The sequence below is a fragment of the Carcharodon carcharias genome, chromosome 4 (genome assembly GCF_017639515.1).
Source record: "Carcharodon carcharias isolate sCarCar2 chromosome 4, sCarCar2.pri, whole genome shotgun sequence".
Classification (NCBI taxonomy): Eukaryota; Metazoa; Chordata; class Chondrichthyes; order Lamniformes; family Lamnidae; genus Carcharodon; species Carcharodon carcharias.
This window is the reverse complement of record NC_054470.1, coordinates 154,211,843-154,283,931: the sequence shown is the minus strand read 5'-3', so window position 1 is coordinate 154,283,931 and position 72,089 is coordinate 154,211,843. Positions and strand designations below refer to the sequence as shown.

At 44.3% G+C, this 72,089-nt stretch overlaps 1 long non-coding RNA gene across 1 annotated transcript; it reads left to right on the top strand.

Moving 5' to 3' along the window:
• Positions 1 to 15,222: 15,222 nt before the first annotated feature.
• LOC121276710 lies at positions 15,223 to 70,524 on the top strand. Its single transcript, XR_005942739.1, has 3 exons — positions 15,223 to 15,263; positions 17,863 to 17,926; positions 69,802 to 70,524. It is a non-coding gene; the product is annotated as an uncharacterized LOC121276710 (long non-coding RNA).
• Positions 70,525 to 72,089: the final 1,565 nt, after the last annotated feature.

The window sequence follows — 72,089 nt, the reverse complement described above, 5'->3', positions numbered from 1 at the left end:
TGAACCTGCTCCTGGGCCTGGCCAAGTTGGCTATTAACAGGTCCAGGCAGCGGGTGATCGACGGGGGAGTCCCACCCGATTGTTTATCCCTCTTCCGCGGCTACGTTTGCGGCCAGATTTCCCTGGAGAGGGAGCACGTGGTGTCTGCTGGCACTCTCGAGGCCTTCCATGCCTGGTGGGCACCGCGGGGACTGGGGTATTTTGTTGACCCCTTTAATCACATTCTGATTTAAAGTTTGTAAGTTTCCTTTAAACTTTGTTCTTGGTTTTACAGCTGACCTGAATTAGGGGCTGTGCCTGATTTATCCCAATTTTGTTAATTTGGTTTTATTGGTTTTAACTCAAAAGAGTTACATCTTCTTAACAAGCTTGGCCTAAGTAGCCAAGTGGTTATGGTACTGGGTTTGTAACCCCGAGTTCAAGTCTCACAATGACAAACTATGAAACAATGTAACTTCATCTGAAAAACAGATGGAAATGTGTTTGTACTCGAACAAGTTACAACTGAATGGAGCTTTAAGCTTGGCCTAAATAGCCAAGTGGTTATGGTACTGGGTTTGTAACCCCAAGATCAAGAGTTCAAATCTCACAATGGCACTTGGCCTAAATAGCCAAGTGGTTATGGTACTGGGTTTGTAAGATCAAGAGTTCAAATCTCATAATGGCACCTATGAAACAATGTAACTTCATCTGAAATGGGTTTGTACTCAAAAGAGTTACAACTTCTTCATTCCCCAATGGGAGGCCCTGTACGGAAGTGTCCTTCCCCTTTCTATTGGGGACCTGGGTTGCATGGTGTTGCATGCAGCAGTCCCCTATAACCGTAGGATGCATAGGTTCACGGACTCCCAAGACACCTGCCCTTTTTGCGGTCTTGTGGAGTCCGTGGACCATGCTTATATAGGGTGTGGTAGGCTGCACTCCCTTTTTAGTTATTTGAAAAACCTTTTATTGATGTTTTGTTTGCACTTCAGCCCCACGCTCCTGATCTATGGACACCCGGTGCGGAAGGGGGTCGGGAAGGAGGAGGACCTCCTTGTGAACCTGCTCCTGGGCCTGGCCAAGTTGGCTATTAACAGGTCCAGGCAGCGGGCGATCGATGGGGGAGTCCTGCCCAATTGTTTGTCCCTCTTCTGCGGCTACATTTGCGGCCAGATGTCTTTAGAAAGGGAGCACGTGGTGTCTGCCGGCACACTCGAGGCCTTCCGTGCTCGGTGGGCACTGCGGGGACTGGGGTGCTTTATTGACCCCTTTTATCACATTTTGGTTTAAAATTTGTAAGGTTCCTTTAAACTTTGTTCTTGGTTTTACAGATGACCTGAATTAGGGGCTGTGCCTGATTTATCCCAATTTTGTTAATTTGGTTTGATTGGTTTAACTCATAAGAGTTACAACTTCTTCATTTTCCTATTCCTTGGTGCTCCGCGGCCATCCACAGCAGAAGTAACCTGCTGACTGCTACACCATCCTTGTGATGTCCTTGGTGGGTGTTGAGAGGGCCAAGACCTGGAGGGCCCCGGCCTGCTTTTGGGGTCCTGCCATATGGCAGTGGCACCCTTCCTGGCCTGTGGAGCTGGAGCTGCTGAGGTCACAGGAAGAGATGATTCGGATGGGCCAGACACTCCTGGAGTCACATGCTGATCCTGCTCCCTATGGGTGCCCAAGGGCCCCTGGCTGACTGCTTGAGGAAAAGGGTAGCTGGAGTGAGAACGAGCTGCCCTGCACCCCTCTTGCGTATACACTATTGAGGCCAACTATAGCATCAGAGATGGAGTTGAGCCCGCGCTGCAGTGCAGAAGTGATGTCTTGGACCAAGGTCTCCATGGCAGCCGCCATCCTACCAGTTTTGACCTTGGTGTGTTGGCAGTGCTATTGCCTCAGCCTGAAGATGGATAGACTTCTCCATTGTGCCTTTCAATCTGAGGAGCACAGTGGACATCCCTTCCTGATGTTCCCCAGATTGCCTTTGCAGTTCCAGCAACTGTGACATGACCGAGTCCAGAGGCTCATCATCTGCCTCGGACTCAGCAAATTTCTGGCCTTCAGCAGTCCTCTGAGTGCCGGGCACCAGGGAAGTCCCTGCCACCACCAGCTGTGGATCAGACCGTGTGATGTGCTCACCAGATTGTGATCCTGAGGCTACTCTAAAGCCAGGTCCCACTGAGGTGTGAGTCTCAGCGCTGGTGGAGGGTGTGGGTGAGTGCTGTGACAGGAAAGTAGGGTGCCTCCAGGTTCCTCTTCAGGGATTTCTTTGGGGGTCGACTGGAGGCCCTAGGTCATGGACTCTGTTGGCTGTTTCCCAGATGTGCCTGCGGAAGCAACGGGAGATAATCAGTGCATGGTAGTGGCCTGTGAAACAGGACACATCACTCACAATATGGTTGTCTGAAGGATGCTGCACTGCTGGATCCTCACTTGGTAGAGCACTGTGACCTCATCGTTAGCACAGGAACTGTCCAGTGCATCACCAGCCAGCTGGATGGCTCTGTTTTCAAAGTCCATGAGGACCTTGATTTCAGGCATTCCTCCACTGGTCTGCGACCTCTCCTTCCTGTTATTTGCTAGCTTGTCCTGCATGGATAGAGATGGGGAGAGCGTATCAGGATGCTTGCCAGGCCTAATGATAAGTATGCCTGGCCTGTATGGGTGGTGGGTGATCCCATGAATGGGATGAGGACAATGAGGGTGTGTGTGAGAGTGAATGGTGATGTCACTTGAACCGGCAGTGAGTAAGGGCCCTGTGGATATGTGATGGGTTTGTGAGAGTGTGAGTTAAGAGTGATGAGAAGAGTGGCTTACCCTGGTGGGACGGAGGAGATCATTCATCCTCTTGTGGCATTGGGTGTCTGTCTTCTTTTGATGAGCGTTGATGCTGACCACCACTCCCACCACCTCCCAAGCCCGGTTGGCCATGCTGCTGCCCATCCTGCAGCCAGAGTGGGGGTATAGGACATCGTGGCGGGTCTCCACTGTGTTCAAAAAGTGCTCCAGTGATGTGTCATTAAACCTGGGGGCTGTAGCTTTTACGCCTTTTGTATTATGCCTCTGCAGAGGTCCTGGGTTGGAAGCACTGAGGTGTGTGCACACGGCTGGACTTTAAATATAGTGCTTGGCATGATGAAATGGCGAGGTAATGGTGCAGTGGGCGAATGAGAGCCCACCCGCCATGGAAACGGCATGGTTTTTGGGAATACATAATTAATACAGTGGGATTGGGACGGTACGGTGTGAAAAGCTATGGGTAAAATGTCATTTTACCCGTTCGCTACCGCAGTTCCTGCAAATCTGGGGCGATTCTGCATGGTGTTTCTGTTTTTTGAATGTAAGGAAAACTCACTTTTTGAGATTTTTGATCGTTTCTTTGTCATTAAAAGGATTTTGGGGATAAACTTACACAGAAGTGAATTCGCACAGGTTTTAAAAACCCACAGGCTGCATGCATTGAAATGTGTATTAGAGTCAAATGGGACAGTTTGTGAAAAATCAGTCTATTTCAAATGGATACAATGAGGATCTTTTGTCTCTTCCAAGATACATTATCCAGGAGGAGCAGGGACATTATGCAATTCGTTCTCACAATTCAGATGAGTAATAGATATTCAGGCCTATTGGAGTGAAAACAATTTTATTCAGGTAACACTATCCCTGTTTTTTGGGGTCAGAAATAACAAAATAAAGGAAAATAAAAAATGTTTTGGGGCAGTAAGGTTTCAACTAAGATACTGCAAGGTGTAAGATTAGGGCCCAGAACTAGAAGCTAAAATGTGCGTCTGCCCATTTCTCCAGTCTACGTCTTACTGAAGTCTATTGCTGTCCTCCTCTTTGATTTACTGCATCTCTAAATTTTCTGTCATCTGCAAGCTTACATACAGATTACATAACCCCAGGTCATTAATATATAATCAAAAAGTTCAGTGTCCTAATATTGACCCCTGGGGAACTCCCACCAGAGACTTCTCTCCAGTCTGAAAAACCACTGTTCACTCTATCTGCACCCTGTCCCTTAGCAGCTTTTGTATTTATGCTGTCCCTTTAACCTCATGGGTATCAGTTTTGCTAGCATTTCTATTATGTGGTATTTTATCAAACACCTTTTGAAGGTCCATATATGTAGAGTCAACTGGACTAGCCTCATCTACCCTCTTTATTACTTCATCAAGGAACTCAATCCATGAATGAAGAGTGCAGGAGGGCAAGCCAGGAGCAGCACCAGGCATACCTAAAAATGAGGTATCCAGCTGGTGAAGCTATAACACCGGACTACTTGTGTGCCAAACAGCATAAGCAGTGATGGATAGACAGGGCTAAGCCATCCCACATCTAACGGATCTGATCTAAGCTCTGCAGCCCTGCCACATCCAGTCATGAATGGTGGTGGACAATTAAACAACTCACTGGAGGAGGAGGCTCCACAAATATTCCCATTCTCAATGATGGAGGAGCCCAGCACAGCAGTGCAAAAGATAAGGCTGAAGCATTTGCTACAACCTTCAGCCAGAAGTGCCAAGTGGATGATCCATCTTGGCCGCTTCCGGAGATCCCCAGCATTACAGATGCCGGTCTTCAGCCAATTCGATTCACTCCACGTGATGTCAAAAAATGGCTGAAGGCACTGGATATTCCAAAGGCTATAGGCCCTGACAATATTCTGGCAATAGTACTGAAGGCTCGTGCTCCAGAACTTGCTTTTCCTCCAGCCATGCTGTTCCAGTACAGCTACAATGCTGGCATCTACCAGGTAATATGGAAAATTGCCTGGATATGTCCTTTACACAAAAAGCAGGACAAATCTATCCCAGCCAATTACTGCCCCTTCAGTCTACTGTTCATCATCAATAAAGTAATGGAAGGGGTCATCAACATTGCTGTCAAGTGGCACTTGCTTAGCAATAACCTGCTCACTGACACACAGTTTCGGTTCTGCCAGAGCCACTCAGTTCCTGACCTCATTACAGCCTTGGTTCAAACATGGACAAAAGAGCTGAACTCCTGAGGTGAGGTGAGAGTGACTGCCCTTGACAGCAAGGCAGTATTTAACGGAGTGTGGCATCAAGGAGTCCTAGCAAAACTGGAGTCATTGGGAATCGGGGGAAAACTCTCCGCTGGTTGGAGTCATACCTAGCACAAAGGAAAATGGTTGTGGTTGTTGGAGGTCAGTCACCCCAGCTCCCATCACTGCAGGATTTCCTGAGGGTAGCATTCTAGGCCCAACCATCTTCAGCTGCTTCATCAATGACCTTCCTTCCATCATAAGGTCAGAAGTGGGGACGTTCACTGATGATTGCACAATGTGCAGCACCATTCGCGATTGCTCAGATACTGAAGCAGTCCATGTCCAAATGCAGCAAGACCTAGACAATATCCAGGCTTGGGCTGACAAGTAGCAAGTATAATTCATGCCACACAAGTGCCGGGCAATGACCATCTCCAACAAGAGAGAATCTAACCATCACCCCTTGACATTCAATGGCATTACCATTGCTGAATCCCCCACTATTAACATCCTGGGAGTCACCATTGACCAGAAACTGAACTGGACTAGCCATATAAATACTGTGGCTACAAGAACAAGTCAGAGGCTAGGAATCCTGCGACAAGTAACTCACCCCCTGACTTCCCAAAGCCTGTCCACCATCTACAAGGCATAAGTCAGGAGTGTGATGGAATACTCTCCACTTGCCTGGATGAGTGCAGCTCCAACAACACTCAAGAAGCTTGACACCATACAGGATAAAGCAGCCTGCTTGATTGGCACCACATCCACAAATATTCACCCCCTCCACCACCGATGCACAGTGGCAGCAGTGTGTGTACCATCTACAAGATGCACTGCAGAAGCTCACCAAGGCTCCTGAGGCAGCACCTTCCAAACCCACAACCACTACCATCTAGAAGGACAAGGGTAGCAGATATATAGGAACACCACCAGCTTCAATTTCCCCTCTAAGCCACTTACCATCCTGGCTTGGAAACATATCGCAGTTCCTTCACTGTCACAGGGTTAAATCCTGGAACTCCCTCCCTAACAGCACTGTGAATGTATCAACACCAGATGGACTGCAGCGGTTCAAAACATCAGGTCACCACCACTTCCTCAAGGGCAGTTAGGAATGGGCAATAACTGTTGGCCTAACCAGCGAAGCCCACATCTTGTAAATGAATAAATAAAATGAGGGCACTGGTTTAGAGGAGAGATTGAGTAGACTAGGCCTATATTCCCTGAGGTTTAGAAGAATGACAGATGATCTAATTGAAACATATTAAATCCTTCAGCGGCTTGACAGGATATATGCTGAGAAAATGTTTCTCCTGGCTACGGAGTCTAGAACATGAGGCCACAGCCTCAGAATAAGGGGCCAGCTATTTATCACTAAGATGGTGATTGTCAGTTATTGAGTCAACTCAGAGGTCGCTAGATGTTTGGATATTAAGGGAATTAAGGGATATGGGTTAATGCTGAAAGGTGGAGTTGAGGTAGAAGATCAGCCATGGTATTATTGAATGGCCAAGCAGACTCAACAGGCCAAATGGCCTACTCCAGCTCCTATTGCTTGTGTTCACATTTTTCAAAGTGTCAGTTGACTTTGTCCAGGGTTATTGGGCAGAGTTTTCTAGAGCCCCCTGCAGTGGATTTAAAGAAAGGCTGGCGTAGGTCAATGCGGCGGGAGTTGTAAAGTCAGTTTCCCACTGGCGTAAAATGACAGTGGGAACATGTGCTCCCACCCGTCATGGCAGGTCGCCATTCCCACCTGCGGCTGGCATGAAACCATTTTGCATCCCATTAATGAGATGCGGATGAAGGCCCAAATGGAACCTTCCCTTCTCCCGTGCCCGATCATCCACACCACCAGCGGGATTTCATGCCAGTCCAGGATATGGTTGGGCCAAATGCTGGACTTATCTGCAAGAAGGCCTGGGGCAGCTCACAGAGATTGCGATGATGGGGGAGGGTTGAAGGGAATGTTAAATGTTGCATCTTTGGGGTTCGGTCAATGTTTATGGGAGAGAGGGTCTGGGTGATGGGGAGAGGAGTAAAGGTATTGGACCTGTCTTCGAAAGTTACTCACACAATGGCTGCTCACAGCTATGCAGAGACTCATGGTGGAGATCTCGAGATGCTGCATAGGAGTGGGTCATTGGGGGTAGGTAGAGATGCAGCTCAGCTCAACTGGACAACTGAACGAGAACCCCAGCATGTAGTACTTACAAGGGCATTGGGACAGATGAGCGTGTGAAGGGCAAAAGGTCAGTGTGCACAGGCCTAATGGCAGGATGTCTCATGAGGAAAGGTTGGACAGGCTAGGCTTGTATCCACTGGACTTTAGAAGAGTAAGAAGTGACTTTATTGAAACATATAAGATCCTGAGAGGTCTTGACAGGGTAGATGTGGAGACGATGTTTTCTCTTGTGGGAGAATCTAGAACTAGGGGTCACTGTTTCAAAATTAGGGATCACCCATTTAAAACAGAGATGAGGTGAAATTTTTCTCTCGGAGAGTCATGAGCATTGTGATAATCGTTGATTGTAATCGTGGACTCCAGTATTAGATACCATACGGTACTCTGTACTAGATAGGGGGTCATCGGACCTGGGAGTTGAAGGTCAGATAGCACATGTTGGAGCCTGTCTTGATAGAATTCAGTTACTGCAGATATGTGATTATGTTAGGAAAATGTGTTATCAATAAAGTTAGCTCAGCCTGTGTGCATCATTGAAACAAAAAGCAAGAGAAGGTGTCAGAAGTAAACTAAACACAACAATGGAGGTTCTGAAACCACTGACAAAGCTCAATTTGGAGGGAAATCTCACCAAAAACTGGAGGAGGTTCCGGCAGCAACTCGAACTGTACCTCACTGCGACGGCAGTGATAAAAAAGACCTGAGGTACAACCTTCCATCTTCTTCATGTAGTCAGGGAAACAGACCTAGAAGTCTATAATACGTTCATGTTTGAAAGTGATGAGGAACAAAATAACTTGAAAGAAATAATAGAAAAATTCAAAGCCTACTCCAGCCCTATGAAAAACATCACGTATAAGAGATATCGATTGTTCACATGCACTCATGGCAGTGACAACATTAGTCAGTACGTAACTGAGCTGAGGAAATGAGCTAAATTGTGTGAATTGGGAGAGTTTGAACAATCACTCATCCAAGATATCATAATTTGCGAAATCACAAATGACTCTCTGGGAGAATGGCTTTTGAGAGAAGTTGATCTCACACTGGAGAAAGCAATAAACATCTGCAGAGCGGCAGAGACAACAAAATGCTTGATTAAACAGATGACAGAAGATGATAAGCTTCACACGGTCAAGCAGTTAGATGCAGTTAAGCAGAAACAGCCCCAGGAAAGAACAAATGGACAGTCTGAACGTAAAAAGGAACAAAACTGCTATTAAAACATTTAAATGCAGCTGATACAGAACAGAGCATCTACCATGTAGTTGTCCAGCTTATGGAACGCAGTGTAAGAACTGTGATAAACCAAAGTACTTTGCTAAGGTGTGTAAATTGAAGAAAGTGCACACGATTGACACAGGCACTGAAACTGAACTTTTCATTGGTGCAGTAACAGCAAATTCCAAAGAAGATGAATGGAAGGTTGATTTAAAAATTGCCAACATGATGGTGAATTTCAAGCTTGACACAGCTGCACAACAAAAACAGAATTACCTGGAAAAACTCAGCAGGTCTGGCAGCATCAGCGGAGAAGAAAAGAGTTGACGTTTCGAGTCCTCATGACCCTTCGACAGAACTTGAGGGATTGATTGCCTAAAAGGAGAACACACCATCAAAACTGACGAAACTATGGCAACCAAAATACACCCGCCCAGGAAAATACCAGTAATGCTGAGAGACTGACTGAAAGCAGAGTTGGACAGAGTGAAGAAACTTCACATCATCAAGAAAATTGATGAACCAATAAAGTGGGTTAATCGAATTGTAATCGTAGAAAAATCAGATGGGAATCTGCGAGTCTGTCTGGATCCCAGAGACCTAAGTCAGGCAGTACAAAGAGAACATTACCAGCTGCCCACTGTAGAAGAGACCATGTGTAAACCAGCTGATGCTAAATACTATTCAGTCTTGGATGGGAGTTCAGTCTTCTGGCAGGTCAAGCTGGATGAACGCAGCTCCTATCTCTGTACCTTCAACACATCATACGGGTAATACAGGTTTTTGTGTTTACCTTTTGGTATTAATTCCACTCCAGAGGTGTTCCATAGAACAGTGAAGCAGCTGTTTGAAAGGTTAGAGGGGGTGGAAACCTCTATTGATGATGTGCTGGACTGGGGAGCCTCATGAGAAGAATACAACCACAGACTGAGACAGCTGCTGGCCAGAGCTGGAGAAAGGAACCTCAAGTTGAAGAAGGAATAGTGCAAAACAGGTCCTCATGAAACCAAATACTTGCGTCATGTGCTAACAAGCGAGGGACTGAAGCCGGCTCCGAGTAAAATCAAAGCAGTCCCACCCCCAGGCCACCCCCCAGAATGTAAGAAAGACCTGGAGAGGTTTTTTGAAATGGTGACCTACCTTGGGAAATTCATTCTGAACATGTCAGACTTGAAAACAGCAGAAGCCCTCGAGGACTATAGAAAGTGTAGGGGGGTACTTAACAAAATAATTAGGAGTGCGAAGAAGGGGCATGACAAAACACTGGCGGGCAAGATAAAGGAAAACCCCAAGGCATTTTATAAATATATTAAGGACAAGAGGATAACCAGGGAAAGGATACAGCCCATTAGGGACCCAAAGTGGCAATCTGTGCATGGAGCCTGAGTGGAGCCTGAGGATATAGGTGAGGTTTGGAATGATTACTTTTCATCTATGTTCACTATGGAGAAGGGCGATGTAGGTGTAGAACTCAGGGAGGGGGACTGTGATATACTTCAACAAATTAGCATTGAAAGGGAGGAGGTATTAACAGTTTTAGCAGGCTTAAAAGTGGATAAATCCCCAGGCCCAGATGAGATGTATCCCAGGCTACAATGTGAGGCAAAGGAGGAGATTGCAGGGGCCATGACACTAATTTGCAAATCCCATCTGGCCCCAGGAGAGGTGCCAGAGGACTGGAGGACAGCGAGTGTGGTACCATTATTCAAGAAGGGTAGGTAACTACAGGCCAGTGAGTCTAACATCAGTGGTAGGGAAACTATTGGAAAAAGTTCTGAGGGACAGGATTAGTTTCCATTTTGAGAGGCAGGGATTAATTAAGGATAATCAGCATGGCTTTGTCAGGGGGAGATCATATCTAACAAATTTGATTTAATTTTTCGAGGAGGTGAATAGTTGTGTGGATGAGGGTAGTGCGGTTGATGTAGTCTACGTGGACTTCAGTAAGGCTTTTGACAAGGTCCCACATGGGAGAATGGTCAAGAAGGTAAGAGCCTATGGGATCCAGGGCAATTTGGCAAATTGGATCCAAAATTGGCTTAGTGGCAGGAGGCAGAGGGTGATGGTTGAAGGTTGTTTTTGCGATTGGAAGCCTGTGACGAGTGGTATACAGCAGGGATCGGCACTGGGACCGTTGCTGTTTGTTGTGTACATTAATGATTTAGGTGTGAATACAGGAGGTATGATCAGTAAGTTCTCAGATGACACAAAAATTGGTGGTGTCGTAAATAGTGAGGAGGAAAGCCTTAGATTACAGGACAATATAGATGGGCTGGTAAAATGGGCAGAGCAAATGGAATTTAATCCTGAAAAGTGTGAGGTGTTGCATTTTGGGAGGACTAACATGGCAAGGGAATACACAATGAATAGTAGGACCCTAGGAAGTACAGAGGATCAGAGGGGCCTTGTGTACATGTCCATAAATCCCTGAAGGCAGCAACACAGGTAGATAAGGTGGTTAAGAAGGCATATGGGATACTTGTCTTTATTAGCCAAGGCATAGAATATTAGAGCAGGGAGGTTATGTTGGAGCTGTATAAAATGCTAGTTAGGCCCCAGCTGGAGTACTGTGTGCAGTTCTGGTTGCCATACTATAGGAAGGATGTGAATGCACTGGAGAGGGTGCAGAGGAGATTCACCAGGATGTTGCCTGGGCTGGAGTGTTTCAGCCAAGAAGAGAGTACTGGAACTTTCATGAGGGACTTCATGTAGCAAAAGGAATACTTTTCAAGGGAGAAAATATAATAATTCCTGCAATACTGAGGAAAGGAACATACATGAAATTCAGCTTGGCATAGAAAACTGCTGGAGAAGAGCTTCAAGATGTAATGTATTGGCCTGGAATGGGAGCACAATCGGGGAAATGGTGAACACGTGTGCAGTGTGCCAAAAGTACAGTAAATCCCTACAGAAAGAACCACTCCAACCACACAGTGCTCCAGAGAGGCCCTGGCAGAAAATTGGATTGGACTTGTTCACATTGGACAACAGTTGAGTACCTACTAGCAGTAGATTATTACTCAAAGTTTTTTGAGTCTGTGCTGCTGAGAAATAATAGTAAGAGCATCACTGTAATAAATCATTTAAAATCAATTTTTGCTCGCCTTGTGCACATCTCAGATAACGGCCCACAATTCTCAGGCACTGAGTTTTGCAAATTTGCACAGGACTGGGAGTTTTGCCTCACTACGTCAAGTCCCAATATCCACATTCCAACAGAATGGTGGAAATTGCTGTGCAATCATCCGCACCACCAGCAGCTTTTCATGCCAGTCCAGAACATGTCTGGACAATGTGGTATACAAATGTTGGACCTACCTGCAAGAAGGCCTGGGGCAGCTCGCAGGGATTACGGTGACTGGGGAGGGTTAAAGGGTGACATAGGGAGGTTAAATGTTGCATCTGGGGGGGTGTGTGGGAGGGTTCAATGTTTATGGGAGAGGGGGTGTGGGTGACAGGGGTAGGAGTAAAGATATTGGACTCGACTTCAAATGTTATTTGTACCATGGCTGCCCACAACTCTCGAGATGCTGCATGGGAGTGGGTCTTCGGGGGCGGGGGGAGATGGAGACTGCAAGCCCATCTCTCGTTCTCCACAGGCTCAGTCAGGTTCCTCCCCTGCTGGCTGGGCTCCCCGCACCTCAAAGTCCAGTGAGGTTCTTCAGGCCGGCCCTCTCCCGTCTTCTCCTTCTCTCTCCTCTTGTGCCTTAGCCTTTCCTGCACAAAAAGAGAAGGGAGCTGAGGGTTATTGGGTTTCATGTATCTTCCTCATGCTTCCAGTCTTACAGATGATCCATTGGATTGTGTGCCATCTGATTGCTGCACTGTGAGTTGTCCACAAGGTTTCTGGTGCAGCACCCTCCACCAAGGTGAAAACATGCAGATATAAGGATAAGGCTTACAGAGCCATGTTATTAGCAGTGCTTCCTAGTGCCCTCAATGTCTGAGTGCTTTCCCTGTCACCCCACCTCCCTCCCAGACAACATGCGAGCTCTCTGTGTTGAAGGGTCAGGGACCCACAGTGGCCTCTCCACCTGCAGAGTTGATGAATTGCAGTCATTGAATGGCAGAGCAGACCTGATGGGCCAAATGGCCTACTTCTGCTCCTACGTCTTATGTTCTTATGGCTATGGGCCTCAGTGGAGTGTGATAAGGTGATGGTGCAATTCTGTGAGTGGAATAATTATATTATATGAAGAGTAAAAACTTGTGGTCATTAAAAATAAATTCTGGGAAAGATAATTGTAACCAGATCATGGCTGATCTGCTAATCCTCAACTTCACTTTCCTCCCTTTTCCCCATAACCCTTGATTCCTTTACTGATTAAAAATCTGCCTATCTCAGCCTTGAATATACTTGACGACCCAGCCTCTACAGCTCTCTGCGGTAAAAAATTCCACAGATTGACTACCACCTGAGAGAAGAAATTCGTCCTCATCTCTATTTTAAATTGGCGCCCCCCCTTACTCTTAGATTATGCCCTTTAGTCCTAGACTCTCCCACAAGGGGAAACAGCCTCTCAGGATCTGCCCTGTCAACCCCCCGAAGAATCTTGTATATTTCCATAAGGCCACCTCTCGTTCTTCTGAACTCCAATGAGTACAGGCCCAACCTACTCAGCCTCCCCTCATAATAAAATCCCTCCATATCCAGAATCAACCTAGTGAACCTTCTTCTGGCTTCCTCCAATGCCAGTATATCTTTCCTTAGATAACGAGACCAAAATTGTTCACAGTATTCTAGGTGTGGTCTAACTAGTGCCTTGTATAGTTTTAGCAAGACTTCCCTATTTTTATACTCCATTCCCTTTGAAATAAAGGCTACATTCCATTTGCCTTCCCTATTACCTGCTGAACTTGTATGTTAGCTTTTTGGGATTCATGCACAAGGACTCCCAAATCCTTCTGTGCTGCAGCTTTTTGCAGTCTCTTTCTCCATTTAAATAATATTCAGCTCCTCTATTCTTCCTGCCAAAGTGCATAACCTCACATTTTCCCATATTATATTCCATCTGCCAAATTTTTGCCCAGTCACTTAACCTGTCTATATCTCTCTGTAGACTCCTTGTGTCATCCTCACCACTTGCCTTCCCACTTATTTTTGTATCATCCGCAAACTTGGCGATAGTACATTCACTTCCCTCAGCCAAGTCATTAATATATATTGTAAGTGATTGAGGCCCCAGCGCTGAACCCTGTGGCACTCCACTAGTTACAGGTTGCCATCCTGAAAATGCCCCCTTATCCCACCCAACCCTCTGTCTTCTATTAGTTAGCCAATCCTTTATCCATGCTAATATATTTCACCCAACACCATAGGCTCTTATTAAATAGCCTTAGGTGTGGTACGTTATCGAACACCTTTTGGAAATGCAAGTTTATTACATCTACTGGTTCCCCTTTATCTATCCTGCTTGTTACTTCCTCAAAGAATTCTAATAAATTTGTTAGGCATGATTTCCCCTTCATGAAGCCATGCTGACTCTGCTTGATTATATTATGTATTTCCAAATGCTCTGCTATTACATCCTTTATAATAGACTCCAACATTTTCCCAATGACAGATGTTAAGCTAACTGGCCTATAGTTACCTGTTTTTTGCCTCCCTACCTTTTTGAATAACGGGGTTACATTGGCCGTTCTCCAATCCTCTGGGACTTTTCTAAAATTCTTGGAAGATTACTAGTGCATCCACTACCTCTGTAGATACTCACGTCCCCTCCACCATTCAGTGAGGTGAGTGTGAGAAATTGAGGTTTCCCTTACCCTGGTGGAGTGGATGAGGTTATTCATGTGTTTCCTGCATTGCAGGGCAGTCCTCTGGTGGAGGTTGTGGGCACCAACTACCCTTGAGACTTTCTCCCATGCTAGGCTCATCTGCCAGCTTGGCCTCCTCCTCCCATTCTCTGGGTAGAGGATGCCTCCCCTGACCTCCACTTCATTCAGCAGGACTTTCGCGGATGTGTCACTGAATCTGGGCGCTGCATCAACTTGTGATCTTTGGGCTACCTCCTCCTTGAGCAGTGGATAGCTTGTCGTCTAGGCACCTTTTGAACATGGTACCTGGATATGATGTTGGGGCGCATGCCATCCAGCCCACTCTACTGCGCGAAACCTTGAGAAACCCCCAACTGTATAATTAATGACGCTGACATCACGCGATTCGGCGTGAATTCCTACCAGCCTCTGTGGAGGAAAGACTCCCCATTCCCAACCCCACCAAGGGACTTAGTCCAGGAAGGGAAAATTCCGCCCATTGTCTCTAAAAGTTTCTCCACCACCGATGTTAGGCTGACTATCCTGTAGTAGCTAGGCTTATCCCTCTCCCCTTTTTTGGAACAGGGTTGTAACATTGACATGACATGAATTAAAATATTAAAATTATGTCTGCTTCACGGATTTGTCAAGTTTCCGGTGGTTCCTGTGTTGATAATGTTCCCCACACGCTGAGATACTGAATGGGGCAGGGTGGCATTTTAGTCACAGGAAATCTGTATTTTAGCCCCAAAAGGACCTTCAGAAGACTTATGGAATTAGGAATTGCAACATTCCAAAGCAGAGAAGAGAATTCCTGCTTGTGCCATGAAAGGTGGGCCTCATGGTAAGACAATTTGTTTAGAGAACTGTTGTCAGTAAGTTCCAGAATATTATGCAAAATGCCACATCAGCATGAAGCTACCAGGTTGCCCAACAGTCATGTGAGGTAGAATGCACATACCAACTTTCAGTCGACTGTGGGACAATTGTGGTGGTGTGAGATATTACAAGACAACAGGAAGTAAAATCAAAGAAAAGATGTTTCGTAAATATGTAAAGAGGAAGAGGATAACTAAGGAAAGAGTAGGACCGATGGAGACCAAGAAGGTAACTTGTGTATGGAGGTGGAACACATGAGTATAGTTCCTAATGAAAATACTTTGCACCTGTTTTCACAGAGGAGGGGAATGAAGAAGACACTGTAGTTAAGGAACAGGTGTGTGAAATATTACATGGAATAAACAAAGTGAGGGAGGAAGTATTAAGATGTCCAGCGTCTTTGAAAGTGAATAACTCACCAGGCCCGGATGAAATGAATCCCAAGCTGCTAAGAGAAACAAGGGAAGCAACAACAGCGACTCTGGCCATCAATTTTCAATCTTATCTGGCTACAGGCATGGTGCCAAGAACAGGAGGACTGTTAATATGCTACTGTTGTTTAAAAACAGAAGAAGGGTGAGCCAATTAGTGGAAAAAATACTGGGAGATAGTATGAATCATCATTTATAGAGGTATAGAAATTATCAAGGACAGTCAGCATGGACTTGCTAAGGGAAGGTAATGTCTGACTAACTTGATTGAATTTTTTGAGGATGTGACAAGGAAGATCAATGAGGGTCACACTTTTGATGTAGCCTGCATGAATTTTAACAAGGTTTTTGGCAAGATCCAACATGACAGGTTGATCAGTAAATTAAAAACTCATGTGATTAAAGGGAAAGTGGCAAGTTGGATCCAAAATTGGCTCAGTGGCAGGGAGAAAAGTGTTACAGTCAGCGAGTGCTTTTGTGACTGAAAGGCTGTTCCAAGGGGTTCTTCAGGAATCAGTATGAGGTCCCTCTCTGACTTTTCATGGTATATATCAATGAATTAGATTTAAATGGAGAGGGTATGATAAAGAATTTTGCAGATGACACAAAAATTGGTCATGTGATTGATAGTGAAGAAAGCTATAGACTGCAGGAAGATGTCAATGACTGGTCAAGTGGGCAGAAAAGTGGTAAATGGAATTCGACCCAGAAAAGTGTGAGATAATGTATTTGGGAGGTCAAACAAAGCAAAGCAAACAAATGGTAGTATTCTGCGAATTGTAGAGGAACCAAGGGATTAAGTCTACAGATCCCTGAAGGTAGCAGGACAGATAGATAAGGTGGTTATGAAGGCATACAGGATTACTTCATTAGCTGAAGCACAGGACATAAGAGCAGGGAGGTTATACTAGAACAGTTTAAAACACTAGTTAGACCACAGCTAAAGTATCACCTACAGTTCTGGTCACTGCAGTACAGGAAGGATGTGATCATACTAGAGATGGTACACAGGAGATTTATGAGGGTGTCATCAGAAATGGAGAATATTAGTTATGAGGAAAGTTTGGAAAAGCTAGCATTGTTTCCTTTGTAACAGAGGAGGCTGAGAAGAGATTTAATTAGAATTAATTAATGAAGGGCCCAGATAAAGTGGATCAGAAGAGCCTATTTCCATTAACAGAGAGGTCAATAACAATGGAACATAGACTTCAAGTGTTTGGTAAAAGGACTAGAGTGGAGTTGAAGAGTAACATTTTCACTCAGAGGTGAGTGTCTGGAACCCATACCTAAAAGCATGGGCAGCAGTTCTCATTGCAATTTTTAAAATGTTTCTTAAAAAAACATTTGGATATTGGAGGTGCTGTAAGCTTCAGGCCTACAGAGCAAAAGTGTTAGATGGGATTAGGCTGGACAGCTCTTTCTTGGCCAGCATGAACACCAAAGGGCAGATGGCCTCATTTTCTGTGCTGTAAATTCCTTTATCTTTCTAGGTAACATTCATTTTGATGAAAAAGGTCTTTTGAACCATTTCATCTCATCCTTGCAGAATGCTAACTTTTCTGCCTTCCCATTATAGTCTTTTCATATTACCACTTTCTTCATTCAGGTATCAGTCCACCCACCACTCTCTCTATTATGCTGCTATTGTATTCCAATAGTCTCTGTAGACCCATTAGAACTGGTTTGCAATGTGCCTGGGAACATTGTATTGTATTACATTTGTGCACCTTTGCCATGGGACAGTTTTGAAAAGATTTTAAAAATGGTAAAATGTCTATTTGGAATATCTGCCATACAGGATGTCCTTGTAGCATTTTTTTTAAAAATTGCAATAGTAACCCTCTGGTACTTTCAGGAAGATTTTTATTTGTGCCCAATATAATATCACAGAAACTGCACCTAGCACATTGAAGGTTCTTTCTCCTTCGCAGCGGAGTTTTACTAAACTCCAGCAGAAAGTATAACGGGGAGCAATGGGAGAACTATTCTTCACAAAGGTGGGAGTAAATGTTGGTATTTTGAGGGATTTTGGGTCCTTGTACATGTGAAAGCAGAAGAATGGAACTAGGTGAGTTGCTCATTCAGAAAGCCAGTGCTCATATGATGGGCCAGATGGTCTGTTTCTGTGCTGTACAAATTCTGTGATTAAATTTAGCATGTATGTACAGCAAGCAATTAGGAAGGCAAATGTTATATTAACCTTTATTGCTAGGAGGTTGGAGTCATAAGGAAGCCTTATCTACAATCACATAAGGTCAGGGTTAGGGTTAACCTATGAGAAAAGATTGAGTAGAATTTTCCCATATTTTCTAGACTTTAGAAGCATGAGAGGGATCTCACTGAAGCATATCTGACATCATCACCAAATTCATGGAGTTCACTTTATTTCCTACCAGCATGATCAGTAAGAGGCGCACGATCAGTGAGGGGAGACTTTGGCCTGAGTGAAACAGAGACTGAGTGAGTATATTTGGGAAACAAAAACAGAATTACCTGGAAAAACTCAGAAGGTCTGGCAGCATCGGCGGAGAAGAAAAGAGTTGACGTTTCGAGTCCTCATGACCCTTCGACAGAACTAGGCGAATCCCAGGAAGGGGTGAAATATAAGCTGGTTTAAGGTGGTGGGGTTGGGTGGGGGGAGAGAAGTGGAGGGGGGTGGTGTGGTTGTAGGCAAAAGCAGTGATAGAAGCAGATCATCAAAAGATGTCACAGACAGCAGAACAAAAGAACACATAGGTGTCGAAGTTGGTGATATTATCTAAACGAATGTGCTAATTAAGAATGGATGGTAGGGCACTCAAGGTATAGCTCTAGTGGGGGTGGGGAGAGCATAAAAGATTTAAAAATATTTTAAAATAATGGAAATAGGTGGGAAAAAGAAAAATCCATATAATTTTTTGGAAAAAAACAAAAGGAAGGGGGAAGAAACAGAAAGGGGGTGGGGATGGAGGGGGGAGGTCAAGACCTAAAGTTGTTGAATTCAATATTCAGTCCGGAAGGCTGTAAAGTGCCTAGTCGGAAGATGAGGTGTTGTTCCTCCAGTTTGCGTTGGGCTTCACTGGAACAATGCAGCAAGCCAAGGACAGACATGTGGGCAAGAGAGCAGGGTAGAGTGTTGAAATGGCAAGCGACAGGGAGGTTTGGGTCTTTCTTGGGGACAGACCACAGGTGTTCTGCAAAGCGGTCGCCCAGTTTACGTTTGGTCTCTCCAATGTAGAGGAGACCGCATTGGGAGCAACGAATACAGTAGACTAAGTTGGGGGAAATGCAAGTGAAATGTTGCTTCACTTGAAAGGAGTGTTTGGGCCCTTGGACGGGGTGAGGAGAGTGGAAGTGAAGGGGCAGGTGTTACATCTTTTGCGTGGGCATGGGGTGGTGCCATAGGTGGGGGTTGGGGTGTAGGGGGTGATGGAGGAGTGGACCAGGGTGTCCCGGAGAGAACGATCCCTATGGAATGCCGACAGTGGGGGTGAAGGGAAGATGTGTTTGGTAGTGGCATCATGCTGGAGTTGGCGGAAATGGCGGAGAATGATCCTTTGAATGCAGAGGCTGGTGGGGTGATAAGTGAGGACAAGGGGAATTTGGTTGAAAGTGGGAATTCAGTGCACGGGGGAAAGATGAGCTTGAGGTAAAGTTTACTGCAACAAGTGCGACTTAGAATAGAGTGCTGTGAGATGGGTAATTAAGGGAATAAGGGAAGGAAGGGAAAGAAGTTCTCTTTTGCTTTCTGCTTTCTAATTTTCTCAGCCTTCAGGAAGTGGTCATACTCTGCTACAGAAGAAGAAGCTAGTTATTTGGTGAGCATCTGGTAAGTGACTAAGGTGATGTGTCACAGCTGCAGCATGTGGGAGCTCTTGGATATTGTGATCCAGGGTAAACATGTCTGAAGTTTGAGCAGTTTCAATTCAGAATCAAATTTGGGGAGATGTGGAAATCAAAAAGCAGAGACAAGGCAAAAGAAAAATGTATTATTATAGGAAATGAAAAACAGACCATGACAGGAAGGGATAGAGTACAAATCTAAATTTGTTGATGACACAAAGGTAGGTAGGAAAGTAAGTTGTGAAGAGGACATAAAGAGGCTACAAAAAGATATAGATAGGTTAAGTGAGTGGGCACAGATCTGGCAAATGGAGTGTAGTGTGGGAGAATGTGAAATTGTCCATTTTGGCAGGAAGAATAAAAGAAGCATATTATCTAAATGGTGAGATATTGCAGAGCTCTGAGGTGCAGAGGGACCTGGGAGTCCTAGTACATGAATCACAAACGGCTAGTATGCAAGTACAGCAAGTAATAAGGAAAGCTAATAGAATGTTATCATTTACTGTGAGGGAAATTGAACACAGAAGTAGGGAGGGTATGCTTCAGTTATACAGAGTATTAGTGAGACCACACTTAGAGTACAGTGTACAGTATTGGTAACCTTACTTTTTTTTATTCATTCACGGGATGTGGGCTTCGCTGGCTGGGCCAGCATTATTGCCCATCCCTAGTTGCCCTTCAGAAGGTGGTGGTGAGCTGCCTTCTTGAACTGCTGCAGTCCATGTGGTGTAGGTACACCCACAGTGCTGTTAGGAAGGCAGTTCCAGGATTTTGACCCAGCGACAGTGATATATTTCCAAGTCAGGATGATGAGTGACTTGGAGGGGAACTTCCAGATGGTGGTGTTCCCATCTATTTGCTGCCCTTGTCCTTCTAGATGGTAGCGGTTCTGGGTTTGGAAGGTGCTGTCTAAGAAGCCTTGGTGAATTTCTGAAGTGCATCTTGTAGATGGTACACACCATGATAGCCACAGTAGATAGTAGCCACAGTATTTATCTGGCTAGTTCAGTTCAGTTTCTGGTCAATGGTAACACCCAGGATGTTCATAGGAGAAGGATTCAATGATGATAATGCCATTGAACATCAAGGGGTGATGGCTAGATTCTGGAGCTGGAGCTGAGGTGACTGACCTCCAAAAACCACAATCATCTTCCTTTGTGCTAGGTATGACTCCAAATAGTGTAGAGTTTTCCCCTTGATTCCTATTGACTCCAGTTTTGCTAGGGCTCCTTGATGCCACAAACAGTCAAATGCTGCTTTGATGTCAACGCCGTCACTCTCACCTCACCTTGAGAGTACAGCTCTTTTGTCCATGTTTGAACCAAGGTTGTAATGAGGTCAGGAGCTGAGTGGCCCTGGCAGAACCCAAACTGGGCGTCAGTGAGCAGGTTATTGCTGAGCAAGCGCCGCTTGATAGCACTGTTGATGATCCCTTCCATTACTTTACTGACGATCGAGAGTAGACTGATGGGACGGTAATTGGCCCAGTTAGATTTGTCCTGCTTTTTGTGTACAGGGCATACCCAGGCAATTTTCCATATGGCTGTGTAGATGCCAGTGTTGTAGCTGTAATGGAACAACTTGGCTAGGGGCACGACAAGTTCTGGAGCACAAGTCTTCAGTACTAATATTGGAATATTGTCAGGGCCCGTAGCCTTTGCAGTACCCAGGGCCTTCAGCCCTTTCTTGATATCACGTGAAGTGAATTGAATTGGCTAAAGGCTGGCATCTGTGATGTTGGGGACCTGCGGAGGAGGCTGAGATGGATCATCCACTTGGCACTTCTGGCTGAAGATTGTAGCAAATGCTTCAGCCTTATCTTTTGCATTGATATGCTGGGGTCCTCCATCATTGAGGATGGGGATTTTTGTGGAGCTTCCTCCTCCAGTGAGTTGTTTAATTGTCCACTACCATTCATGACTGGATGTGGCAGGACTGCAGAGCTTAGGTCTGATCTGATAAATGTGGGATTGCTTAGCCCTGTCTATCACTTGCTTCCTATGCTGTATGGAATGCAAATAGTCCTGTGTTATAGCTTCACCAGGTTGACACGTCATTTTTAGATATGTCTGGTACTGCTCCTGGCATGCCCCCCTGCACTCTTCATTGAACCAGAGTTGATCCCCTACTTGATGGGTGAGTAGAGTGGGGGATATGCCAGGCCATGAGGTTACAGATTGAGTTCAAGTACAATTCAGCTGCTGCTGATGGCCCACATTGCCTCATAGATGTCCAGTCTTGAGTTGCTAGTTCTGTTCAAAATCTATCCTATTTAGCACGGTGGTAGTGCTACACAACACAACGGAGGGTACACTCAATGTGAAAGCAGGACTTCGTTCCACAACAACTGTGCGGTGATTACTCCTACCGATACTGTCATGGACAGCATCTGCAGCAGGCAGGTTGGTGAGGATGAGGTCAAGTATGTTTTTCTCCCTAGTTGGTTCCCTCAGCACCTGCTGCAGACCCAGTCTAGCAGGTATGTCCTTTAGGACTTGGCCAGCTCGGCCATAGCTTGTAAATGTGTTGGAAGCAAGTCAGAGAAAGTTTACCAGACTAATACCTGGAATGGGTGAGTTGTCTTATGAGGAAAGATTGGACAGACTAGGCTTGGATCTGCTGGAGTTTATAAGAGTAAGAGGCGATTTGATTGAAACATATAAGATCCTGAGGGGTCTTGACAGGGTGGATGTGGAGAGGATGTTTCCTCTTGTGAGAGAATCTAGAACTAGGGGTCACTGTTTAAAACTAAGGAGTCGCCCATTTAAAACAGAGATGAGGCGAAATTTTTTCACTCAGAGTTTTGTGAGTGTTTGGCACTCACTTCCTGAAAAGGTGGTGGAAGCAGAGTCTATGAATATTTTTAAGGCCAGGGTGGATAAATAGATGGTAAGCAAGGGGGTGATGGGTTATCGGGGGTCTGTGGGATGTAGATTTCAGGTTATTATCAGACCAGTCATGATCTTATTAAATGGTGGAGCAGGATCGAGGGGTTGAATGGCCTATTCCTGCTCTTTGTTCATATGTTTGCATGATGATTGCCCATTACTCACTCATTTTGATAATGAAGTGCTGCATTAACATCACACCTAAACTGGATCTTAAAGTGTAGTGAATCGATGAGTGCAGATTGAAAACTAGATGAGTACAAGCAAAAGAGAGAATTTGATACTAATGCACTGAATCAGCTCTGTGTGCTTAGCAGCTAGGATGTTGTTCTTCCAACAGGATGAATTCCCACAAAAAGTAGGTCTTTACTCCCTTGGGAACAAGCTAGGCTGGATTGTTTATGTTTACAGGTGATGCTGTGGTAAGGGATTGTGCCTTTGTTGTCAACTACAATTTTGTAACATGAAAACACTTTGAAGTAAGTCTCTTGTCCTGACCTCAACTGTCCTTCCTAGTAACCTATCCCAGCTGATGATCACTCTCTGTGTTTTGCAAATTACTGCTTGAAATTTGTTCTAAATTTGCCCTTCAGAACCTGAATGTGTGTCATCTTATCCTTGTACCCTGACACACCTGAACATGTTGTATTGAACCTGTTCTCCTTATACTATTATATATATTACACAGCTCGATTCCCTTTGAGATGTTTCTTTTTGAGGCAAAGGATATATAGTTTACCATGTTGTTAGCTCTGGTCTGTAACACTGGTGATCAGCTCTGTTGCTATTCTCTGAATTTTCTCCAGGAAATTGTTGATTCTCTCATGTTGCACTGATCGAAATTCCAGGTAGAGTTCTAGTTGCTGTGACATGCAGGAGTAATCCAAGCCCTAGTGTCATGAAAACATATTGGTTTTCATAATATTATTGTGAGTTATTGTAAAAGTGGGTTACTAGTGGGTTTGGATTTGTTTCTCTGTGTGTATGTATGTGTGTGTGTGTGTGTGGGATTTAATTGAATTGGAGACAGCTGGCCTGGAGGCTGAGTTATCAACAAGAAGCTAAGTTTGAAATGCTAAATACTTAAACATGGCTGAAGTTTTAGAATGTGAGGTGTAAGGAACATTTGCATTTTTAGATAAATTAGGTTAGTTTGAATTTCAAAGAGATGATAAGATGTTACACCTAGCCAGAAGAAGCCAAGCCAAGCAGTGTGTTTATTTTTCCCAAAGGTTACTGATAAAATTAATACAATGAAAAGATTTATAATGTGAGAAAGGTAAAGTTCCAAAGGCATATTGGAACAATGGAATTTTCATTAAAAAGGGAGAAACTTGTATAAAGGAGATGAGGCTGTGTGTAAGAAGGGAAGGAATTCTAAGATCTAACATAAGTGTGAAAAGCCTCCAACCTTTGTGTATCAAGTTGCTGTCTACAGGAACCAAAACTGAAAAAACTCACTTTAAAACTCTGTCCAGGGTATTGTGTTGCTTTGCTTGGGTCTGTTTAAATCTATTTGTTTTTACTGTTGCTTTAACGGAGGTGTAACTGGGAGCTAAATTAATTAGATGTTTTAGGAGTTATTATAGTAGTAATTTGTAGACCTATGTATGTGCTTGAAATCTTTTCTTTTAATAAATGTTTAATTTAGTATTTTAAAAACCTTTGAAGTCATGGTAGTCTTATTACTTCTGAATTTAGGGTATGCATCTCGAAATAAAATACAAATTGCAAAACAGTTGTGAACGCATGACCAAGTTTCCCTCATGGATTTGATCCATCTGGCATACATAATCTGTCATGTTATAACACTAGAGACAATTTAGAGGAAGGTAGCGAAGTTGATCCCAGAGTGCGGTACTCCAGGTGGACTTATTTGTATACACTACAGCTTGCACAGTGTACAATACAGAAAGGCTCCATGGAGGAGCGAGCTGCTTCTTGATACCTAGCTATATAGAGTGGAGTCTTAGTAGCTGCAAATGGTTCCCTATTAACTTAACAGTTGCTATCTCCCAGTGTTTGGTTGCTGTATGCTTCTGAGAAGGTTTTAACCTCACCAATCAATGCTGTGGAGCTGAATAAAAAGAAGTCAGATCTGTGGAGATGTGAGAAGCATTGTGCATTGAGTATGCTGTACTGCATATGTATCAGAAATGCAGAAGGGCTCCGGCAGATTGAGAGGATATTTTTCATCTGAATTATTGAAACTGTGGTTATTAGCACATTTACCAAGGTAGTTAATATAAACCAAAAACAAAAATACCAGGAAAAACTCAGCAGGTCTGACAGCATCTGTGGAGAGGAATACAGTTGATGTTTTGAGCTCGTATGACTCTTCATCAGAACTAAGGAAATAGAGAAATGAGGTGAAATATAAGCTGGTAGAGGGGGGTTGTACAGGTAGAACTGGATAGGGGGCCAGGGATAGGTGGAGGCAAAGAAGAGATTGCCAAAGATGTCATAGACAAAAGGACAAAGGGGTGTTGATGATGGTGATATTATCTAAGGAATGTGCTAATGGGGACATAAAGGGTAGCGAGCAGGACAAGCTAGTGGCAGATGGCCCCTGTGGGGGTGGGGTGGGGGAAAGGGATCGAAATGGGCTAAAAGGTAGAGATAAAACAATAAATCAAAATAAATTTAAAAATAGGTGGGAAAAGAAAAATATATTTTTTTAATTATAAATTATTGGAAAAGGGTGATCGGAAAGGGGGTGGGGACGGAGGAGAGAGTTCATGATCTGAAATTGTTGAACTCAATATTAAGTCTGGAAGGCTGTAAAATGTCTAGTCGGAAGATGAACCCCCATTTATGTCCCCATTAGCACATTCCTTAGATAATATCACCGCTGTCAACACCGCTTTGCCCTTTTGTCTATGACATCTTTGGCAATCTCTTCTTTGCCTCTTCCTATCACTGGCCCCCTATCCAGTTCTACCTGTCCCACCCCCCTCTGCCAGCTTATATTTCACCTCATTTCTCTATTTCCTTAGTTCTGATGAAGAGTCATATGGACTCCAAACATCAACTGTATTCCTCTCCGCAGATGCTGTCAGACCTGCTGAGTTTTTCCAGCTATTTTTTTTGTTTCAGATTTCCAACATCCGCAGTATTTTGCTTTTATTTGATGATGTTATTACGAACAGTGCTTTCGATCTATTTTTATTATTCAGGGCATTGTTTTGGAAGAAATACTGCATTTCACACTTTCAAAGCTGCCAACATTCTGGTGAAGTGCTTTATCCTCATAATCATCTCTGCTACTGTGTTCATAGGACTACAAAATCACAGATTCTGTCACCCTACATGTATATTTACTTCAGCACCTCAGGGCTCTCCTGGTGTGGTGTGAACCTTTGCTTGTGGAATTCAGTTTTGTTCATTGTTTGAGATTGTTGAACCACCTCTCACAATCCTCTGGAATTTGTGGAATCTTGGAAGCTTTGTTGACTTTTCTTTGGATCTCTAATTCATTCATAAATCCGCCCTTCCGTGGTTGGTATTTTTTGCATGCCAAATGAAGCACATTGTTTTTTTTTGAGTTTTCACATTTTATTTTGCATCTACTGTACATGAAGGCACAGTACCACAACAGACCAATGTACAAGATCTTCTCATGACCAGCATCTGAAGTGCCTCTAATTTGTTGGTCTGAGAAAAAGATGTATAAACAGAAGCGTCAGAGTCCATTTGCCATGTAAGATTCAACAAAGCCTGATCAGAACATAAGAACATAAGAACTAGGAGTAGGAGTAGCAAATTCAGCCCCTCGAGCCTGCCCCGCCATTCATTACGATCATGGCTGATCCCATTTCGGCCTCAACTCCAATTTCCTGCCCTCTCCCCGTAACCTTTCAACCCGTTACTAATTAAAAATCTATCTATATCCTCCTTAAATTTATTCAGCGTCCTGGCATCCACTGCACTCTGAAGTAGTGAATTCCACAGATTCATGACCCTTTGAAAAAAGTAATTCCTCTTCATCCCTGTTTTAAATATACCACCCCTTAGCCTAAAACTATGGCCTCTCATTCTAGAATGCCCCACAAGGAGAAACATCCGCTCCACGTCTACTTTGTCTATTCCCTTTAGCATCTTATATACCTCAATATACCTCTCATCCTTCTAAACTCTAGCAAGTATAGGCCTAAACTGCTCAATCTCTCCTCTTAAGACAAGCTCCACATCTCTGGAATCAGTCTAGTGAACCTCCTCTGAACTGCCTCCAATGCAACTACATCCTTCCTCAAGTAAGGGGACCAAAACTCTGCACAGTACTCCAGGTGTGGTCTCAGTTGCACAGTTGCAACAACACTTCCCTATTTTTATATTCTATTCCTTTTGCAATAAATGCCAAAATTCCATTTGCCTTCCTCACTACCTGCTGTATCTGCATACTAGCTTTCAGCGATTCATGCACGAGGACACCCGGATCCCTCTGCACTGAAGCATTCTGAAGTTTCTCTCCATCTAAATAATAAGTCGCCTTTTTATTCTTCCGACCAAAATGGATGTCCTCAAACTTATCCATGTTAAACTCCATCTGCCAGATTTTGGCCCATTCACCTAACCTGTCCATATCCATTTGTAAATTTCTTATTTCTTCATTGCAACTCACTGTCCCACCTATTTTGGTGTCATCTGCATCAGTACTGCGTCTTCAGCAGCTGTTCATCCGGACCTCTGCCTCATCCTTCCTCTTTTACACTTCAGCCTGTGCCTACACTTCTTCCGCCACTTGGCTCTCATGTTAACAAGGATCTCAAACAGCAATTGCCATACCAAAATAAATAGATCCCATCCCACAAAAAGATGGTCACCTTTGAATTTAGCCTGTGCTTCCATCTTGCAATCCTTATCACCATTGGATGTAATGTTCACAAGCACTGGTTAGAATAGATTGGCATACATAAGAGCCTCATTCTTACTTGTTGAGGTGATATATTTGATTAATTCTTACTAAATCCCATGTGAGTGGCTTAATTACATTGTGGGTGTTGATTTAAGGTGTTGCCAATCAGGATTTGCTCTATACTGTCCAGCATAGACAAATAAGGCACTCACTTGTGTATTAGTGCCTAAGATGTCTTGATGCCTTCCAGTCAGATTTTGTTTGAAGCCACTAGTATTTTTTCAATTTATAAGCAAACTTGGCCTTTGAGGTAGGTAACAAGCTTTTGCCTGGCCTCAGGAAGTGTATTCAAAGCAACAAGCTGTTAATTCTGCTGTGTTAGAGCTCAGTTGCCAAAGGGACATTTGGCTTAATAATAACTAGTTGAAAATCTATGGCGACTGTATTCAGAAATCCAAATGTCAGTTGTTCTCAGAGAATGACGAGCTTCACTGGGAGAAATGTTTCAACAGATTGTCCAAAATTACATTTGAATGTCATGGTTGTAACTGGCGAGTGTTTAAACACATGAATTGCATCTGATTTTTCTTTACAAACAGAGAATAAAACAAATGAAATTTATTAAGGAGATTGAATAGAGTTCACAAATATCTTGGAGTAGCTGTTTCTTTGAAAATGTGATTTTAGTTTAGGTCCTAAATTTGCTTGGCTGTTCTGATAGACTGTTCTCTGGGTCTGCCAGAATAGCCAGAAACTCTGCTTAATTTGCTGGGATCTGGCTTAAGGCTGGGTTTTCATTATCCTGGCTTGGGGCAGAACCTGCACACACATGTTGTGGAGTTGAGGACAGAACTCTCCACATAGTGAGTTACCACATTGTTGACCTCAATGAGGATGCAGTATATGGTTGGAGGATGTTGTGACAACTGAGATGAGGCACACTGTCTCCTAAAGTGCACAAATGAGGCCCAACAGGTAGTCTAAGCCAGTGTCAAGGCATGGAACTCCCGAAGGTGGTGAGGAAATTTTCTTTTATACACTTGTATAAGCTTCCCCCAACATAGAGAGCACAGGGGCAGACTTGTCAGGTGAGAAAGGGGAGAAAGGGTGCCTCAGATACACCCCCACATTGCAGAAGCCTGCACTTACAGGCTCCACCCATAAATCCTGCAAATATACTGGGGGCAAGTGAAAAAGGTAAAGCTGGTGCATTTAGGAGTAAGTGAGATTTTATTAGCACGATCAATGATAATTACTGCTGAACAACCACTTTGACCCTGAAAAAATATGCTTACAAGAATGGAGTCCTAGTCCCTCAGAAAAAAAATACTGCTGGAGATTTCAAAAAATAAATTAAACAACTTAATTAAATAAGTTTTTTTTTACTTTTTCTGTCTTTTTTATACGCCCTCTGCCTTGATGTTAGCTATATTTCCCAATATTTATTTTTCTTCCTGTGCATCATTTAATTCTAATTTATTTTCCTGCTTTATTCTTCTTAGTTTTGACTGCATATCTCAGTGAGCATTTTTCAATCTGGCCGGTTAAAGAGCTTCACTGTTGCTTCCCCTGCTCATAGGCATCACGGAACCGTTGGAGAATCTGGGTGCCATTCTGGCAATGAGAGGAAACCTACACTGAGAAGCCCAGACAAACCCAATGGGCAATGAGGTAAATAATGAGTGCCATTCCTTTGCCACAGACAGAAAAGTCTAGGGCATTGTAAAACCAGAGAACTATGGGGGGTATTTAATGAAGGTAATGGGGGTCTCGCCAACTGGCTGAAGAACCACGAGAGCCCTATGTCCCCTCCTTAGGGAAGGCCATCCATGGAGCTTCCTGCCACGAACTTAATTGGGGAGGGGGCATTTAATCAGGTGGGAGGGTGACAGGTGCGGTCCCCATCACCTACCTGCCTGATTAATGCCACCCCGCCAAACCAAGCCCGCCATGGAGGAGGGCACTAAATTTCACCCATGGCTTTTGTTTAACATCCCATCTAAAAGACAATGGTTTCTCAGTGCTGCACTGAAGTATCAGCCTAAATTTTGTGCTCAAATCTCTATAGTGGGATTTGAACCTACAACATTGTGACTCAGAAGTGAGAGTGTTACCAATTGAATCACAGCTAACATTTAATAAGGGCCATGTATTCTGCAATTTACAGTATGTGTACTTTGTTGCTAAAAACAAGAGAAATATTTGAGCAAAAGACCCACAAACATAGCAACAGTAATTCACTGTAAGTTTATCTTAGTAATTCACTGAAAGTTTGGTGGAACATGACACTGAAAAGGCACAGCACTCTGGCAATATTCACTAGGGGCCACATTTCTGCAAAGAATCTCCTGATCTCCCACTTTAGAACTTCATCAGAAGGTCAGTGACAATCGCAGAGAAATGGCTTAAATGCAGCTTTTCAGTAGACATTCCACTGATTTTTCCATTAAAGCTATGGCTGGAGATCCGGAGAACCCCTAAAAATGTGATCCATTGCTTTCACAACCATCCCCATGTATTTACAGTGCACTCATTTGCTAACATAACATTGCATTTTCCCTGTGAATTATGACAAGGAACAGGCATCAAGCATACAGCCAGTATAGTGCAGGCACACAGAAGGTGACTATAACTGGGATCCTTTCCTTTATTAGTATCCCAAAGGGCCTGGCATGTAGCATTTCTGACTGAAGTCAGTGACTCATTGTATTTACATTGTTCTGTTGTTTACCAGCTTTTCACTGAGATCATCAACCATGACTGTCTGTCGAAGGGTCATGAGGACTCGAAATGTCAACTCTTTTCTTCTCCGCCGATGCTGCCAGACCTGCTGAGTTTTTCCAGGTAATTCTGTTTTTGTTTTGGATTTCCAGCATCCGCAGTTTTTTTGTTTTTATCACTGTACAGGAATGCCCTGTTCTCCTTGAAACCATCCATTTAGTTTATCTGAGCTTTCAAGTAACGTGAGCACCATGAAGTGCAGCCTAATGAAGGCTTTATTGGTGGTTCCTGGATCATGAATATTTATTGCATTATGGTGTTTCTGTGGTTAGACTCCGCCTGAACATTAACTGAATGGAAACAGTCTGTTCATGGAGAATGCGAGGATTGATGTTTGGAGCACTGATGCTCAAACGGGTGACATCTACTATGTCCTGGTATTCTTGGCCCACCCTCGCCAGATAATAGAAATTCCCCACCCTGTGAGCTGATGTCTCCTTTCCTCAGGGAATGTGGATAAGGCAATTGTAAACATAGCAACCTCCTTCTGCTTCTTGATACATCTGAATGGGTGAGCTGGAAAATTGCTTCCCACACTTTTTAATCATCGGACCAAGTGCTGTAATATGCACACAACATTATGTGTTTCCTGCTATTTGCCCTGATTGAATGCTAAACACACAGGCTGCCTGTTAGGCCCAGGCATCCAGCATTGTGAAATTGGAGAAGTTTGTTGGATACAACCGTAATTTTGGGCACAGCTGTAATTTCTGCAAGCAGGTGACTGCCTCTTTACCCCTGCTTCAAGAGGCCCCAGAGGCACCAGAAATTAATGCAGGGAGTAAAATATAATAAACCATCAATGCTTCTATGGAGAAAAATATTTAGTGTTAACCATTTGAATAAAAACTCTAGCAGGCAAAGCCAGTGTTTCAGCTATGAACCCATTTTATGAGGGTGAGAAGCATGGAATGGAGCTTGTGTGGAAAACATGAAATTCAGTACCCAATTATGATAATTAGCATATTAAAAGCAGACTTGTGTTGGCAAGTTAGCCAAATTCCTTTTGGCATGAAACGTGATGTGTGCATACTACTCTGGATTTCCTGTCCAGTTTCAGGATATAACCTCATGTCTGACATGGTTACATGTCAATTGAACCTCAAAAATTCAAGAGTTATGTTTGAACAGCATTCCCAAGATTTTCAAATCTCTATCATGACTGCCATTAGAGGCCATTGGTGGGATTCCAGGGAAGGTCTTTACCATGAAACATTAAGGCAGAGACACAGTTCAAGAATTATTAATTGCTCTTTATACTTTGGAATAGATAAGCAGTAAGTCAAGTATTGTAATATTAGATCCTACTTCTATGTAATTTGATAAAAACAAAAAAAACTGCGGATGCTGGAAATCCAAAACAAAAACAGAATTACCTGGAAAAACTCAGCAGGTCTGGCAGCATCGGCGGAGAAGAAAAGAGTTGACGTTTCGAGTCCTCATGACCCTTCGACAGAACTTGAGTTCGAGTCCAAGAAAGAGTTGAAATATAAGCTGGTTTAAGGTGTGTGCGGGGGGGGCGGAGAGAGAGAGAGAAGTGGAGGGGGTTGGTGTGGTTGTAGGGACAAACAAGCAGTGATAGAAGCAGATCATCAAAAGATGTCACCAACAATAGAACAAAAGAACACATAGGTGTTAAAGTTGGTGATATTATCTAAACGAATGTGCTAATTAAGAATGGATGGTAGGGCACTCAAGGTATAGCTCTAGTGGGGGTGGGAAGAGCATAAGAGATTTTAAAATATTTAAAAATAATGGAAATAGGTGGGAAAAGAAAAATCTATATAATTTATTGGAAAAAAACAAAAGGAAGGGGGAAGCAGAAAGGGGGTGGGGATGGGGGAGGGAGCTCAAGACCTAAAGTTGTTGAATTCAATATTCAGTCCGGAAGGCTGTAAAGTGCCTAGTCGGAAGATGAGGTGTTGTTCCTCCAGTTTGCGTTGGGCTTCACTGGAACAATGCAGCAAGCCAAGGACAGACATGTGGGCAAGAGAGCAGGGTGGAGTGTTAAAATGGCAAGCGACAGGGAGGTTTGGGTCATTCTTGCGGACAGACCGCAGGTGTTCTGCAAAGCGGTCGCCCAGCTTACGTTTGGTCTCTCCAATGTAGAGGAGACCGCATTGGGAGCAACGAATGCAGTAGACTAAGTTGGGGGAAATGCAAGTGAAATGCTGCTTCACTTGTAATTTGCTTGTAATCTATGTAATTTGCTTACTTGTAAATAAATGTTCCTGTTGGTATTAGCCTGAAAGCAAAGGTTTGATAGTGACAGATTTTTGGTCTCGCAGGGAATCAAAGGATATTGGGAAGTGGGTGGGAAAGTGGAGTGGAAGCTGAAGATCAGCCATGATCATATTGAATGGCGGAGCAATCTCCACGTGCAGTATAGCCTACTCCTGCTCCTATTTTCTTTTGGTCTTATGTGAACATTACTGAAACATATGGGAGTAAATGGTGATGCGCAATCCACACGAGATCTGATGCAAGATACAAAGGTGTAAGGGTAACTTAGTTTTGCAGCATTTTGAATTACTTGCATTGCAATTGAGGAAGTTGCCGTTCATATGAGATGCAGGTTTCGTTATGGAAACTATTTTTGTGATTTGTATATGATGAGTGAGAAGAATTGGGAGAGAGTCTGGCTTGTAAAAGACATGTGTCAACCTCACCAAGGTAGTATATACGATTTCCACATGTAATTACAGGAGCAGCAGTCAACATGATCCCTTTCCTGAAAATCCAACTAACATAAGCTCTCTCTCCCAAGGACATCAAACATACCTATGGGGGAATGACATGGGGAGGGTTTGCAACTAGCAAGACAAGAAGCCTTTTAAGGAACAGCACGAATCCAGTACTGTGCATTGCTAAATGCCCAAAAAGTGACCTCTCGCCCCTGGCTACAATAAACAAACATCTCAACTTGTTAATCCGAATTACCATTCAAACCTGCAGACCTTACACTAACAGACCACATGAAAAAGGTGCGGGATGGATAGTTTAATCAATTATTTACAATTTAGAAGAAAGGAAAGGATTAAAGAACGTTTGATTTGATCGGACAAAGTAAGCAACCACAACACCCAGAATTCTCCAGGAGTTCTGCTCTACCAGCCACCATGATCTATCACAATAGATCCTGCCAAAATTGATGTGGGATGTGGGTTACACCTCAGTTGGTTTTAGTGAAATCTTTGTCGTCTGAAGCAGGTTAACTATAAGTCATTATTAACTACTAGAACTATTTATAAATATATAGTAGCAGCTGTCTCCATGCTTATGTCTGCACACGGTTCTGTTCAGCACCACACTGACCCCTAGGTGCGGGTCATGTGTTCTTTTACATCACTGGACCTTGCACAGCAGGAGGTGGTGGCATAGTGGTATTATCAATGGACTTCCAGAGACCCAGGGTAATGCTTGGGGACCAGGGTTTGAATCCCACCACAGTAGATGGTGAAATTTGAATTCAATAAAAATCTGGAATTAAAAGTCTAATTGTTGCAAAAATCCATCTAGTTCAATCTGCTGTTCTTACCTGGTCTGGCCTACATCTGACTCCAGACCCACAGCAATGTGGTTGACTCTTAACTGCCCTCAGGAATGGCCTAGCAAGCCACTCAGTTGTATTAAACTGCTAAAAAGCCTAAAAGGAATGAAACCAGACAGACCACTTAGCACCAGAAACAACCATGGCAAATTCAGCCCTCTTTGACTCTGTGGCACAGTGGTATACAGTCTGGAGGGAGTTGCTGGGAGTCATCAACATTGACTCTGGACCCCATGAAGTCTCATCGCATCAGGGTCAAACAAGAGCAAGGAAGCCTCCTCCTGATTAACATGTACTGCCACCCCCTCAGCTGATAAATCAGTACTCCTCCATGTTGGAGGAAGCATTGAAGGTCGTAAGGTCGCAAAATGTACATTGGGTGTACAAGTGACTTCAAAGAGTGGCTCAGTAGCACCACTACTGACTGAGCTGCCTGAATCCTAAATGACATAGCTGCCAGACTGGGTTGGAAGCAGGTGGGAAGGGAACCAACAAGAGGAAAAAGCAAATAAAAACAGAAAATGCTGGAAAAACTCAGCAGGTTTGCCAGCATCTATGGAGAGAGAAATAGAGTTAATGTTTTGAGTCCTCGTGTCTCTTCTTCAGAGGGAAAAACATACTTGACCTCATCCTCATGAACTTGCCTTCTGCAGACGCTTCGGTCCATGATAGACGGAAGGAGTGACCACTGCCCAGTCCTTGTGAACACAATGTCCCATTTTCACAATGAGGATACCCTCCATCATGATGTGCGGCACTACCACCGTGCTAAGTGGGATCAGTTATGAACAGATCTAGCAGCGCAACACTGGGCATCCATGAGGCACTTTGGGTCATCTGCAGCAGCAGAGTTATATTCAACTACAATCTGTAACCTCATAGCCCAGCATATTCCCCACCCTACCATTACCACCAAACCAGGGGATCAACCCTGGTTCAATGAAGAGTGCAGGAGGGCATGCCAGGAGCAACACCAGGCATTCCTAAAAATGAGATGTTAACCTGGTGAAGCTACAACACAGGACTACTTGCATGTCAAACAGCATAAGCAACAAGTGATAGACAGGGCTAAGAGATTCCACAACCAAGGATCAGGCCTAAGCTTTGCAGCCCTGCCACACCCAGTCATGAATGGTGGTGGACAATTAAACAATTTACTGGAGGAGGAGGCTCCACAAATATCCCCATCCTCAATGGGCAGCCCAGCACATCAGTGCAAAAGATAAGGCTGAAGTATTTGCTACTATGTTCGGCCAGAGGTGCCGAATGGATGATCCATCTCATCCTCCTCCAGAGGTCCCCAGCATCACAGTTGCCAGACTTCAGCCAATTCGATTCACTCCGTGTGATATCAAGAAACAGCTGAAGGCACTGGATATTGCAAAGGTATGGGCCCTGACAATATTCTGGCAATGGTACTGAAGACACATGCTCCAGAACTTGCCGGGTCCCTGGCCAAGCTGTTCCAGTACAGATACAACACTGGCATCTACACAGCTATGTAGAAAATTACCCAGGTATGACCTGTACTCAAAAAGCAGGGCAAATTCAACTTGGCCAATTACCGCCCCATCAGTCTACTCTCGATCATCAGTAAAGTAATGGAAGGGGTCATCAATAGTGCTATCAAGTGCCACTGGCTTAGCAATAACGTGCTCACTGATGTCCAGTTTGGATTCTGGTAGGGCCACTCAGCTCTTGACTTCATTACAGCCTTGGTCCAAATGTGGACAAAAGAGCTGAATTCCAGATGTGAGATGAGAGTGACTGCCCTTGACATCAAGACAGCGTTTGACCGAGTGTGGCATCAAGGCGTCCTAGTAAACCTGAAGTCAATGGGAATCAGGGGGAAAGCTCTCCACTGGTTGGGGTCATTCCTAGCATAAGGGAAGATGGTTTTGGTTGTTGGAGATCAGTCATCTCAGTTCCAGGACATGACTCCAGGAGTTATTCAGGGTAGTGTACTAGGCTCAACCATCTCCATCAATAATGACCTTCCTTCCATCATAAGGTCAGAAGTGGGGATGTTCACTGATGATTGCACAATGTTCAGCACCATTTGCAACTCCTCAGATACTGAAGCAGTCCATGTCCAAATATAGCAAGGCCTATATGATATCCAGGCTTGGGCTGACAAGTGGCAAGTAACATTTGTGCCACACAAGTGCCAGGCAATGACCATCTCCGTCAACAGAGAATCTAACCATTGGTCTTTGACATTCAATGGCATTACCATCACCAAATCCCCACTATCAACATCGGGGGGGTTACCATTGACCAGAAATTGAACTGGATCAGCCATATAAATACTTTGGCTACAAGAACAGGTCAGAGGCTAGGAATCCTGTGATGAGTAACTCATCTCCTGACTCCCCAAAGCCTGTCCACCATCTACATGGCACAAGTAAGGAGTGTGATGAAATAATCTCCACTTGCCTGGATGAGAACAACTCCAACAACATTTAAGAAGCTTGACATCATCCAGGATAAAGCAGCCTGCTTGATTGGCACCCCATCCAGAAACTCTCTCCCCCATTGAAGCACAGTGGCAGCTGTGTCTACCATCTACAAGATACACTGCAGGAACTTACAAGCCTCTTTGGACAGCACCTTCCAAATGGCCACTACCATCTAGAAGGACAAGGGCAATGGACACATGGGGACACCACCACCTGGAAGTTCCCCTCCAAGCCACTCACCATCCTGACTTGGAAATATATCGCTGTTGATGTGTCAAAATCCTGGAACTCCCTCTCTAACAGTACTGTGGGTGTGCCTACACCATATGGACTGCAACGGTTCAAGAAGGCAGGTCACCACCACCTTCTCAAGGGCAGTTAGGGATGGGCAATAAATGCTGGCCCAGCCAGCAACGCCCAGATCCCATGAAGAATTTTAAAAATCACTGTGTGGGTGGTACTACGCTCAGCCCCATATTAACCCTACATGTGCCAGACCCTTATAGTACACCTCCCCAAGTCTTTATCCAATGTATTTAGTTTATACTAGTTTACTTTATGTCTTAAATTGTTATTACTACATTGTTAGTATTACTAAATTAGCACTACCCCATCTCCCCTCTTCAAGTCCTTCAATTCAAAGGTTCAGTGGCCTGGAGGCCTTATAATCCTTCCACACACTATTCACACTACTGTTGGAGAAGTGGTAGCTTCTGTCATTGTTGGTTCTTTCTGTTGGTTTGGAGGTTGAGCTGGCATCTGGGTACCTTTTCATCTTTTCTTCCATTCCTTCATGTAGAACTGCACATGGTCGGTTCGGCTGTGGCATTGATCAGTGTTGCTACTCTGAGCCATTTCTTGCGGGGTGGATGAACTTTGTGCTCATCTCCTTGTTGCTTCTTTTGTTTTTCCATCATTGTGTGGGTTGTCTCGATGTTCTCTGTGGCTCAGGAACAGCATTCCTGTGACGAGAGTGATGTTTGCTGATATACCCACCTCTGCGTTTCACTGTCAGCAATGGACAGCTGCTATCTTTCCAGCAAGTTTTTAGGCTTTGGCATTCTGGCTGGGAGCTGCAGCATATTCTCGATGGTTGCATTGTTGAAATGCTGTACTGTCATTGGAGCCAGAGGTTGAGGCTCATTGGACTGCTGATCACGTTCTTTTATATCCTCCACTGGAGGCGTCATGGTTACCTCCTGGGTGGCAGGCTGGACTGAGCATTGAAGGTTTTCTGGCAGCTGTAACATGAATAGACAAACTTGCTCCACAAAGAGACAAGGCAGTTCAGAGCTGAAGTCCCAGTCAGGGGACTCTTACTGAGTTAACACTTTGAGTCCGTATGACTCTTCAACAGAACTAAGTAAAAATAGAAAAGAGGTGAAATATAAGCTGGTTTAGGGGGAGGGGGGGGTGGGGGTGGGGAAAGGGGGTGGGACAGGTAGAGCTGGATAGAGGGCCAGTGATAGGTGGAGATAGCCAAAAGATGTCATAGACAAAAGGACAAAGAGGTGTTGAAGGTGGTTGACAGGGCCCTCAACCGTGTCCGGCCCATCTCCTGCGCATCTGCCCTCGCACCTTCCTCTCCCTCCCAGAACCATGATAGAGTCCCCCTTGTCCTCACTTATCACCCCACCAGCCTCCGCATTCAAAGGATCATCCTCCATCATTTCTGCCAACTCCAGCATGATGCCACCACCAAACACATCTTCTCTTCACCACCCCCCGGCAGCATTCCGCAGGGATCGTTCCCTCCGGGACACCCTGGTCCACTCCTCCATCACCCCCTACACCTCAACACCCTCCCAGGGCACCTTCCCATCCAACTGCAGAAGGTGCAACACCTGCCCCTTTACTTCCCCTCTCCTCACCGTCCAAGGGCCCAAACACTCCTTTCAAGTGAAGCAGCATTTCACTTGCACTTCCCTCAATTTAGTCTTCTGCATTCGTTGCTCCCAATGCAGTTTTCTCTACATTGGAGAGACCAAACGCAGACTGGGTGACCACTTTGCAGAACACCTTCGGTCTGTCCACACGCATGACCCAGACCTCCATGTCGCTTCCCATTTCAACACTCCATCCTGCTCTCATGCCCACATGTCCATCCTTGGCCTGCTGCATTGTTCCAGTGAAGCTCAATGTAAACTGGAGGAACAACACCTCATCTTCCAACTAAGCACTTTACAGCCTTCCGGACTGAATTTTGAGTTCAATAATTTTAGATCATGAACTCTCTCCTCCATCCCCACCCCCTTTCTGATCCACCCCCTTTTTTTCCAATAATTTATATAGATTTTTCTTGTCCCACCTATTTCCATTATTTTTAAATGTATTTCCATCCATTGTTTTACTTCTACCTTTTAGCCTATTTCGATCCCTTCCCTTCACCCCACCCCACCCCCACTAGGGCTATCTGTATCTTGCTTGTCCTGCTTTCTACCCTTATTTAGCACATTCCTTAGGTAGTATCACCACCTTCAACACCTCTTTGTCCTTTTGTCTGTAACATCTTTTGGCTATCTCCACCTAACACTGGCTCTCTATCCAGCACTACCTGTCCCACCAGCCCCCCCTGCAGCCCCCCCCCTGCCCAAACCAGCTTATATTTCACCTCTTTTCTATCTTTACTTAGTTCTATTGAAGAGTCATACGGACTCGAAACATTAACTTCCTCTCAGCAGATGCTGCCAGACCTGCTGAGTTTTTCCAGATATTTTTATTTTTGTTTTGGATTTCCAGCATCAGCAGTTTTTTGCTTTTATCTTTACTCTTACTGAGTACTTGGGAATGTGCAGTTCTGTTTGGTTAACAACAGTGGTTGTCTTGACATCATTTGCTGTTTTGAGGAGATCCAAGGCTATGCAGAGTGTCCCTGCTTAGGAGAGAGGAAGGCTGGTCATGGATGACATACATCAGCTCAAAGATCAGTTTGCCACCATGCCTTAGTAATTCCAGCATCATACCAGTGACTAGAAGTCGGATTCCTCCAGGCCCATAAAGCAGAGCACCTGTTGTTCAACGTCAGGAGGTCTTTTAGCCACAGTTCTTTGTCTGACAGGACTGTTACTCTGGCTGCTGTGTCTAATTTAAAATTTGCTAAATGGCCATTGAAAACATGCAAACTCCTGTGTGGAGTTTGCACATTTTCCCCATGTCCGCGAGGTTTTCTGCTGGATATTCTGGTTTCCTCCCACCGTCCAAAGACGTGCTGGTTAGGTGGGTTGGCTATGGTACATTACCTTTTATTGTGAGTGTGCACCTTGTGAAGGACTGATGTCCTGTTGTGATGACCTAGCATCCGTTGCCTGTCGGGATAGGTTCCCACTCCCCATGACCCTTAATTAGATGAAGCGTTCTGGAAAAGTGAAGTGAAGTGAGGGCCATTGACTGAAATGTCCGTATTCCAAAATGAGAAACCAAAAATTCTGACATCACTCAAGAAACATGGCTGTGTGTCTTCCGAGCTTGCGGTCTCAACTTTGTGGATAATCTTTGGGCCTTCTGTGCGTTTCAGAGTTTTGCCCTGCACAGTTTGCTGTAGTGTCCAATCCTGTTGCACTGGAATCATTGGGCTGAAATTGCAGGACAATGATCTCACCTGTGGGGGCGCTTTGCTCTGCAGGATTGGCGTGGCTGCTCTGTTGGTCAGTTCGGTCACTGCTTTTTCTGGTCTGGAGTGTCTTTATTGCTTAACGAGCTGCACTGTGGGGTGGTCTCTGCACCATGATTTATTCTCAACCCTTAAAATGGTCCTGTGCTGCTCACCGAGTTCTGACTGACAAACTGTCTGGATTGCTTTTTCCAAGGTTAGATCTTCCTTTGCTTGCAGGAGGTCAGAAAGTGCATCATCCGCTACTCCTGCCACTATTCTGCCTCTGATGAGTTCCGATTTTAAGGGAGAATGGGAGGGCGGCCTAGGCCTTGCCCATCCTTCCATAAAATTGCTGATAGATCAGAGTGGGTGGGAGGGTGGTTGGAAGCTCATCCAAGGAATTTTATGGGCCCCCTCCATCTGCGAACTTGACAGTGGGAGATCATAAAATTCTGCCCCATGTCTGTGTTGGCACTACAGAGGGGCTTGAAGGATGAACACGCAAAAAAATAATCAAACCCTGTGGAATACCTTGCAGATATGCCTCTGAAGTTGGCTGCACATGTGGGCATATGGCTGGGATGGAGGTCACAGACAAGGTGGGCAGTTTTCCCAATCTCCTGATCTAAATTTTGGACATGGCTTATACAGAAAACAAATTTAGCAAATGCAATTTATGCTTTACTCCATTCCTTTGCTCTTTTTGTGTGATGTATTCAGACAATGCTGTAGGTGTCTTTGGCGTTAACCTGATAACTTGTTAACTGGTGCTATTTGCAGACCATGGTATTCATGATATTTATGTTATCTTGGAGGGCTGATGTGCTGTGCTTTGATGTTGCATAACTTTCCTGAGGCTATTTGAGGAATTGATGCTTGTTATTATGTTGGGTTGCTGTGTTAGGGAAAGGGGTGCCACTTGTTAACTTGGAGACCAGGGTCTTGTTGCACTCTTTGCCATACACTCAGTGGTGGGGTGTCAGTTTGCAGCATCGTGTGATGTCTACAACTACAACAGGGCAAAGGAAGTTCCTCAGAGTTGCTCCCACTTTGCAGCTGTAATGCAGCCAAATTGCGATGGAAATCCTATTTACACATATAAAAGTGCAGTAATGGTGATTTTACATCAGAGAAGCTCCTATTAACATTACTAGCCCAGCACTTTAGTTGTGAAAGTGCAATCACAGAATCACAGAATCACAGAATCACAGAATCACACAGTGCAGAAGAGGCCCTTCGGCCCATCGAGTCTGCACCAACACGTGAGAAACACCTGACCTACCTACTTAATCCCATTTACCAGCACTTGGCCCATACCACATACCAAGTGCTCATCCAGGTACTTTTTAAAGGATGTGCAGCAACCCGCCTCCACCACCCTCCCAGGCAGTGCATTCCAGACCGTCACCACCCTCTGGGTAAAAAGGATTTTCCTCACATCCCCCCTAAACCTCCTGCCCCTCATCTTGAACTTGTGTCCCCTTGTGACTGACCCTTCAACTAAGGGGAACAGCTGCTCCCTATCCACCCTGTCCATGCCCCTCATAATCTTGTACACCTCAATCAGGTCGCCCCTCACTCTTCTCTGCTCCAACGAAAACAACCCAAGTCTATCCAGCCTCTCTTCATAACTTAAATGTTTCATCCCAGGCAATATCCTGGTGAATCTCCTCCGCACCCCCTCCAGTACAATCACATCCTTCCTATAATGTGGCGACCAGAACTGCACGCAGTACTCCAGCTGTGGCCTCACTAAGGTTCTATACAACTCCAACATGACCTCCCTACTTTTGTAATCTATGCCTCGATTGATAAAGGCAAGTGTCCCAGATGTCTTTTTCACCTCCCCACTAACATGCCCCTCTGCCTTCAGAGATCTATGGACACACACACCAAGGTCCCTTTGTTTCTCAGAACTTTCTAGTGTCATGCCATTCATTGAATACTTCCTTGTCAAATTACTCCTTCCAAAGTGTAACACCTCATACTTTTCAGGGTTAATTTCCATCTGCCACTTATCTGCCCATTTGACCATCCTGTCTATATCTTCCTGTAGCCCAAGACACTCAACCTCACTGTTAACCATCCAGCCATCCGCAAACTTACTAATCCTATCCCCCACATAGTCATGTATGTCGTTAATATAAATGACGAATAATAGGGGACCCAGCACAGATCTCTGTGGTATGCCACTGGACACTGGCTTCCAGTCACTAAAGCATCCTTCTGTCATCACCCGATGTATCCCATAACTAAGCCAATTTTGAATCCATCTTATCAAATTACCCTGTATCCCATGTGCCTTTGCCTTCTTTATAAGTCTCCCATGTGGGACCTTGTGATTCTATGATCAAAGCACAGCACATCAAACCCCCAAGATAACATAAATATCATGAATATCATGGTCTGCAAATAGCACCAGTTAACAAGTTATCAGGTATAACAAGACACCTATAGCATTCTGATTATGTCACACAAATGAGTGATTGTAATGTGACCAGAGGCTGTCAAGACCAGTGGCAGATGGTGACAAAGGCCAGAAGATGGTGGGGAAATCTACAAAGCAGGTAGTGGATGTGGAAGAGCGGTCAATTAATGTAATGGGCAGGTGGAAACTGTAAATATTGGTCAAAGCAGCACTTTGAATGAGCTAAAAGGTGTAGAAGTAGCGGGTCAGCAGGGGAAGGGTGATAGACACAGCAGGGGTGCAAGACTATGGAAGAAAAAGGTTGGGAGACAACATATTTTTAAAAATAGACAGAATTAAATTGACACATGAAGAAGACAAAACGAGATTGGGCCAGATTTAGGCAAAATGTATCACAGCACCACCAATGTTGGGAGGCCTGCAACTGCCACTTCATAGCACAGTGACCAGAAAGCTACCAATACAGACAGAGGAATTTGCAATGTTGAAATTCTAATATATTCCTATGGATTTTTTCAGTATAAATGTTGACATTAACGTGTTTTGGAAAGTTGTGAGAATAGAAAGTAAAGTTTTTGGGCTTTCCACTTGCAAGTATTTTGATAATATTTAGATGTGTTGTAAAACAGTGGCAATAAATAACCAACAATCAAATAAATATAGTAATTGCAAATTGCTGTATTCCAGACTTGAATTCCAAGACTTTGTATACACATCCAAAAATCTGAAAAGTCTAAATGATTATCAGACTCTGATAATTAGTCAACATTATAAAATGCTTACTTTCTCCATATCCAGCATTTAAATGGAAAATCATTACCTTATAAAAAATGATACTTATAATTTCTTTCATTTACCCATTCAGTCAGACTAGGATTTCACTGTAATTGTTAGACATATAGATAATTTTGTTTTGGGGGTTGGTACTGGACTATCGAAAATGTATGTTGCTTGAGAGTTTTATATTTGTATTTATCTATTGAAAAGTTGAGATTGTGGAGATTGGAGTTAGAATATGAGTTATGAAAATGTTCTTTCACCTTTAAGACCTCCCCAATAGCTGCCAAGATCCTAACTGAAATGAGTTTGCATTGGTTTTTCATTTTTGTTTCCTTGTCAATTTTCCCCCTCCCACTCCTGAGAGCATTAGTCTTTGTTGGCATGTGGTTCCCTCAGGTCTTTTACAAAGGTACAATTTGTCAAGTGTGAAATTTGACTATAACTATTGGCAGGCTATTGCACCACATGGTGCATCACTACTGAGCTTAATTTTGTCCCCACCTGACATCCATAAACATGTAACCCCAGCAGGATAGTGATCCATGTAACAGAAACCATCTGGTGCCTGTGAAACCACATCACAAAAGGCTTGAGGGTATGGCCGTGTAGTGGTTATAATTATTGGACATGCAATCCAGAGACCTGGACTAATGATCTGGAAAAGTGAGTTCAAATCCTACCATGACAGCTATATGGAATTATATTAAATACATTTGGAATAAAAAGCTACTATCGATAATGGTGACCACAAAATTATTGGAGTACTGTAAAACAGAACATCTGGTTCACTAATGTCCTTAAGGGAAGGAAATTTTCTGTCATTACCTATTCCTGAATTTTGATCTAAATCAATGTGGTTGACTCTTAAATGGCCTCTGAAATAGCCTTACAAGCCACTCAGTTGTATTCAAGCAGGCAGCTCATCACCACTTTCTTAAGGGCAGTTAGGGATGGGCAAAATATGCCAGCACTGTCCATATTCTATGAATAAAAAAATAAAATAAAAGATTTTAAAAATCAGTGCCTTCAGGTGATGTAAAGAAAAAATGGGTGAAAGAGGCAAATATATTTAAACACATAACGGCGTAATTTCTGCAAGGATTCTCCTACTTCCTCATCATAACTTTGGTGGAAAAGTTTTCCTCCATTTTTCCACTGAAACTATAATGGCCAAGTGAGAAACCACCACATACTGTAAATGAGTTGTAAAGGAAGATAACAATTTCAAAATGCATATCGAGTACTCTGCATTACATGCACTATTTAAAGAAGAGCTGGGGAATTCCACAGTGTCCTGGCCAACATTATCCCTTAACCAACCTTGCGAAAATAGAGTAATTCGTCTTATACCTCATTGCTGGATGCTTGCTGTATATAAATTGGCTTCAGTTCACGGAGCCCTGCCTCCTTGCTTTGCTCCAAATTTGATGTGGGGTGGTGCCTGTTACAATCCCCAGCTGAGATTACCCCTGGGCAAGCCTGATCCCAGGGTGGAACCCAACTGGATAGAACATAACTTTTATTTGTTTGTTTAGATACATGGAGAGTAGCTACTGAACAGAGTCACAGCAGTCAGCTGATGAGCTTTTAACAAAGGAATAAAACATTTATTAAAGAAGAAAAGATGAACTATATTACAATACACCACACTCTGAAACCAAGTGACAGGTACGACCTCAACCAGATGCTATGGATCTCTCCTAAACTCCCTTCCAGACACTTGTCACACCGTGAGCCAACGAGTCTCACTGAACTCCTGTCTTTCACACAGGGTTTCCAATTCCACTCTCTAAGACCTCGCATGGAATCTACTCCCAAAGCGACGCTCTCTCTCAAATGCCTTCCACACAATCTTTCTCACTGACTCAGCAGTCAACAGTACCACTGCTTCACATGTCCATAGCAAAGAGTTGCAGACCTTCAGTTGTCTCTTTGGGCCTACTTGCCTCCAGCAAGCTGTTCTCACTTTAAATCTACTTTCTGCAGACTTTGTCTCTTTAAATCTGAAGCTTGGAGCTTTTCTCTCTGTCCCTCACTCAACTTCACTTAATAAGACCTTTTCCAGGTTTCTGTACTTACTTTAACTAGAAGGTCTTCTTGGGACTTCCTCCTGTTCCACTCCCCTGGATTTTTTGGTATTTTCTTTAGCTTGGGACTGACTATCTGTCCCCTTTGCTCCAATCTCTCCTGGCAGCTACTTTCAACCAACTGAACTCAAACAGCTTCCAAAATCAAACTGCTGTTTTTTCTTTTTCTGTGTGTACCTGTGGGAAGGACATGCCTCTCTGGACCACTGTTGCTGGGCAACAGCACAATTCTTCTACTCTTGTTTGTTTGATCTAGCTACAACCTCACTAGAAATGCAGGCACCTTTTTAAAGTGAAAGTAAAACTCAATTTGACCTTTCTTTACACAGAGATACAGAAATACAAATCAAACTTAAATTTTAAAGCTAATACTCATTCCTAACACCTACAAATACCAATATAACTTACTTAAACTATCTCCATTTCCTAACAATTCCCCTCAAGCTATATAACCAATTGTCTCTCTCTCTCTAATGGAGAGAGATACCCATGAGGTCCTTCATGGATTACATTTCCTACACAACAACAGTGACTACAATGCAAAAGTAATTCATTAGCTGAAAAATGTTTTGGGACCTCCCAAAGACAAAAGACACTGTGGCCATAACATTCCTTGTAGCTGCCTCCACTCATTATTTCACCAGAACTGAACATTCTGCCATACGTTCACCAGAGTAATGCTGACAGAGTGGGAGCAGCTCTAAGGAATTTTCTAGCCTGTCAAAATGTAGGTTCATTCATTGATCGTTTTCATTAAATCAGGATAATAAGTTGATGCAGAATCAAAATTTTCAAACACACCCTTTAGTTTTAAGCAAATTTTTTTTATTTTAAGACTGGATTTGATGTTGTGCACTAATTATTTATTTTCCGATAAATAGATTATAACATCAGAAATATGGGAATCAAAGGGGCAAACAATCTTCACATTTTCAATGGCTTATTCTGATCAATATTTCAAGTCATAAAGAAACTTTAGGAAAGGATAAGATAAGATCTCTTCAAAACATTTTCCCTCATTTGCTTTTTTTTTTACGTAGCTTCTCAGTAGTCCCAGGGATTACGAGACTCCAGCAGAGGAGGCAGTGCCCCTATATCATGACTGTGTGGGACAGGCTAGATGGAGAATTTGGTCTATGCCCATGCAACTTGTTCGTATGTTTCTCCATCACCTCTTTTGCCCTCCTTTCCCCTCTCATAAATCAATAATTAACAGCAATATTCCTGTTTCCTTTTTCCCTCTGTAATAGATCAGGTACTTTTTAGTGGCTAGGCCCAGAATGCTCACTGACCATTTTACCAGAAGTTGTTCCGGAATAGGCAGTGGGCCCTCATTAATGCATGCAAGAAGATTTACGCTTTTTAAAGCATTAGCCAGGAATGAAAGAACATGGCTCACTCTAACATGAGGTCAGACATCTTTCAGGCATCCTTGGTGCTCAGGGGTTACTCCCACACAATTAGTCATTCTCATCCTCACTTTTTGTTTGAAAAACAGGGCTCAATTTCCCAGCCAAGTAATGTAATTATAAAAACACAGTGAACGGAATTCTCCAGCCCTGTTGGCAGTGAGCGTCATGGCGGGTGGGGGGAGACAATATGGCGGGAAGGCCAAAAATTGGTTTCATGCAATCATGAATTCAGCTAACCATCGTCCGCTCTGCCCGCATTTGGTGGGCTGCCTTCCCTACCGTCCAACTTTGGGAACCTAATTTCAATGCCCTTGCATCTCATCATCTTCCCTGCCCGCTGGAATCATCCCCCCACGTCAAATTTACCACTCACGTAGGCGGGAAAACACGCTGGCACAGAACATGTCTGGACAAGTGTGATGTGCAGAAGTCAGGACTTACCGTTAGGGCCTTGCTCACATTGTGGACATCCGAGGAGCAGGAGATGCTGGAGCCCTATAGCTACCGAACCCTGGAGGAACACATGCATCGCATGCTGAGTGGATTCTCATGAATGTGGCTCTGCCACGAAGCAGCTCATGGAAGGCGGGAGATCTCTGTTGTTGTTTGAGGTCTGTTTCGGAACTTCACAATCTTGGCCATGAGCTGCTATGGATGATTGGCGAGGGGCAGGAGAGGAAGGTCCAGCTGTGAGTGGGAGAGGAAAGTGTACTGGAGGGGGGAGGGGGGGTTGGGAGAGGAAGGTCTAGGTTTGATTGGGAGTAGAAGGTGTACCAGGAGGGAAGGTGACATTGGGAGAGTGGGGGGGGTGGTGGACAAAGGTGTCAGGGGCATTGTGATTAGGAGAGGAGGGACGATGGTGACAGGGGCTGAGGTTGGGAGAGGGGAAGGGGGTCTGGGAGGGGGGAGGAGGGTGTAATGGAGGGCAATGCTTGAATTGGTGAGTCAGGTGTAAAGGTGTAAGGGAAGGAGCTTGGAGTGGGGAAAGAGTTCACGGGAGAAAGGATTTCAGGAGGAGGAAGGAGTCTGGGAGGAAGAGGGAGTAAGGGTGGAGGACAGAGTAAAGGTGGGGGGTGTGGATGTCCTGTTGAACGTGCATGGGAGGGGTCTGTGGAGTCAATGACTGCTTCCTGGGGAGCAAACTGAGGGTGGGTGTGGTAGGAGGGAATGAGAGTGGACAGAGTGAGTCAGCAGCGTGAGAGGCTGAGGGTGTGACAGTAGTGGTAGAAGGGACAGCAAGGGTGGTTGGTGGGGACTCAGTAGTGGACACGGACCTTGAGGGTGGGAAGGAGAAGATTGGGAAGGACAATTCTCAGGAAAATAGGGAACGTGCATGTTCGCCTGGACATCCTGGAAAGACAAGTGTTCTGGTTGGTAGGTGACAGTATAGGGGTAGAAGGTGTTGCCAAGGGCGTCAACAGTGATGGAGGAAAGGACATGGGTGAGAGGCGGAGGGGAAAAGATGGGGGAGCTAAGAAGAAACTTAACAACTAACTTGGTTGTTGAAATCGAAAGTAAGCAGAGCCTCATGTTGGACGGGTATAGGTGCTGCATGGGAATGTGATCAACAGGTGGGCGGAGACGCAGGTCAGCTCAGAGAGACAACTGAAAGCGAATTCCAGCAGGCAGCATTGAAAATGCTCAGGACAGTAAGATGAATGCGATGGAGGAAGGCTCCACAAGCGTGGGAAAAAATCTTGCGCGAGGATCCAAAAGGCCCTGCAATAGTCACACTTTTCCCTCCAGAATCAATCGTGGTCCGGCTGTGTACAGCTGAAATGCTAGTGGTGGGGGGGTGCAGTGGGGGGAGTCGTGAAGCCTGTAAATGAAGCTGAAAGATACCGTTACACATTATTCAGTGAAAGTGAATATATTTTCAGATTATAAAGTGACAAAATGTGTGCACCTGTGCAGCCACTTGTGATCAGAATTTCTTAATTTTTCTAGGCTTAACACTTCTTTTAGGTACTGCCCTGACATCCGCAGCAGGGGTGGAGACAGCCTCGGCAATGGCTGGCCCTGTTGCCTCTGATGACTTCAGCATGCGTCCCCTGGAGAGCTGAAGTCTTGAGGGCCCCAGCTTGTTTCGACTGTTCTCCAGTGGACCTGCTGCTCCCTCTGCAGCAACAGAGGACGAGGTTGAGGGGGTCACAGGCAAAGGAAACTCAGAGAGAGTGGACAGCCTCTGAGATTCTTGAGTGCATGACACAAGGGTGTCCAGCTGCCGCTCTCCTCCCTTTGGGATTCCGAGGGCCCCGGCCTGACTCCTTGAGGGGAAGGAGCTCCTAGAGGGGTATTGAGGTGCTCCATTTCCCTCTCGCATTGCCACTGCCGGGTGTCACCCATGGCTACCGTGATGGAGTGCAGATCTGTGCACATCTCTGCATTCTGCTGGACCTTGAGCTCCATGGTATCTGCCATCTTTCATATGGAGACTTCCATGCGCACACATGTGGACACCATTTCATCAGAGAGCAGGTGGACGCTCTCCTCCAACTCCTGTGCCACTTTGTTGAGGGGTTCCAACAGCTCTGCGTGACGATTCTCCAACCTTCTACTGATTCTCCACGATGAGGCAAGACCCTCTGAAGAGAAACCAGAGATCATTACTGAGGTACCTGAGCAGCCAGAGGAGACATTAGCATAATCATCTTTGGCAACTCCAAGAGCAGTGTGCCAGCCTTAAAAAAGGATGCTTTCTCCTAAGATCATAAGAGCATAAAACATAGACGGAATAGGCCTTTCAGCCTATCGAGCCTGCTCCGCCATTCAATCAGATCATGGCCAATCTGATTGTGACCTTAACTCCACTTTTCTGCCTTCCTCCAATAATCCTTGATGCCCTTGTTGATCAGAAGTCTGTCTAACTCAGCCTTGAATATATTCAATGACCCAGCCTCCACTGCTCGCCAAGGAAGAGAATTCTACAGACTAATGACCCTCTGAGAAAAGATATTTTTCCTCATCTCCATCTTAAATGGGAGATCCCTAATTTTTAAGCTGTGTCCCTTCGTTCTAGATTCCCCCATGACCCTTCCAACAAGTCCTCCCATTACCTTTATTGACCATTGCAATAAACCACAATCACCCACTTTGTATGCCTGCCCTATTTCCTGACAGGCAGCAAGTCCACAGTAGCAGGGAAAGAACAAGAGAGTTAAACATTCATTTGCTAGCAACCATGACATAATTTCCAGACTTATCATCTTAGTTTCTGGTTCAGTTAAGATACCCATTGTGGGAAACACACTGGGCGAAATTGTCCCAGATTTGCACAAAGTGCAGTAGCGGACAGGAGAAAGGATGTTTTACCCAAAGGCCGTAATGGTGGCTTTTCATGCCATGTTGTCCTATTCCCGGCGCATCCTGCCTCATTAATTATGCCTTCACGGGGAACACGCTGGCTCACTGGTGGGCTGGCGGGTGGGTTCGGATGTGTCTGCCACACCGTGACCTCAGTGCATCCTTGTTCCAGGCACCATATTTAAAGTGCACCAGAGTGAATGCTTACTTCATCTCTTCAGAACAAGACTGCTGCAGGCGACACAAGGCACTGAAAGCAAAGAAGACAGCAGCCCCCAAATTTAGTGACACCTCTCTGGGGCGCCTGCTGGATGCAATGGAAGGCCTCCGCAATGTCCTCTACCTCCACCCTGGCCGCAGAAGGTCCACCAGAGTCATCAATAAGGCCTGGGAGGTGGTGGCAGCACTGGTCAGTGCCATCAGGGCACAGAGGAGGACAGCCTTCCAGTGCAGGAAGAGGATGAATACTCTCATCTGGTCCACCAGGGTAAATCACCCACCTCATCACTCTCAACTCATACACTCACAAACCCATCACATATCCTCAGGGATATCACACCTCAAGGGACAGCACCACTAACTCTCTCACACACCCTCACATCTCCATCACTCATATCCTCTGGAGCTCATTTCCTCATCCCGTCCATGGCTCCGCTCACCACACAAACATTCCATGCAGTGGCATGTGTCCTGTTCACACCCTCGCCACCTGTTTTCATGCAGGACAAACTGGCGCCCGACAGCAGAGAGAGATCCCAGACCGGGGGTGGGGTGGAGTGGTCCACATTAGGCCCCACTCACTCTAAAGAGCGTGCCATCATGCTGACTGGTGAGGACATGGACCATGCCTGTGATGACGGTGAGGACGGCGGCGAACACCCGTGTGAGGATCCTGCACCAAATCATCCGTATCCCAACATAATATGAGTGCTCTCTCTCATGCTTTTGACTCTGCTGCCAGTGTAACAGATGGATCCTCTTTTGATTTGCAATGTTACAGAGAATATAACTGACTGCAATGATCCAGGATAGTATACTGAAGAACATCCTTGTATCCATCAAGGCACCAGAGCTGCTGTTTCAGTATACCTATGGTATGCTTTATAATGCATCTGTCGAATCACTGTACCATCTCTCATCCTCACCCCTTACACATTGTCCCCTTCCACTTCCTCCTTTCACTACTCCCAATATGCACATTCTCATATCATCTCATCTCCCCTGAGCTGATCAACCTGCACCTCATCTCACAAGCCTCCTCAATTCACATTGCAGCCAAGCTCTGGAAATGCATGGCATCCATATTCCTGTTACATCTGTCTGATTCTCACTTCCACTAGAAGCACCATACTGACAGGAAGTACATATTCTTGCTAGCCAATCATAGAACTCCACTTCCCCCTTTGCAAGAGAAGTGTTCTCCTTCGACAACACCTTTCAAACTCATGACATCCATCACCTGGAAGGACAAGGGCAGCAGATGTATAGGAACATCACCACCTACAAGTTTTTTTCTTCTTTATTTATTCATGGTATTACGACTGGTCTCCGGGTGAGGTCCCCAAATTTGTGATCATCCCGGACGATGTAGTTCAAATGATTAACTTCCCAAATGGGACCCCAATTTTGTTATGCTCCCAGTTGAGGAGGAATGAGCTGGCTCCCCTTCTTTATTCAACACCCCCCTCGGTTGGTCATAACAAGTTAGTTAAAAAAGAATCGCTTCCCTCATGGATACCTTTCCCAGTCTAAATGTATTTATGCTTTAGAGGGAGCTAATTTACCAAGGCTTTCTTGAGTCAAGGAAAGAGCAAGTTTATTAGTAATTAGAAACCTGAGAAAAATAATAAAAACACAACACACATACACACAGATCAGAAATGAAAGGCTGAGTCCAAAAATAAAAGTAAAAGAAGATATATGAATCAGTCTTTGGCTTGTCTGTGAGGAGTAGATGGCGAGACGTTGCAGCCATTAAGTTGGGTGATTTCAGTAGAGCTGACTTTAGTAGTTGAGCAGTTGGTTTAGAGACACAGGGTCCTACAGGTTAGCTGAAGGAGTTGTCCTGCTTCCTTTTTGTCTGTGGCTTTGCTGACTTGCCTCCAGCCACAGAGAGAGAGAGAGAGAGAGAGAGATAGAGACCTTTACCTGCAAGCTGCAGGGGAGCCTAGTAGATGTTCTTCTGCCGTGATCCTCACTGCCCACATTAGCACACCAGAACGAGAACACACAGATCAGGTCAGCAGCTGGCTTTTTAACTCATTTACTTGTGTATTCCAGGAAGGGAAAAAACAAACATGCCTTTCGCCCAGAATCTGCTTTTTTTCAACTCAGACCATTTCCATATTCTGAGATATAACTCAAGAGTAGATGGTTTTTGCTGAGATGTGGTAATCAGTCTCTATTGTCTCCGCAAGCACAGGAGATTAAAGTTCAGTCTTTTGCATTACATCTCTTCCTTTCAAGTGTCTCTGTCTGAAGTAGTCCTTGATACCTTTTTTGGTGCAACATTCCATGTTCTCTCTGAAATAGGCAGTCAAGTATAATTCACATAGGGGTTTTCCAGAAAGTGGTTACTTTACATTCTTAGTCAGCTTTTGCTTGCATGTCTTTTTAAAAAAAATCCTCCTTAAAAAGTTCAATATGCCCGCAAGTAATTTGGGGCTGCGATATGCTGTTGTGACACTTCCTCCACATGACGAATGAAATGAGATTCATCCTCATTTCATTACAAAAGGGGAAAAGAAATTCTAAAATAACAAATGCACTCACATACACATTGATTCTCCTAGCCTTGATCAATATTATCTCTTCAGTCCTAACCAGGTTTCTTTAAGATCTGGACAGGGCGTCTGCAATCATATTTGATTTTTTGGCAATGTGGGGGATTTTTATGTGGTACTTTGGAGTTTCAAAATAGCTTGGCATTCTGTGTCTTAAACTTTTCCACAAAGGTTAATGGGTTGTGGTCAGTATAGACTGTGATCTCTCTGTATCCATTTCAAACATATATCTCAAAGTGTTTGAGGGACAGAAATAGACCAAGGGTTTCCTTCTCCACTGTGGAGTACTGTTTCTGATGCTTGTTTAGCTTTTTGGAGAACTATCTGATTGGTCTCTCTATCCTCGATTTGTCTCCTGAAGGAGGACAGCCCCTAACCAGATGTCACTCGCATGGATGGCTACTTTAAATGCTTGATTAAAGTCCAGAGCTGCAAGCATAGGCTCACCTGTTAAAATAATTTTCAGCTTTTCGAAAGCTGTCTGACGTTTCTCAGACAGCTACCTTTGCTTTTTCTGTAGTAGTTTTGTCAGCAAGGCAGCTACTGTGCTGAAATTTGGGATAAACTTATGGTAACACCCTCAAGAACCTCATGATTTCCCGATCTTGTTGTGGGAATGGGGAATTGTGCTACTACTTGTACATTTGCCGCTTCAGGCAGTACTTGTCCTTGATCCACTACATGTCCTAGGTAGGTCACCTGAGCCTTAGTGAACCCTTTCTTTGTGAGATTGACCACTAGGTCAGCTGACTGTACTCTCTGGAAGAGGGCTTCCAGTTTCTCTAAGTGAGCTTCCCAGGTATCGCTGTACACTAGGAGGCCGTCTGGGTATACTACACAATTGGGTAAGCCTGCCACTACATGATTCATCAGCCTTTGAAAGGCTGCTGGGTCATTTCGGAGTTCAAATGACAAAACTCAACATTGGTATAACTCATCCGAAGTTACGAAGGCAGAGATTTCCTTCACATGGGCAGTCAAGGAGACCTGCCAGTATTTCTTGAGTAAATCTATCTTTGTAATGTAGGCTTATTTATCTCCCCTAACAATGTAGTCTTCCAGCCTGGGTACAGGTAGGAGTTGGCTCTGGTCACTGCATTAGCTTTTCGGGAGTCAATGCAGAACCTTGTGGAGCTGTCTGGCTTGTGCATGAGCACAACTGGGGAGCTCCAGCTACTGCTGCTAAGCTCTATTAATTGGTGCTCCAGCATGTAGTTAACTCCTCCTGAACCTGGGCCAGATTTTCGGGGCCTAGACAATGGGGATGTTGTCTTATGGGAGGGCCCTCTCCCACATTCACATCATGTAGAGCTAGTGTAGTGTAGCCTGGCTTGTCTCTGCATAAGTCTTTAAATGCAGTGAGCAGCCTCCTCAAGTCTGCTCGCTGTTCTGCACTTAGGTGGGCGAAGAAGGAGTCTAAGTTCTCTAGTATTTCTGTGTTGGTTAGCTGGTATTAAGGCATTCAATGTGGGCCTCACTCACGTCTCCCTCCAATTCATCCCCACTGCTATACTCATCCTCTAGGTTGGTGGCAATGGGACAGACCCTTACCTGCTTGTCCCCTTCTCAGCTGTGATATTGCTTTATCATGCTGACATGACACAGCCTTCACTTTTTCCTCGCATCTGGGGTCTCAATTAAATTGTTTACTTCCCCGAGCTTCTTTGCTACCTTGTATAGGCCACAGAACCGAGGGTTCACCTGGTATTGGTAGGAGCACTAACACATAGTCTCCTAGCCAAAAGGTTCAGGCCCTGACATGTTTGTCTGCCTGTTTTATCATAGCTGACTGGGAGATTTTCAAGTGTCTCTTGGGTCACATCAACTGGCTCTCATGAGTTGCTCCTAGAACACTGTTATGTAGTCTAACCTGGAGACTTCTTCCTTCTGCTCTAAAAACCTCTCCTTGATTAGGTTCAGAGGCTCTCGCACTTGGTGCCTGTAAACTAATTTGAATATAGTAAAACCGGTAGACTTATTGGGTGAGTCCCTGGTAACAAATAGAAGAAAACTTCGTCCTTTATCCCAGTCACAGGGGTACTTAAGGCAGTATGCTCTGAGCATTGTTTTTAGGGTCTGCTGGTACCATTCTAGTGCCCCGTATGGGTGATATGCTAAAAGTTTCAGCTGGGTCACGCCCAGGTTACCCATGACTTCCTGGAATATTTGGACTTGAGATTTGAGCCCTGATCCAACCGGATCTGGGTGGGCAGACCATACATGGTAAAAAACTGGGTTAATTACCTCACCACTGTTTTGGCAGATATGGTTCTCAGGGGAACAACCCCTGGGAAGTGAGTATTCACGTCCATGATGGTGAGGATATGCTGGGAGCCAGCCCTCTTTTGTTTTGGGCAGGCACCCCAGACAGTCCACTAACACCTTGCTGAATGGTTCCGTAAAACTGGCACGGGAATCATAGGTGCAGGTTTTATTGAAGGCTGGGGTTTCCCCACAACCTGACAGATGTGACAGGTTCTTCAAAACCCTAGTATATCCCTGTGGATATGAGGCCAGTAAAATTGCTGGCTAATGCGAGCTTGGGGTTTTCATATACTGACATGCCCAGCTCTCAGAATTTCATGAGCTAGCTGTAATATTTCCCTCTGCTACCTCGGTGGCACCACAACCTGGTGGATCACTGTCCACTCCTCATTTTCTAATCTGTGAGGGGATCTCCATTTCCTCATCAGCACCTCATTTTTAATGTAGTAGCATCCAGGGACTGCTTCTACCTCAGCTTCAGTGTGTGCAGTCTGAGCTCACGTTTTTAACAGTAGGTCAGCTTGCTGGGCCGCTACCAAGGAAGATCTATTTATTACCTTGTGAGGGTCTTCTAGACTCCCGAAGAAGGTTTCAGATAACCAGACCGTAGGGTCTTCTGCCTAGAGTGCCACCTTAGCCTTCATTGACAGAGCTTGCCTGGCCATAGACTGCATTACCTCACAGTTAGGGAAAATGCCAAGCACTTCCCCCTGGCCTCAGTGGGCTTCTCTGAGACCACTAAGGATGCTGTTACCTTCGATCCTGCCAGTTCATTGCCGAGGAGCAGGTCAACCCTGTACACAGGCAAAGTGGGGATGACTCCCATGGTCGCCGGTCCTGACACAAGGTCGCACTTCAGATGCACCTGCTACAAGGGGGTGGGCATTTACCCTTCTTCAATTCCCTTCATCAACATCTTGGCAGTTATTGCACTCTCTGGTGGATAGGTCATGCCTTTCCCTGAAGTAGGGTTTGGCTAGTCCCTGTATCCCTCAGTATCACTACAGGTTTACTTGCCTCACCTTGGGGAAATGTGGCCACCCTTCCTTCAAATACAAAATCCTCGTAACTCTTAGGGATTTGTTTAACCTCATCCATACTCCCAGGAGTGCTTCTACAGGGATTCACAGCGGCATTCAGAGTCATAGTCTGGCCTGCTATGCTATGCTATATCTGACTGACTCCCATTCCCTGTGTGGGGTGTATGTACCCCAATAAATCCCACTGATTTTTCCCTTAACCTCCAACAGTTGGCCTGGAGGTGCCTTACCTTTCGGCAGTTAAAACACACAGGCTTCTTGGCCTCACTTTTCATCTCAGAATCACCCTTTCTGTCATGAGGAGGGCCCCCAGCATTTCCCTCTCTCCCATGGGTGCTCAGTCTCCTATCACTCTCTCCACCTCTATTCTTTCCAGTTGATTTGTGGATCAACTCATAATCGTCAGTCAGTATGGCTGCCTGTCTGGCCCCTGTTACCCTCTGCCGCTCTAAATGTTTTCTTATTGGGAAGGGTAGGGAGTTTTTAAACTCCTCAAGGAGAGTTATTTCATGAAGATTGTTGTCAGTGGTTTTTGTCTTAAGTACCCATACCCACTGGTCAAAAGCAAATTGCTTCAGCCTTTCAAATTCCAGATACATCTGGTCAGGCCATTTCCTGAGGGTATGGAATCTCTGACCATACGCCTCCAGCACTAACTGTACGCAGTTAATATAACCTTTTTACTGCCTCATAATCAGTGACGCTTTCCTCAGGCAGGAGTAAATCTTGTGAGCCTGAAAGCTTATTCTGCAGTGGTAGGGGACCAATGTTGGACTGGCCACTTTAACTGCTGTGCTAACTACTCGAAAGAGATAAAGAAGGCTTTCATCTCTGCTTCATCAAACTGATGTCTCAGCTAGTGGTGTCTTCAAGGGAAACTGTAGGATCCCTGCCCCTCAGCTCGATCTGTTTTAGTTTAAATTCCCTCTCCCACTCTCTGTTCTGAAATTCTCTCTTTTCTCTCCGTGCTCTTTCCTGCTTTTCCTCTTTCTCTCTTTCTCTTCCCCTTTCCCTTTCCTTTTCTTTTTCCTGAAATTCTAATTCCCACTGCTCCAATTTTAATCTCTCTGCTGCTACTCTATCCATTTCTTTGTCCTCAATTTCCACCCATAGACCATTGGCCATCCCTTTTAAAATTTCAGGTTTTCTGGCCTTCGGACGAAATTCTAATCCTAAACGCCTCGTTAATGTAGAACTGAGCCCCCAGTTTGATATGACTGGTCCACAGGCGAGGTCATCCAATTTGTTATAATCCCAGATGAGATACCCCAAATTGTTAACTTCCCAAAGGGGACCCCAATTTTGTTATGCTTCAGGTGGAGGAGGAATGTGCTGCCTCCCCTTCTTTGTTCAACCCCCCTTGGTTGGTCACAACAAAGTTAATTTAAAAACAATCCCTCCCTCATGGATACCTGTTCCCAGTACAAAGGTATTTATGTTTTAGAAGGAGCCAATTTAACCAGGCTTTCTTGAGTCAAAGAAAGAGTAAGTTTATTAGTTACTAAAAACCTGAGAAAAATAATAAAAGCGCAACACACATACACACAGATTAGAAATGAGATGTGAATCCAGAAATAAAAGTAAAAGAAGATATATGAATCTGTCCTTGTCTTGGCTGTGAGGAGTAGATGGCGAAACGTTGCGGCTACTAAGTTGGGTGGTTCTGGTAGAGCTGACTTTGGCAAATGAGCAAAACAAAAACAGAATTACCTGGAAAATCTCAGCAGGTCTGGCAGCATCGACGGAGAAGAAAAGACTTGACGTTTCGATTCCTCATGACCCTTCAACACAACTGAATTTTCTTTACAATGAGAGGGGTGAAATATAAGCTGGTTTAAGGTGGAGCGGGGGAGAGAAGTGGAGGGGGGGGTGGTTGTAGGGACAAGCAAGCAGTGATAGGAGCAGATCATCAAAAGATGTCACAGACAAAGGAACAAAAGAACACAGAGGTGTTGAAGTTGGTGATATTATCTAAACGAATGGACGGTAGGGCACTCAAGGTATAGCTCTAGTGGGGTTGGGGGGGCATAAAAGATTTAAAAATAATGGAAATAGGTGGGAAAAGAAAAGTCTATATAAATTATTGGAGAAAAAAAAACAAAAGGAAGGGTGAAGGAACAGAAAGGGGGTGGGGATGGAGGAGGGAGCTCAAGACCTAAAGTTGTTGAATTCAATATTCAGTCCTTTCAAGTGAAGCAGCATTTCTCTTGCATTTCCCCCAACTTAGTCTACTGTATTCGTTGCTCCCAATGCGGTTTCCTCTACATTGGAGAGACCAAACGTAAATTGGGTGACCGCTTTGCAGAACACCTACAGTCTGTCCACAAGAATGACCCAAACCTCCCTGTCGCTTGCCATTTTAACACTCCACCCTGCTCTCTTGCCCACATGTCTGTCCTTGGCCTGCTGCATTGTTCCAGTGAAGCCCAACGCAAAGTGGAGGAACAGCACCTCATCTTCCAACTAGGCACTTTACAGCCTTCCGGACTGAATATTGAATTCAACAACTTTAAGTCTTGAGCTCCCTCCTCCATCCCCACCCCCTTTCTGTTTCTTCCCCCTTCCTTTTGTTTTTTTTCTCCAATAATTTATATAAATTTTTCTTTTCCCACCTAGTTCCATTATTTTTAAATCTTTTATGCCCCCCACCCCCACTAGAGCTATACCTTGAGTGCCCTACCATCCATTTTTAATTAGCACATTCGTTTAGATAATATCACCAACTTCAACACCTCTGTGTTCTTTTGTTCCTTTGTCTGTGACATCTTTTGATGATCTGCTCCTATCACTGCTTGCTTGTCCCTACAACACCCCCCCTCCACTTCTCTCCACCACCCCCCCACCTTAAACCAGCTTATATTTCACCCCTCTCATTGTAAAGAAAAATCAGTTGTGTTGAAGGGTCATGAGGACTCGAAACGTCAACTCTTTTCTTCTCCACCGATGCTGCCAGACCTGCTGAGTTTTTCCAGGTAATTCTGTTTTTGTTTTGGATTTCCAGCATCCGCAGTTTTTTGTTTTTATTTTTGGCAGATGAGCAGTTGGTTTGGAGATTCTTGGTTCTGCAGGTTAGCTGAAAGGAGTTGTCCTGTTTCCTTTTTGACTGCAGCTTTCCTGATTTGCCTCAGCCACAGAAAGAGAGAGAAAGAAACCTTTACCTGCAAGCTGCAGGGATGTCTAGTTGATGTTCTTCTGCTGTGATCTGCTGTTGTGACAATGGGATGTGAGCATTGCTGGCAAGGCTAGCATTGATTGCCCATCCCTAATGTCCCTTGTACTGAGTGGCTTGTTAGGTCATGTCAGAGGGCAGTTAGGAGTCAACTACATTCCTGTGGGTCTGGAGTCAGCTGTTTGCCAGACCAGGTAAGGACAGCATATTTCCTTCCCTAAAGGACATTAGTGAACCAGATGGGTTGTTATGGCAATTGATAGTTTCACTATCACCATTACTGAAACTAGTTTTCAGTTCCAGATTTATTTAAATTCCACCAGCTGCCATGGTAGGATTTGAACCCAAACCCCTATAGGATAAGCCTCTAGATTACTAGTCGAGTGGCATTACCACTATGCCACCATCTCTCCCCCAACCCCCAGTTAGAGTTGCTAAACCTTCAAGATTGGAGTCTCCAGGAATCGTTGTGTGTAGCTCTGGAGAAAAATCATATGGACATTAAAAAGATTTTTTTGTCATTTTCTTTGAATGTTTCTCTTCACCAGATTTAAAAATATTGAAAATGGGAAAATAAAGGCTGTTTGGCTAACAGTCAAACATCATCCAAATGGGTAATGTGTCTTTTTGGTTTCCAATTGACGTAGGAAGTAAGATATAAGGATGGATGTGTTAGCTGATGAATTGTTGGACTGGGGAGGGAAAGACATGTGATGAAGCCTCCAGGAATACTTTTAATCACAGTTGACAACCCTAGTTCCTCTCCAAGCCACTCACCATCCTGTCGTGGAACCATATGATCTTTCCTTCACTGTCACTGGGTCAAAATCCTGTAACTCCCTAACAGCACTACAGGTGTACCTACACAAGATGGACTTCAGTGGTTCAAAAAGGCAGCTCACCACTACTTTCTTGAGGGCAATTAAGAATGAGCAACAAATGTTGGTCTTGCCAGCAACACTCAGATCACATGAAAGGATAAAAGAAATGCCATGTAGAGGTCCAGGACCAGCAAAGGGGACCATGAGACAGAGTGAAAGTGGGAGCAGCTGAGGGGGAAGCACTGTAGATAAGCAGCACCTTAAACATTGGTAATGGTGTTGAGGTTGGTGAGCCACCAGAGCAGCATGACTCCATTGACCACATCTGCCACAAACCAAATTAATCTTCAGCCAACTTCAAGACATCAACTAATATGGTCAAGTGCTGCGAGGTGTTAGAAGGGCTTCTCGACTTTGCAATGTAATATGGATCATGTGGCCGCTTTTATGGAAACAGTAACCAGATGTTTACAAGAGGAGTCACTGTTACCATCCATTGTTGCTTGCCTACAGGCTCATACGGCTGCTATGCAAACTTTGGGTTCCTAAGACTGCTTCACTTTAGACAAGTTGGAGGACAAAGTACATTGTGGTTTTCCAGATTTAACTTAGCTCCTCCAGGATGTTCTCCCACAGAGTTACAGGACTGATCTGCCATTGCCCCAATAGAAGGAGGTTGAGGGAACAAGTGTGGAAAATGTGCAGACCTTTCTCAGGACATCTGCATGTCTCATCCATTATCAGCTGCTCAGCCAACACCCACCATAGTGCTTGAACTCCAGCTAGCCCTGACTGTTTCTTCAGTAGCTGGGTTCTTAAAGGCTGCAGCATCCAGAGAGCAATGGCTGTGAGCATCTCAGGGGACTAAGGAAAATACAGAGCAGCCAGCATCAAAGTGATCCAGCAATTGTTGTTAGAACTGAGTGTGATGCCAGATGAGGATAGAATTGCAACTATTGTCACTCACTGTCCAGACTCACTCTCAAAAAATATTGATTTGATAGGTGCCTAACAGCTGTCGCTACTCACACAGCTGTACAACTGTGGGAGATCTTTCTTGAGAGGTTGGTTAGAGTGAAAATTAGGTGAGAAAAGTAATTCAAGTGCCAATTGAAAGTACTCTCGATGATACCTTCCCTTACTTTGCTCATGATCGAGAGTAGGCTGCTGGCGTGGTAACTGGCCAGATAGCGTTTGTCCTGCTTTTTATGGACAGGACACACCTGGCCAATTATCCACATTGTTGGATAGATGCCAGTGTTGAAGCTGTACTGGAACAGCTTGGCTAGGGACATGGCTATTCTGGACCACAGGTCTTCAGTACTACTGCCAAGCTGTCATCAGGGCCCATAACCTTTGCAGCATCCAGTGCCTTCAGCCATTTCTATACATCACGTGGAGTGAATCAAATTGGCTCAAGACTGCCATTTGTAATGCTGGGGTCCTCAGGAGGAGGCCAAGATGGATCATCTACTCGACATTTCTGACTGAACATTGTTTATCTTTTGCTTTGATGTGCTGGGCTCACCCATCATTGAGGGTGGGGATATTTGTGGAGCTTCCTCCTCCAGTTAGTTGTTTAATTGTTCACCACCATTCAAGACTGGATGTGGCAGGACTGCAGAACTTAGACCTGATCCATTTGCTGTGTAATCACTTCGCTCTGTCTATCGCATATTGCTTCTGTCTATCACATTTTGCTTCTGTCTATCGCATATTGCTCTATTGCATGTTTGCCATCCACTAGTCCTGTGTTGTAGCTTCACCAAGGTGACACCTCCTTTTTAGGTATGTCTGGTGCTGCTCCTGGCATGCTCTCCTGCACTCTTCATTGAACCAGGGTTTATCCCCGGGCTTGATGGTAATGGTAGAGTGAGGGATATGCTGGGCCATGAGGTTAAAGACCATGGTTGAATAAAGTTCTCCTACTGCTGATGGCCAACAGCACCTCACGGATGCCCAGTTTTGAGCGGCTAGATCTGTTCTGAATCTAGCCCATTTACCATTGTGGTAATGCCACACATGATGGAAGCAATTCTCTGTGTGAGCAAAGGACTCAGTCTTCACAAAGACCTGTGTGGAGGTTATTCTTATCTATCCTATCATGGACAGATGCATCTTTGACAGGTAGATTTTTGAGTACAAGGTCTGGTAGGTTTTTCCTCATGTTGGTTCCATTACCACCTGCCGCAGGTGTGGTCTAGCAGATGTGTCCTTCAGTACTCAGCCAGCTCGGTCAGCATTCTTAATGATGGACATTGGGCCAGCTTTTTTGGGTCCAGATGATAGGAAGACTTTCCACATCCATACCAAGTAGGGTTACCATGATGTAGCCTTATGTGTTTTTCCATGTCGTTTTAAATGCAGTGAGTAGCTCTGTCAGGTTGTCTTGCGATTCTGCATTAAGATGGATGAGTACAGGGTCCAATCTTGGAAACTCTCTGGTCAGCCAAATAGTAGGAGTTTAAAACAAAAACAGAAAATGCTGGAAAAACTCAGCAGGTCTAACAGCATCTGTGGAGAGAAAAACAGAGTTAACATCATCTGTGGAGAGAAAAACAGAAGTTAAAGTTTCAAGTCCTTACGACTCTTCTTCAGAGCTAAAAGTAGGAGTTTAAATATGGTCTTCAGCTGTGTATCCCTGCAATTCATTGTTACTGTTCTGTGTTCTCTCTTTTGCTTTGGGAATGGGCTCTCCTCTCAGCTGTTCCATAGCTTTTGGAACACTACTGCCCTCTGGTGGATGGTCAGCTCCCACTGCACTTCCTGTTGCTTTTTGACTAGGTGAGGCATCACCCTTCATTCTGTCTGGTTCTATTTGGGAACTTTCCTGGTCCCCATTTAACTTTGACATAAAGCTTTTGGCTAAACCAATCATTGGTTCCTTAGGTTGTGCCTTTGGTTTGGGAGTCGGCACTCTCCTAACTTGTTCCATGCCCCCGGAACACTTCTGCCCTTAAGTGGACGTTCAACTCCTGATATACTCCCTTGTGGCTCTTCAACTGGGTGAGGCATCTTGCTCCCTATCTGTTCATCTGTTTGGGGATCATATTGAATGGCAGGGCAAGCTCGAGGGGCTGAATAACCTACTCCTGTTCCTAGTTCTTATGTTACCCTATTTAAATTTGGAAAGAAGGTTTCTACCAGCCATACTTCAGGCAATTACTTAACCTTTTTTCATTCCTGGTTTAATAATTTGCCTTCCCTTGGGCTCTTCGACTACATGGGGCATCTCCCTCACTGTCTCTTTCCCTGCTCTGGGACTTCTCTAGTCCCTGTTTAAATCTGGAATATTTTCTAAATCTGGCTTAAATTCTATTGGCTCTTCCTGGACCTCATTCAAATCTACTGGCCTGGCTTTAGCCTTGTTAACTTCAAGCAGCTCTCGCTCAATGGTGATGAGTTCTATTTCATCCTTTTGGGCCTCAGAACTTTCATTAGCTCTCTGCACTCCTGCAGATTTCTGCTGACTGATGTTGGCTTCTTTTCTCTTGATAGCTAACACCTTGCTGCCAGCCAAATCATTTCCAAGGAGGAAATCGATTCCTGCCACCAGTAGTTTAGGGACAATTCCTATCGTGATGTGTCCTGAAACTAGGTCACACTCTAGGTGGACTCTATGGAGGAGGGAAAACACAGATGCTCGTCCCACTCCACTGATCAGTGCCTGGGCCTTCAGGGAGGACTCGGGGGTAGGTTTATGTTTCCCTCCAGCATTAAGGACTGAGTGGCCCTGTGTCTCAGAGCAGTACAACGGACTTGCTCATATCTTGGGATGGGTACGGGAAGGGACAAAACTCCAAAAGAACTCTGGCAGTTTGTCTGTCTCGAACACACATAATGCCATGCCCCTATAGGGGTAAGTTTCTTCAGTGAGCGTCTCTGCCTGCTCTGCCACATTATCCATTGGGTCATCCTTCAGGGGACTACTCTTATGGAGCCTTATTAGACCCAAGGGCTTTCATCGTAACTTCCAGTACTCAAGTCTGGAGTGACCTTTTTCATTACAATGGGAACACACCAGTATCCAGGTATTCTCCTTTCGGGCTGCAGGAGGAATTCTCGCACCCTTGCTTGTGTTTTCCTTACTGGGTGGGTCAGGGTGGGGGCGGGGGTGTGGCCTTTCCTATCTAGGTCACCCTGCTTACCTTTCCAATGGTCATGGGAATGGTTTGGAAAGGTCCTGTGTCCAGGCCTATAGGTGAGATCGTAGCTGTCTGCTGTGACAGCGGCATCTCTGGCTGTGAGGATCCTCTGCTCCTCTAAGTGCATCTGTAGGTTGGAGGGTAATCAATCTTTGAATTCCTCCAACAATATCAACTCATGTAATCCCTCATAGGTGCACGGGATTTTTAAAGAACTGACCCATTGGTCAAAAGCAATTTGCTTCAGCCACTTGAACTTGACGTAAGTTTGTATGGTTTTCTTACGAGTGTTCTGGAATTGCTGGCAATAAGCCTCCGGGACCAACTTGTAAGCACTTAGGATGGCAGCCTTAGTCTGTTCATAATTAATGGACACATCAGGAGTCATCATGGAGTAGACCTCTTGGGCTCTCCTTGGCAGCTGCCCTTGAATTAAAAAATGTCCAGATATCTGATGGCCGTTTTAGCTATCCTGCTGCTTTTTCAGAAGTGGCAAAAAATGAATCCACAACAATCCCTTCAAATTCGGGAATGAATCTAGCGTACTTGGGGCCTCAGAGAATGGCTCTGAGGTAGGAAGATGGGGCCTGTTACCAGGTGGAGAGAGGTTTGACCTCACAGTTTCCAGCTGTCTGGTCTCTCTCTCTTCCCCTGAGGTGCTAGCTCCATTTCCTATTTTCGCAGCTGGAATTCCTCTCTCTGCTTTTCTCCCACTCTTTCTCTCCTGAAATTCTAGCTGCATCATGAGCTTTTCCAGCTCAAATTTGGCTAGGGGAAGGGATTTGGAGTCAGGGTTGAGCCCTTCCTTTACCTGCACTGTCAGATACGTCGGATCCAAATGCCCAACAGCAACTGGATCAGTTCAGTTCATTTTACTGGGTAATTTTAACTGCACCTCCCTAGTTACAGCTTTCAGTTGCTCTGAGCTTAGGGATATTAATGTTTCACCATTTAGATCTCCTTGTTGACCCATATGTGGGCATTGAAAGTTGCCATTTTCTTAGTGTTAGGGAAAAGGAATTTGCTGTGGTAATTTACTGTGTTTTAAAATTTGTTCCAGACACCAAGGGGAGAATTCTGCACCCCTCCCCCCCCACCCCCCAGAGCTGCATCAGGGAGATTAAGAAAACTCATAAAGATGTGACAAATAAAAAATAAAATCATTCAGACATATCCCCTCATGTCTCATTGTCACATGAGTTGGGACATGTTTATGAATTTACATGAAACGTTTTGTTAAATTAATAAATCCTTCATGAAGCCTCATCCCACCCATGGATGAGGTTCCATGATAAATGCGAAGGCCGCCTGGACTCATCGCCTGCCCGCCAGCTTTAAGGTTGGACGGGCAGTCCTGACAGGTATTTCAATTAGTTGATTGATGGCCTTAATAAGCCTTTGACAGTTTGACGGGCACGCAGCCAACTCCGGTGTGCGCCCGCCGAACTGAAGGTCAGAATGACACTCAGTGACCTCAGGATGCATGTCTGACATCACCGCGCATCATTTTATGGGTCGGCGTGCAGGACCCACCCCCGCTCGCCAACCAGAAGATTTTGCCCCAAGATTTTCTTTTGGCTTCTAATTGGTTCTTTTATAATCAGATTTGGCTCGCATCTTAAATTTGGACTCTGGCTAAATTCCAAAGGGTGATCCCGGATTTGAACTCCCAATTTCTGTTAGGGACAGGAGGGGATCAGTTCAAACAGCCCTGAATTTTCCTCTTACCATCTATGTGGAAATGGAAGATATTTTGAATTTTTTTTTGAATAAGTGCTAGCGTATTTCCCAACATCTTGAGTTTTGTGCGATCTGATTTTTACTGATAACCCCACAGCAAACTTGAGTGAAAATTAACTCAGAAGGTTAGTTTATTGCACACATTAAAATAAGTGTGAAAAGGAGCATCAGCAACGTCCCACTCTGCATTGATACAGTAAAGGGAGGGATGGAGAAAAGGAGGTCATATAGTACAAGGACAACAGAGAGAATGAATATTGCTTCATGTGAGTTCTAGAGTCCAGAATTACAGTCCAATGAGGAATTCTCTTGCAGAAATCGGCTGGTTGAAGACTGGTGATATTGTGGTGTTATGATGTTGATGTCCCAAGATGAAGTAGGCACGTAGAGATTGAACCATTTTTGTAGGCAATTGTTCAAAAACTTCCCAACAGAGTCAGGTTAAATGGGGGCCAGTTGTCCAGCCTAGTGACTTGCTAGTCAGATGTTAAACAGCAGACTGAGGTTTGCAGCTCAAAGGGTAATATTAAACCTAAGATAAAAGCAAAATACTGTGGATGCTGGAAATCTGAAATAGAAACAAAACATGCTGGCAAAGCTCAGCATGGCTGACAGCATATGTGGAGAAAGAAACAGAGTTAACATTTCGAGTCCATATGACTCTTCTCTCTGAGAAACTCTGTTTCTGTCTCCACGGATGCTGTTAGACCTGCTGAATTTTACCAGCATTTTCTGTTTTTATTTGTCATGTTAACCTGTTCAGCAAGCCAGAATCTTAGTTCACGTGACCTTACTTCTCCACAATGACTTCAATGAAGGATGCTTATCCAGTGTCTGGAAATTGGCTTTGTGTACTGGACTGATAATGTCTCAGCCTTTATGGATTGAAAGAGGTGCTATTTGTTGAGGGTCTGGTTTTTGGGAAATCATTGTCTTCTTAGACACACTGACTCTGCTAACAAGTTTGGCTTATTAAATGCAAATGGCCTTCATGTAGCTCTCTTTGAAGTTGGTCTGTGCAGTTCCAGGTAGTCTATTAGAAATCCTTCAGACATAATGAAGTGTGATATTTTCAAAACTGAGAAGTGAATTCTTTTGTTCTGGTGACTCACAGACAGAGGGTCAGCCAAAAGTCCAATTTAAAAATAAGAAATAACAATAAGGATAAAGTTATTTTTAAAAATATATAGTTTTGGATTCTGTTCCATAACACTAGTTACAGTTTGTCAACCTGAGAATGACCCATTCATCTCAACTGAAATATATAAAAAAACACTGCAGTTTCAAACATTTGTTGGAAGCATTGCTTAACTTGACTACTGGCACAAACTGAGTTTTATGTGAGACAGTTCAGTATGTGCTAACATTTCTGTGGCAGGGACTAAAGGAAATATGCTTCAGTCCGCTATTTTCCACACAGAGGGAATCATTTTGACTTTGTGCCATTGTCTTCAATAGGAATAAAAATTGAGACACATTTATAATGGCAGCTGATCAAATATTTGCCCATTTTATACTATTGCCCCAAGTCAAAATCAACCCAGTTAAGTTCTTCATTCCAGTTGAGGTGCAGGGCAGGTGCTGAGTGAAAGCTAAAGATGGAAAATGAAAAGACAAGTTAATCTGGTTCACCCTCCTGTGCTTCCCAGCAGCAGGATACTAACTGGGATTTGCAGGAGAGATCTAGAATTAGGCACCTGTTAATTTGCATCGGTTAATATGTTGTTTCTCTGTTGGTGGAGGGAATGGACCTAAAGGAGACGTATTGACTTCTACATGAACAGTGCATAAGAGAACACCACAATATTTGCTTTATAACGTGGATTGACATTATCAAGTAGCAGCAATAAACAAGATTTGCAGGAGAGGTGGGTGCCCTTGCAAATTTAGGCTTTGGCTTCAATAGCTGGAATTCTAATCTCTTTGAGGCCAAAACCTAGACTCCATCCTAGATTTCTGATGATCAATTGCAATCTAAAATTAGACATAGAATGCCAGGAAATGTGGAACTATAACCCTTGAGTATAACAGCAGACTGTTACTTACCACTCCAAATCAAGTGGGAAGACAGGCAAACAAACACTAACATCCTCGCTGAAGCCAATTCCTCCAGTATCGCAACCATGATCATGTGAAATCTGCTCCGCTGGTCTGGACACTGCACCAGCATGCCAAAGTTATCGGCTTCTGAAGCCGATCCTCCTTTACAACTTAACCATGGCACCTGATCTCGAGGAGATCACAGAAAACGTTTTACAGAAATGAGACATTCTGAAGGCCTCATTGAAAAGGGAACCAAATGGAGGAACTTGGTGCAAATTGTGCCACCTGGTGGTGCCTCACCCAACAAGCTGCAACACGCTTGGAAACTGATGGCACAAACTCTGTTGCGGAGAAGTGACAAAATTGGAAGGAAAGAAAGCAGAACCCTGGGCAAAAATTTTCACTCAGCAGGTGGGCGCATGCCCGTCCAGCTCGAGCATGAAATGATATGCATTGGCATTGGCCGAGCGTGCCGTCAAGGCGCAGTCCCACAATAGTTCGGGAGGCAGGCACACGCCAAGTTGGCAGTGCACCCGCCAACAATTAGAAGGCCTGTTAAGGTCATTAAATAATCAATGAACCTAAATTTTTCGCTGCCCATCCAACCTAACAGTTGGCGGGCAGGCGAAAAAGCCAAGCAGCCTTTGCAATTTTTTGGAAACCTCAACCTTGGGCAGGATGAGATTTCCAAGAGCAAATAAAAATAAAATAAAATAAAAGTTTTATAACTGAATTAACAACATGTCCCTGCTTATGTGACGGAGTCATACAAGGGGACATATTTCATTACCTTTTTATTTCTTTTTTTAACAACGCTTCATCTCTGTGCCTCAGGGAGATTATGAAGCACTTACTCACATGCACGCGTGAAGTTCGCATTCAGCCCGTTCGCCCTCCCGCCCACACAGGTAGCGCTGCTGCTCACGTTACATGCATGAAATCATGGTCTGGTGCTGATCGTGGGCGGCGGTCAGCTTCTCACACTACCCCCGCCGAGCCTGCCTGCCAAGGGAAAAATTCTGCCCCCTGACTCAAGAGGACCCCCACCCCTTCCTCGGTGTAACTCTTGTCCTCTCTGCTCAAGGAGCTGTGGCTCCTGGGTTGGCTTACTGAGTTACCTGTGGACACACAATTCATGGAGCCTGGCAGACGTCATCGTCATTCCAAGGGACTGATCTCGACCACCCTCACTCTCATCAAAGGCTCAAGTAAATCATCTCTCCCTTGATTTGTAGACATCAAAACTACATTTCATTGATAGGCCACAAAGTATTAGACTCCAGTAAGCTACCAGGGATTTGACCTCTCCCCAACTAGATCATAGGCATACAAATAATGTTTTTTTTTAAACACAGTGTAGTGGCTTCAGACACAGCTGTCAGCTGCTGCACTTGCCATTAGGGCCAGACAGAAAAAAACAGTACCACACATACACACAGTGAGATGCCATTTAATTTGTGCGGTTGTTTCAAAGCTTAAGAGTGGATCCAACTGGATCAAATTTATAACTTTATGAATAGTTCCTGAATGGCCCAAACTGACTCACTTTGGGTTACAAATGCATTTCATCACGCATTGCTCGTATTTCATACCACAGAACCACTTGTTCAGGGATGATTGAAACATGTTAATAGACCAGTTCCATATAACTATTAATTATAAATACAACTACAAGATTTATACTCATGCTTTTTTAATTAATGCTCATTGAGAGGAGGAAAAGTAGTGTAATGAGCATCATGTCTCCGGAATTATTTCTGCTTCAGTAACTGCCATCATAATTTCCACAGAAAAATAGTGATTTGATGTTCAAGGAAACATAATGAGACTGTTAATAAGGTCTACACCCCCAGGCACATGCCCAGCTAGTCTAACAGCAGCAGTGTGGAAGATAACATTCTCTTTGTTCCTACTCTCTGCATTCATATCACATGTTTTATCATAATATCAAAGGTGGTGACATCACTGCATAGCTTTCTACCCTGGCTTCATGTATTTTGAAGGCATTTACCACAAGTTAATTCTCGTACAATGCATTCTGCAGCCAACAAAGCTTTTCAATAATTTGAAGGCAGGATCTTTAGTGAAGTTTAAAGTTGGGCTCATGGGTAATAACAAAAAGGAAAATATTATGGTGGCAAGAGCAACTGGGGCTGCCAAGGCAAGGACAAGTTTTTCTGATTTGAAGTGGATAAATCTCAGATTTCTCTTTAATACTTGCAGAATCAAGTTAAAATCTAATAGGGGGAATATTAACAGGTTTGTTGCCAATTGCTATAAGTAAAGATAGAATTGGGTTTATAGATCACCATATAGAAACTAATTCAATGTTTTTTCCTATTGACAGCCTGATGTTTTTCTTTATGTATTAGATGGTGTAACAGCAAGAACACAGCCAAAGACCAACACAACAACAGCTGACTCACAAAACTGACCTTGGCTACTGAGAGCAACCAATCTGAAATGCTTGTGCTGACATGTCAGTTGGCAAACTCACATCCAACATATTTGGTTTACCATGATAGTTAACTCTATATTTGAACAAAAAATAGCTTTCTAGCCAATGTTAATATTTGAGGCGGGTTTGATATTCTCGTGGTATTCCATATTTAAACTATGACAGAATATCGAGGAGGATCGACAGTATTTCTCATGTTTCTGTCACAAGCTGAGATGTCTCTCCAGATGCTCTTCTGGTTGTGTCCTTGGCAAGGACGGGCAGCCTGCTAAATCCCTGTAATTTAAAAAATTAGGACTTGTACATAGTGTAGGCCATCCTTCTTTAGTCTACTGCATTGTTAACATTCCAGATTACACTTAAACATATTTAATGTTAATGGAGCAGTTGTGCTTTATCTGTTGGACTAAGGTACTTGGCACTTTGGAAAGAAGCAGAGCACCTTGCAATATGAATAGAAGTCAAATACATCTCATATTTCCCCTGTAGCAAGGAAACTTATAATGGCTGGAGTAGCTGACTAAGCATAGCTGATTATTTGATAGCAGATTTCATCTTGTGGACAGACAAAACACGCAATAATAAATTTAAATAATCATTGTTCATTGGCCCATATCATATTTATGTAAGATTGTTGATATCTTCCATGTTAAATACATCCCAGTGTAATTAAAGGATGACATTATATATATTATAGACTCATAGATGTTCACGTCACATAAGGAGGCCATTCGGCCCATCTTGTCTGCACCAGTCAAAAAAGATCTGACAACACTAATCCCATTTTCAAGTGCTTGGCCCATAGCCCTGGAGGCCATGGCAACACAAGTGAATATCTAAATGCTTCTTAAATGTTAAGAGAGTTTCTGACTCAAACAACCGTTCAGGCAGTGAATTCCAGGCTCCCACCACCCTCTGGGTGAAAGAATTTCTCCTCAACCTCCCTCTTAGCCGTCTACCTCGTACCTTAAATCTATGCTCCTTGATTATTGACCCCTCTACTAATGGAAAAAGTGCCTTCCTATCCACCCAATCTATGCCCCTCATAATCTTATATGCCTCTATCAAGTCCCCTCTCAACCTTCACTGTTCCAAGGAAAACAACCCTAGCCTATCCAATCTTTCCTCATAGCCCAGACCCTCCAGCCCAGGCAGCACTCTGGTAAATCTCCTTTGCACCCTCTCCAGTGCAATCACATTCTTCCCTATAATGTGGTGACCAGAACTGCATGCAGTACTCTAGTTGTGGTCTAACCAGCATTTTAAACAGATCCAGCATAACCTCCTTGCTTTTGTATTCTATGCCTCGGCTAATAATGGCAATTATTCCATATGCCTTCTTAACTAACTTATCTACGTGCCCTGCTACCCTCAGGGATCTGTGGATATGCACACCAATGTCCCTCTGATCTTCAGTATTTTCCAGGGTCCTATCATTCATAGTGTAATCTCTTGCCTTATTAGCCCTCTCCAAGTGCATTATCTGACACTTTTCCAGGTTGAATTCTATTTGCCATTGCTCCGAGTACTTGACTAGTCCATGTATATTGTAGATATATTTGTATTCAATTACAGTAGCTATGGAAAGGAACTACACAGGCCACAGTATTGCTTCTACACTTCCAGATGTCAGAGAGATTAATATCCATAATAATCTATAGGTATTTGCAGCCTATAATGCATATTCTAAAGAATCAATAACAACCAATTTTCCCCCTCCTCTTCATCTACACCACGGTACCATGATGCCTGTAGTTAATTTTTCAAAAATACATCCATGGGATGTGGGTTCCATTGGCTGGGCCAGCATTTATTGCCCATCCCTAGTTGCCCTTGAGAAGGTGGTGGAGTGCTGCCATCTTGTACTGCTGCAGTCCACGTGGTGTAGGTACACCCACAGTGCTGGAAGAAAGGGAGATCCAGGATTTTGACTCAGCGACAGTGAAGGAACGGCAATATATTTCCAAGTCAGGATGGTGAGTGGACCTTCCAGGCTGTGGTGTTCCCATCCATCTGCTGCCCTTGTCCTTCTAGATGTTAGTGGTCGTTGGTTTGGAAGGAGCTGTTGAAGGAGCCTTGATGAATTCCTGTAAAACATTCTGTAAATGGTACACACTGCTGCTACTGTGCATCGGTGGTAGAGGGAGTGAATGTTTGTGGATGTGGTGCCAATTAACCAGGCTGCTCTGTCATGGATGGTGT